This window comes from Eleutherodactylus coqui, chromosome 10 (assembly GCF_035609145.1).
Source record: "Eleutherodactylus coqui strain aEleCoq1 chromosome 10, aEleCoq1.hap1, whole genome shotgun sequence".
Classification (NCBI taxonomy): Eukaryota; Metazoa; Chordata; class Amphibia; order Anura; family Eleutherodactylidae; genus Eleutherodactylus; species Eleutherodactylus coqui.
In genome coordinates, this window is record NC_089846.1 from 42446907 (window position 1) to 42518995 (window position 72089).

The 72089-nt window shown below is 48.2% G+C and overlaps 3 protein-coding genes across 3 annotated transcripts in view; 2 read left to right on the forward strand and 1 right to left on the reverse strand.

The window, feature by feature from the left end:
- FOXO4 (forkhead box O4) overlaps window positions 1-4418 on the reverse strand; it is a 15113-nt gene extending 10695 nt beyond the window's left edge. The window contains exon 1 of the mRNA XM_066580894.1: window positions 3762-4418. Within this exon, the coding sequence (XP_066436991.1) occupies window positions 3762-4169 (408 nt within the window). The 5' untranslated portion in view covers window positions 4170-4418. The remainder of the gene's footprint in view (window positions 1-3761) is intronic.
- Window positions 4419-32959: 28541 nt separating this feature from the next.
- On the forward strand, window positions 32960-52557 carry SNX12 (sorting nexin 12). The gene is made up of 4 exons (XM_066580895.1): window positions 32960-33224; window positions 48480-48575; window positions 49224-49348; window positions 51224-52557. The coding sequence occupies exons 1-4, from the start codon at window positions 33060-33062 to the stop codon at window positions 51324-51326; spliced, it is 489 nt and encodes a 162-aa protein (XP_066436992.1). The 5' UTR covers window positions 32960-33059; the 3' UTR covers window positions 51327-52557.
- A 15958-nt stretch (window positions 52558-68515) lies between these two features.
- Window positions 68516-72089, forward strand: part of LOC136580373 (uncharacterized) — a 13332-nt gene continuing 9758 nt past the window's right edge. The window contains exons 1-2 of the mRNA XM_066580896.1: window positions 68516-68607; window positions 69827-72089. The exon at window positions 69827-72089 is cut by the window's right edge and continues 892 nt beyond it. Of these exons, the coding sequence (XP_066436993.1) occupies window positions 69853-72089 (2237 nt within the window). The 5' untranslated portion in view covers window positions 68516-68607; window positions 69827-69852. The remainder of the gene's footprint in view (window positions 68608-69826) is intronic.

A 72089-nucleotide genomic window follows, 5' to 3' on the forward strand; every position in this document is an offset into this window, starting at 1 on the left:
AGAAATACGAAACTGAAATGGCCTCCAGATCTGTCAAAGTGACGGAACGCCCGACTAGAATGGGTTGTGTTATTGTACGGGGTAAAAAAAACAAAAACAACAAAAACATAGTACAGCATGCTGCGCTGCCTTTTCTGGCCTTTATGGTGGAGCCCCCAGACACGAGGAGCGGACACAAATGTGAACAGAGCCTACGGTGAGCAGGTGTGCACATGGGGGCGTCCGGCATAAAAGCCAATATACAAACGACCATATAGGAGGGGCACCAAGTCTACCACACAGCGGGCACCACTTCTGAGCACCCACTGCAGGATTACCAGCCTGTACAAAGTGTCTAACTTGTGATACAGATTTCTACAAACTGGGATCGGGGATTTCTTTCACAGTAGTCTCATTGGTTCTCCATCTTTTCAGACTTGGTTTTGCCTCCTGCACCATCTTGGTCTTTGGTTTTTGTCTACTATGCAGAAAACCACACAGGGACAGAGAGCGAGACAGAACTGTGGGGTCAACACGCAAGGCATAAACCTCTGGTCTCCAGCTTACGAGGGTCCCGTCCCCAACAGTCTTCCTTAGCTGGGACAATTCTTTTCTTTCCAGCTTTCAAGTGACCCTCCGGTTTTGGGACAACGTTCCATCTCCGGACTGGAGGAAGGTGGATGCTGTTCTTTTCTGCTGTCCCTCCAATCCGCTGGTCCCGGGTCCCATCAGACTACCTAATCCCCACAACGCACTGGTAGGGTTAGGCCACGGTCGCACATGAGCTCTTTACCACGGTGTTTTGATTGATTTCAATGGGGCATCACAGACCTTTGTCAAATGCTTTTTGTGCGCCGTTTGCTATTTTGGCTCGTTTTCGCACTTTTTAACAGAACCCGGCACCCATCACAACGGTAACCTGCGTTCAGAAACGCCGATAAAAAACACAATAAAATGCCATGATCAAAATTGTGTCATTTTACTGATGCTATGTGCGAGAGTGGCCTTAGACTACCAATATAGTATATCAGCTCTGATTGAGCAGAGCTGCTCATGTGATCAGCACCGGCCAATCAGAGAACAGTGCAGTGCGCATTAGGCTGTATTTACACAGGCAAGCGCAATATTGCTCAGATACAACAGGACGGATATAGAAACCCGAGATTCTTTTATGCGATTTGCGAGAGGAACGTATTGCTGTACACACAATTTATTTCTCCTGCCCTCGTGAAAATTGCATGTAGTTCCAATACTTATAATAGGGGGTGCAATTATAAGTATTGCCCTTAGGGTGCCTACCCACTAGTGATATTTTTCTAGCGATGCGAGATCGAGTGCCTTGCAACACAGAGAAACCGCTGCAATATCGCTCGTTGTTTTCAATGGGGCCGGCAGCATGGAATACATCGCGGACTTCTGCCACAGCTGTGACAGCTATGGCAGAGGATTGTTTCATCCCTGCGGGGATTCATGAATGGCCGACCGCTGCCTGTGATTGGCTGAGCGCTGTGACCAATCATAGGCAGCGCTCTGCCAATGACACAACACATTCTGGGGGCGGGGATTTTTCAATGCCGGGCCTCCAGAACACAAAAGATGACTGTCGTGCCGGAGAGAAGAGACGAACGGCTCTTCTAGGAGAGTATAAATATATTTTTTTTACGGCTATGGTCGATTTTCAGGGAAGGGCTTATATTTCAAGCCCTTCCCCGAAAAGCATAGCTGCGGATTTGCCTGCAATCCACTGCTTTCAATGGGGCTGCAGAAGTCCCGGCCCCATTTACAGCAATGGGATAGCATCATGGACTTCCGCCACTGGTGTGACAGATGATTCCTTCATCCCTGCAGGGATGAAGGAATCCCCCCGCCATAGTTATCACAGCTGTGGCAGAAGTCCGCAATGTACTCCCTGGTTTCAATGGGGCCGACGCTGCTGCTGCCGCTAGCCCCGTTGATAACACTGAGCGATAACGCTGAGTTTTTCTCTGCGCTGCAAGACTTAAGAATAGAAATTGCAAATGAGTATGAAACCATTGAAAGTCAACGTTTCATAGTCATGCGTTTTCACGCACTCTCGCATTGCAACTTACAATGCACAGAAATCGTGCGTGAAAATTGGCCATGTAAATACACCCATAGATGCTTAAAAAAATTCCAGCAGCCATCTTGGACGCGCATTTCGGTTACGCAAAGAAGAAAAAAAAATCTGAACAAGTTTTATTTTTCCGCATATTTGCGCACCAGAGCCCCCATAAAAGTCACTTGGGTTCGTACAAAGGAGTGCGCAATATGCAAGGAGATGCGTGAAACACTAATCGCAAGGGAGGAAAAAAAAAAACAAAAAACAAAATCTGAAACGCATTAAGACTAATTAGTAGAGATGAGCGAGTATACTCGCTAAGGCACTACTCGCTCGAGTAATGTGCCTTAGCCGAGTATCTCCCCGCTCGTCCCTAAAGATTCAGGAGCCGCGGACAGGTGAGTTGCGGCGGGGAGCAGGGCGGGAGAGAGGGAGAGAGAGATCTCCCCTCCGTTCCTCCCCGCTCTCCCCCGCCGCTCCCCGCGGCGGCCCCCGAATCTTCAGGGACGAGCGGGGAGATACTCGGCTAAGGCACATTACTCGAGCGAGTAGTGCCTTAGCGAGTATACTCGCTCATCCCTACTAATTAGCCATTTTAATCGGTGCATCTGTAGTACAGTAAAATACGCCGATCCGCGTGCAAAAAAACCCTTTGTTCGTTATTCAAAAACGCTACACATGTTCGCGTGGACGTGGTTATGCCCGTGTGAAGCCGGCCTCAGGCTGTATTCACACATGCAAGTGTGATGTAGGTCCGGGAGAATCTTACCTACATCGCACTTAATCACTCTGTATTGCGACGCACTTTGGTGTTGAAAACACGTCGCACCGTTGTACGCGGCCATGAACGAGAAAACAAACACGTGCTTCCGATAAATAAAATGATGCGCAAGTGCGCTGCAGTTTTTTCACGCTCCCATAAGAAAAAAAAAATAAGCGATTCTTGAATAGGAAGGACACGCTGCGATTTTTCGATCATGAACTCTCGTCACTCATGTGAATTAACCCTTTGAAGTTTTTTTTTTTCACGCGCAATTCCAGTCCTTCTCGCAACAGGACAGAACTTGTGCACGTAAATCGCTCAGGTGAATTCACCCCTAGACCGGGCTCACACGGCTGTAAGCATAAACCGCTGCGGGGGTCACGCAGCATTTTACAGCTCTGGAGCCGGCGGTGACCCGATGGACTGCCGCGTATGGCAGCGAAAATGTACTGCGCCCTGACAGCATCCGCGGTACAGAACAAAAAGGACCCGGACAGGTACGCAGGGTCGCTGGCCGCGTGCAGAATCCAACCCACCCGTGGACATGAGGCCTTATACTGCAAAACACAACATGCTGCGGGTTTTTTTTGCGCTCGTGTATTTCACAATTCTGCCGCGCTAATGTGAACGGAACTGCTTAAGGAAATGTAAGCAATTGTCTGAGAGTTTTCGCCTATCACACGGGCGTACAGCATCCGCAATCACGCGCCCACGTAAGCCCAGCCTTATGCTTCCAGTCCCGTCTTGGTTTCCGTGCCGCCTGCGGTTTTCTGCATAGAAGCCGTGAAGATGGAGCCGAGTCTGGAAAGTGAAATACAAAGTGAGAGAAACCACATCTGCATGTCGCCCGGCTCTACAGAGCAGAGCCCCGTACAGAGCTAGTGATGGCGGTAGGGAGAGGCGAGCAGGGTGGTGCAGGCCGCCGGCGCCCCCCATTACCTTCCAGCCGGCGGAGCTGTTGCTGTCGCCCTTGTCTTTGAAGTAGGGGATGGTTTTGACCATCCACTCGTAGATCTGGGACAGGGTGAGCCTCTTCTCCGGGGAGCTCTCGATGGCCTGGCTGATGAGTTCTGCGTAGGACTGGTTACCCCAAGCGTTCCTGCGGGACCCCCCTTTCCTGGGAGTCACTCCAGCGCCCCCCAGTGGATCAGAGAGGCCTCTGTCTTCAGCCTCCGCAGGCAGCAGAGAGGGGACATCGGGGGGCTCTGCTCGGTGCTCCTCGGAGGGGGCTGCAGGCTGCACTACTGACAGCTCGGGCCTGGGAAGGGGCCATGTGCACGACCGAGGCCTTGCCTGAGGCTCGAAGTCCGGGTCAATGTCCACTGAGGGCGCCTCAGCTCCCTCCATCTCTGGAGGCTTCTACCTTCTCCTTTACCGTCCGAGCTCTGCACACACCAAGCAGCGTTCAGCCCGCACAGGCCATGCTGCTGCCTGCACAGACTCAGGTGTAGCGCCTCCCTCCTGTTGCTATGACAACGCCGCGCCCGGCTCCGGTGCCCGCTCCCCCGCCTCTGTCAGTGCCGGTTCCGTGCGCTAAATGTCACTTTCCCTTTTGTTTTTGGACGCCACAAAACTTCTCGCTGACGTCTCTGTTTACCAGGGGCTGCGGAGGAGCGAGTGCGCGTGCGCCAACATGGCGTCACAAGGCCGCCGCGCTAGGCATTGTGGGGGTTGTAGTTTCTTGTACCAAGAGAGGCTATTACTAGACGAAGAAAAATAACTTCAATTCCCAGCAGGGTTTGACTGTTTAGGGGAAAGCGATGGGTCATTGTTCTGGAGGCGGAGGTGGACTACTTTTCCCGTCAGCCCTTGCGGCGAGGCGTGATTTCGGCCTTGTTGAGTTATGTAAGGTTTGTTTAGGAGTTGCCAGAGTTGTAGTGGAAGCGTCATCGTGCGGCAACAGGTGTGACCTGGCCACGTGGCTCAGTAGTGCACCAGCAGTCGTCAGGGATATTAGCACAGATTATTGGAGGGGTCTACAGGGGGTGTTCTGGAGGGGGAGTGGAAGTAATTAATCATGAAACATTGGGCTGGTAAGGGGTGTTGTTGCCACTGCATCACACCCGCCCCGGGCTGAGCCCACGGCTTCTAGTGGCCTCATGTGCTCCGCAAAGTCTGTTGTGCTGCAGTTCTGGCCTTGGGATAGACGGCACCGCGTGCGCAGAGTTGTTTATTGTAACCTCCGGAAAAACAAAGATATATATTACACAGTACGGGCGGAAATTCCACGGCGGGATTTACTGCAGAATTTCCGCCCGTGGAAGCTGCCATAGGATTGCATTAGAAAACGCAATCCTATGCAGATGGCCGCGATTTGTCCATGTGAAATCCTGCGCAGAAAACAAATCGCAGCATGCTCTATTTCTTTGCAGGGCTCGCAGAGAAATGTCACTCCCCGGCCAACGGTTTTGCGCATGCGCCAGCTGGCCGGCAGCCAGCACATCAAAGAGCCAAAGCCGCGGGAGAGGTGAGTGCCGCGCAGGTTCCTGCAGGGGCTCAGGTCTGGTCCCGCTGTGAGAATTCTTGCAGCGGGATCTGACCGGGCAGTCTGCAGGTGGACGCTATATAGCAGTGCACCCACACCAGAGTAGCTCAGTTAAGCTTGGTTCTGGAACTGTATCTATTAAGTACATCAATACAGCACCAGAACCAAGCAAAAGGACATAAATACAGCACTAGAACCAAGCTCAAGTACATACAGAACCAAGCTGAAGTACATAAATACAGCACCAGAACCACGCTCAAGTACATAAATACAGCACCAGAACCAAGCTCAAGTACATAAATATAGAACCAAGCTGAAGTACATAAATACAGCACCAGAACTAAGCTCAAGTATATTAATACAACACTAGAACCAAGCTCAAGTACATAAATACCGTCTCAGAACCAAGCTCAAGTACGTAAATACAGCACCAAGCTCAGTAAATAAATACAGTCTCAGAACCAAGCTCAAGTACGTAAATACAGAACCAAGCGCAGTAAATAAATACAGCCTCAAAACCCAGCTCATAACATAAACACATCAGCAGAACCAGCCCAGTACACAAATTAAAGGGGTTGTCCCGCGGCAGCAAGTGGGTCTATACACTTCTGTATGGCCATATTAATGCACTTTGTAATGTACATTGTGCATTAATTATGAGCCATACAGAAGTTATCAAAAGTTTTATACTTACCTGCTCCGTTGCTGGCGTCCTCGTCTCCATGGTGCCGACTAATTTTCGGCCTGCGATGGCCAAATTAGCCGCGCTTGCGCAGTCCGGGTCTTCTGCTTTCTTCAATGGAGCCTCTCGTGCAGGATGCCGGCTCCGTGTAGCTCCGTCCCGTCACGTGCCGATTCCAGCCAATCAGGAGGCTGGAATCGGCAATGGACCGCACAGAAGAGCTGCGGTCCACGGAGGAAGAAGATCCCGGCGGCCATCTTCACCGGTAAGTATAGAAGTCACCGGAGCGCAGGGATTCAGGTAAGCGCTGTGCTGTTTTTTTTTTAAGTCCCTGCATCGGGGTTGTCTCGCGCCGAACGGGGGGGGGTTGAAAAAAAAAAAAAACCCGTTTCGGCGCGGGACAACCCCTTTAAGCCTCACGGCTCTTTCACATGAGCGTAGCTATTTTTGGTCAGCTGTGTCACGGCCACAGCGTGACCGAAAAACGCGCGAACGGGCGCACAAATTTGATGCTTGTGCGCCTGCTCAGATGGCCTGGGTCAGGCATGTATACGCCGAGCCCGGATTGCCGACGTGCCGGGGGAAGACAATTTAGCTCTGCTAAACTACCTACCCTTTCTGCCCCGTCACCGACTCTCGGCAAGGAAAAGGGGCGGGAGCTAACTTCCTAAGCTCCCGCCCCTTCTCAGCTGCCAGCAATAGAAGAGGGCAGGAGCTTAGCAACTAGCTCTTGCCCTGTCCCGTACCCTCCCATTGCAAACAGCTGGCAAGGGGCGGAGGAGGAGGGAAGGGGGTGGGAGTTTAGCAGACATGCTACTAAACTACCTTCCTTCTCCGGCAGCTACCATACACTCCAATAGGAGTCTATGGGAGCTGCCGCCATATTCCAGCCAGAAGATAGTCCAACGTAAAAGCTCCAATGCGCTATCTTGGCCGGCCGGGCGTTTTTTTGCCACGGGAATACACCCACCTAAACTGATGCACTGTAAACTGATACAACAGATGGACAGCGTATATTGGCCGCGCTTTCACGCGCGCCGATATACGCTTGTGTGAATGGAGCCGCAGAGTCAAGTTCATAATGTAAATACAAATTCATCATGTAAATGCAGCACTAGAACCAAGCTCAGTAAATAAATACAGCCTCAGAACCAAGCTAGTGACGTAAACTAAGATGACCAGATTTCCCCATGGTAAAAAAAAATAGTTACAAAAATAAGTAAAAATAAAATAACAGAATATAATAAAAGTATATACATTAAAAGAAAACAGAAAAATAGGGCAGTATAACCACCACATGGGTAAAACCCCTAAAAAGAATCTGGTCCTTTAGACAATGTCCTATATCATAGCTGAGCTCTAATTTTCCTGAATCCTCATCCTGAGGAGCAGCTCCTCTTCAGCTTTCCAGGACAGCGCCCATTCTAAGAGCCAAGTTCTAAATTTTTTAGGTTCCCCATGCCTAGTGGAGGTTTGCCGATATTTTCTCTGCAAAACCCTGCAACAAGTATATCAGAGGACGAGTGCCTCAATGTTTTGGCACAGCATCTGTTTTGGCTTCACCTCAGCATGTTCTACTGTTCTTCATACCCATCTATGTGATCCCAGCCCTCCATAGGTCCACGGGAATATTTTCTTCATAGAGGATTCAGTAGTGGTTGTACCTGCAGGTCTAGAGAAGTAGCAGCTCATCTAAAGAAACTGACAGCTGGATTAGCCAGACACTACTTGTTAAAGTGGATATGCTTTGAACTTTACCCTACAGGCGATGCATGTATGAGGTGATGTGTTTTTGCTTTTAAGCCCCGCTCCCTCAGTGGTATGTGATATATGAAAGAGAATTTGTTTCACTGACAAGCAGACTTCCCTACCCCTTTGTTGCTCACTTAACAATGCCTAAATACGGAAAACAACATAAGGCTTTAACCTCGACTAGCAAGTCTCAGGCGATTCTGGAAATCTTTCACTATCAACTGCTCCAAAATATGGTGGATGAAGATCCAGGCCTTTCATTCCCAGCCTCTGATCACGGGGAAATAGCACCAGTTTCTCCACTTAGCATTTGTCTTTCTCAAAGCTTTAACCCTTTCCAATCCACTGTCTGACCTTTGAAGACATTATGATTTAAGGCTGTACAGCTCCGATGTTGGAAGATGTTCCTCGGGGTTCTCCTACTGCATTTTGCCAGCCTTTCTGCTGCCAGAGGCTATCCAACGTGTCACCTCATGCAGTACTGGCTGTAGCCAGCATATTGCGCCATTGTATAATGGCAGAAAAAGAGTAAGCGCCCTAGGGAAACCAGGAGACAAATTGGATTGGAAAGGGTTAATATTGATGAATTTTTGAGATCATTGAGTAAATGTTTAAACAGGAACTTCACCTTGCTGTCTCAGAGTTTTCAAAACAAATGCAGGACCTCGCTCAGCGAGTTGATGATGTTAAGACCAACAAAATTGTTGAGGCACTGGATGCCAACAGATCTCGTATTGAGTATAATAAAGCTAAAATTGAACAACTCGAGCTGAAACTTGAGGACCTTGAAAATCGGTCTAGACAGGTCAATCTGCGCTTCTGAAGATTACCCAAGTGCTTTACTGCACCTAAGGATGCTGCACTAAACATTTTCCATGCTTTACTCCCACAGACTTGTTGAATAGAGCTTTGACCAAACCACGTAACTCAAGTTAACCCAGATATATTATCCTCAAGTTCCACTATCTGGAGGCCTTGGGCATGGTCCTCTCTGCTGCTTGAAACCTATCTCCACTACCAGGGACTGAATAGGGGGTTAAACTTTTTGCAGACCTAGCCCCGTCTACACTTGAATGCAGACGAGAGCTGTGCAAAATTACCCTGGCCCTATTAAGGACTCAAGTCTGTTATTGGGGCTTCCCATCTATGCTTTCTTTTCAGACTGAAGGCTAGGGTCATTCTAGCTGCACATTCTTTGAGATACTACGCTTAGCTAATATTCCGTTGGATGCGCCATCTACATCAGGGATCCCAGCTCCCCTTTCGCAACGCCCAACTAGGCTCTGGAAGAATCCTCGAGAGAGAATCCACACCTCTGTCCCTAGGAATTCTGTGTAGTGAGGGATCAGTGCATACGTGTTACCACTGTGTCTTCTGGCCCTCCTTATACTTATATTGTTTATGGTAGTCTGAACTGACTTTGCTTTTCTTCCTTAGAGAAACTCTCCCACTTATCTCATGATTTTTGTTTCCATCTGTGCATACATATTTTGACAGTTTCTTATCCACAAGGGTGGACGCTGTAGACATGGCTAGGTTACCTCCCTTTGCAAAATGGTTATGGCTTTAAAGGCTGACAAGCTGCTTAATCTCTTGAGGTCTTTACTTGCCTCTTAGTTACCTATTATGTTCTATCTATGTACTTACTTATTGAAATTACTACCACTGCAGTGGGCACCTTGCTGTCTGACTGTTATGCGCAACTTTTTGTTGATCTTCATCCTAGGTCACCTTCGCACCCATGATGATATAATGTTTTTTGTTACCTTAAATATTTCTGGATGTGTTCACCTGGTTACACTGGTCTATACAAGGTACCGGCCTCCGCTAGAGACTCAGCTATTCCATGCCTATTCTCTAGAGTAGTTTTGCCCATCACATTTTTGCTCCTTTATTCCCTGTGTGTAGCGTCTTTAGTCATAATGGAACCCCAGACTGTTATTTCAGATAAACTCTTGGTTAAGAGGCAGCTCAGTCAGGTTTTCCATAACGTGGTACCAGAGGATGCAGACAGAGACATGGTTATGGTGCAGAGTTCAGGTTGGGACTAGTAGAATTTTTGCATAACCATGGAATAAACCATGTCAGGGTCAGGGCAGGCAGCAGACAAAGTAAACAGGTCAATAAGCCGAGGTCAGGAAAGGAGAATTCAGGAAGATCTGGGTGAGACAGACACGGATTAAAACTAGATCAGACAAAAGAGTAGTTCCCTTTGCAGTCAATGAAGACAGATCGCTCAGGCAGCTCCCTGGTGGAAGAGGGAGCCTAAAGTACAGCAGGACCCATTAGGATTGTCTGAGGACAAAAAAGCTGGGTGCATCTGCTGGCCCTTTAGCCTAGGGTCACACGGGATGGAATTTTAGCGGACATCTCGGGAAATGATGGCACCGAAAAACTGTGAGATTTCTGCAGGATAAGCAGAGCGTTCCACTGCGGCTTTCTCTCCCTATAGAGAGGAGAGAAGCCGCTGTGGAAACGAGAAAAGAATTGACATGCTGCGGAATTGAATTCTGCGCCACATGTTAGTTTTTGTTCGTCTTGGTCACAACGGATAGGCCGCAGCGTGTGGACTAGATTTTTGCAAAATCTCATCCACTTTGCTGGCTAATCCCTGGATCAGGAGCTGTGAGCGGAATTGCTTTGTGGACTTTCCGCACGGAAAGTTTGTGGTAATTCCGCCCCGTGTGAACCCAGCCTTAAAATGCAGTTTTCATGTGTATGCGCACCCTTTAGGAAGCAAAAAGTGAGGATGGATGACAGCAGCTATGGCATATGCTACCAGGGTCAGAGGCAGGAAGATGGGAACTGATTGGCCTTACTCGTAGCATAATAGCCCGAGCACTAGAAGCAAATTTAAAGAGAATACAGAAATGACATACAAATCAGAATGTGAAGCTCACACATTATAAATGACAAAATAGGTAGACTTCTCAAGGGAGAAGCTTTTTAAACCACTCCTCATCCCTGAACCAGTAGCAGATGCTTTCAATGCCAATTACTTGTAATAAACTAATGTCACCCTGATGTATATAAAAAAAACACAGAGAATGCTTGTACACACCTTGATTGGGGACTGCACCTGCAATACAATACAGTGCTTGCATTTGTGAGAAGTGCAGCCTACGTATTGTTTATGGCACGTGCTGCATTGGGTACTGGTGTATCTTGTCTTCACCGGAACTAGGAGTGGAGACATGGGTTGGGCTGGCTCAGTGACAGGGAAGGGGCAGGTGATGGCCCAAGCAGTGGATTGGCTGTTGCAGGTTGTCCCTCCCCTTCTCCAGCAGCCTGCAATTTGCACTGGCGACCCCGCTGTCAACTTTCGAGACCATGAAGAATAATCTACCCTCCTGCCTCCTGTAAGTGTCGCCCTGCCGCCTCCTGTAACGTTCCAAGCCGTACTACCATCATTTACCCTCCCGGCTCCTGTAACTCAACCCAGTGCTGTCCTTGTGCCGTTGTGGCTCCTGCGCTGTGCTCCGGCCCTCCTGCAGCGCCGCTTAAGTTGGGCCCGCTCTCACCATGTCTGCATGCATGAAGGCAATGCCGCTGTGAGCAGCAGGAAGATAAGCGGCTGATCAGCTCCGCTGCGCTCCCCCACTTTCAGTGTAGCTGGCCGCCTCCCTTCTGCCCTGGAATCTGTCCTAGCTGCCGTTCCCCGCTGTCACAATTGATGGCGGACTAGCTTTTCCTGGAGCCGCTTACCAACAACCTCTGGTGAAGAACAGCTGGGACCTGACATGCTCCCTGTGGGGGGAAGACAAGCAAGACGAGTAACCTAGCCGGGACCTTATATGCTGACAGCTGGGGAAGGTGATATTCGGCCGTAATGGGTAACACAGCCATTACATGAGATGCTGCGAAAGCAGCCAATCTAGTGCTGGCGACGTAACCTGCACCTTCCCTGTCACTGAGCCAGGGCAACCCGTGTCTCCACCCCTAGTTTCGGTGGAGACAAGATGTACTAGTACCGCTGCACTGTAGTATATAGACTGCATAGGTAGTGTCAAAGAATAAATATTAAATGACTTGTTGGTAACAAATTATGTGAAAGTTTTGATTTGTATAAAATATTGACACAAATTACACCTGTTTTGAGAACATTTGTAACAGCCTTTACATATTAACCAGATATGTATATTAGTAGGACTATTTGAATACAGGCAAGGAGTTACCATATTCCCAATGTTGCAAGTTTTTTTCGCAACAAAGCGAATACTATAATGTAAAATATGTGCAAGAATATCGTCTTGTATTAATTTATTAGTGGTACATTTTTTTGTAAAAAAAATCTGCACTGTAATTACGGTAATAGAAAAAGTCAAGAAAAATTCTCCGTTATCTAGTTCATCATGCGACCTGAGGGTTGTTAGGTTGTCATTTCTAGGTTTTGAATCGGCAATACTGTATTAATGCCTCTATTATTGATTTCATTTTTATAGCCACGTTAACACAACCTCCTAGAGAAAATCCGCGATCTCACAACATAATCAATATCAGTAGAACAGAACCGTTTAAGAAATTCCCCAACTGGAAGATTTCTAATTACATGTGGGGGGGATGACAACTTCAAGCATTTAACAATGAATTACTAGATGAAGGATCCCTTTACCAGTTTGTTTCATTTTACCTGTGATGTAATCACCTGTTAGTCACATCTAGAAAAGGGGTCGAAAATAAATCATGCTGAAAACTACATTTTAAATTAAACTGATTACATTAAGCACTAGTTCATTACAAGTAATTGGCATTGAAAGCGTCTCCTGCTTCTCTTTTTTATGATTATGAGATAGCAAACCCATTTCCCCCTTGGTCTTAATCTGCGTTTGGCCTTAATGTTTATTTATTATGTTTGTCATTTAAAATTTTTGGGCATCAAACTCCGGGCTCTTACACACGAGCGTATATCGGCCGCCGTTTTCACAGCTGGCCAATATACGCTACAATCTGATGCATTGGATTCCAATGCATCAGATCACATGGCCGTATTCATGCGGTGTAAAAATGACGGGCAAAGCCAATATAGCGCCAGGTGCCTTCACGCCAGGCTGAAAAGATAGTCCTGGAACTATCTTTCCGTCTGGAATACGTCAGCTGCTGCATGGGCTCCTGTGCGCGTGAATTCCGCAGCTATTAGATTCTTTTCTTTCTGTGATGTTACGTACATTGCCGGCAGTCTCCCTCCTGCAGAATGCCGAGAATGTACGCTACATAACAGGAGGAAGAGTATCCGGCCGACTAGAGGTGAGGTTCTGCGGGGGACTGCAGGAGACTGGAGAGGATCGTCGAGGAGAAGAAGCTGTAAGAAGGCTGCCTGGGGAGGAATAGGTAAATATAGGATTTTTTTTCCCACTGACAGAACCCCTTCTGGAAGTGCATCACAAATATAATATCACCTCCCCTGCATATCACAGAAAAAAGCATTGCGCAATACATTTTGATAATTTAAGGAAGTTTAGGGACCCATTTAACAGAACCTATTTACAAACTGTACGCCAGAACAGGCCCTTTGTAAGGGCTCAAATGAGTTCTGTAGGGCTGAATCAGTTCCTACAGAAGTCTTGTCAGCTCTAATCAGCATTCCCCAATTCCCAGTACAGAAATTATGTCACTACAATAGGCTGTTGAACAGTAATATGAACCCCTCTGGTGGGCAACACCAGAAACTTTCTTATTGAGTCCATTCTATTCAGTGGACTGATCTTAACACACTGTAAACACATCAGGTAGCAGCCCACAGGACCTGGCAGCATGTATAGTGATTACAGTGCAGTTACCTTTTACTTACTCTAAGTTACATTGAGTTATAATTAGAGATGAGCGAACCTACTCGGCCACGCCCCTTTTTCACCCGAGTACCGCGATTTTCGAGTACTTCTGTACTTGGGCGAAAAGATTCGGGGGGTGCCGTGGGTGAGAGGGTTCCCCCCTGTTTCCCGCTGCTACCCCCCGCACTGCCATGCCTCCCCCCGGCGCCCCCCGAATCTTTTCACCCGAGTACTGAAGTACTCGAAAATCGCGGTGCTCGATCGAGTAATTACTCGAAACGAGTACGTTCGCTTATCTCTAGTTATAATGTATAATAATAATCTTTATTTTTAAAGCGCCAACTTATTCAGCAGCTCTTATGTATACAAAATATTTGATTTTGAGCTCGGACCAAATTAGGTCTAGGCCATAGAAAAGATTGACTTATATTTTCTTGTTCTTTTTTAGCCTTTTTGTCCACATTTTTGTTTTCCAAGTTTAAAGGGATTTACTCACTTTTTACCATTGATGACCTATCCTATGGATAGAGGTCCCTGGCAAACAGCTGATCGTCAGGCCCACTGTCAGAGCAGTGGAGCTGGATGTCCGCATCCGTGGTCTGGGCTGAAAGTATAACGGGAGCAATGCCATCTATTACATTTTCTGCTCTGATCACCGATGTGGACATCCAATCCCCTGGTCATGGTCGGTAGTGTAGTAAATGCCTTCACTCTCATTGATTTCAATGGGAAGGAAGCCATCTATTACACTTCAAGCCTTGACCATCGATTACAACGTCCATCGCACTACACTGTCAGGGGGCAGAACGATTAGTTGATCGGCGGGGATCCTGACCTGCTATTGATAACCTATCCTGAGAATAGGTAAAAAAGTAAAAAGAGAAAAAACCCTTTAAAGAATATTTCGGTCGGTTAGACCTAGTAAGTTTTTGTTGTAGTTTTTGCTTTTTTTAAGGAATGGTATATCTTTTTTTATGTACTATTGTTATGATTTTTAGTTTTTTTTAAATAAAAAGACTTACAGTGCAGTGACCTCCACCAATCACAGGTGACGTCTTTTCTGATTGGAGTTGTCTGTTTTGGTTTTCTTTCTCTATCTGGGCTCAGACTGCAACGAACACTTCCTCTAACCATGATTCACCACTGCACACTCTCTTCCCAACTTGCTGCTACCTCAATGACCTCTGAGTACACCCATAGTAAAATAATAGTGCCCCCTCTGTGGCCACATAAATAGTGCCCTCTCTGTGGGCCCAGAAAGGTATAGTGAACTCTCTGTGCCCCCTAAAAGTGACAGTTCACCTACTGCAGTGCTTAAAATTTACAGTTCCCCTCAAACTTACATTGTCCTATCTGTGTTTCCTGCAGTTCTCCACCCCAAGCCCACATTACATCTGGACACCGCTGTCCCTAACTTCACAGTGGACTGCCTGGCCTGCAACTTTAAATTCAGGATGCCTCTAATAGCCACAGCTCTGTGTCTTGTAGAACCTGAATCCTCCCCAGTCTCTTGCTCTCTGGCGTTTTGCTTTACTGAGTACAGGAGACTAAGGAGGAGTCAGGTGCTGCATGGCATAAGTTAATACAATTTGGGAAGGGGGAACTGCACTTGGTTCAGTGTGTCATTGGTTAGGATGGGGTTAAGATGCCACTGGTACCATGTTGGGTGAGCAATTCAGGACCCCTGAATTTAGAGGGGTGGAGTGGGCCCCATATCAGACCCAAAATGAGACTCCCTAAATATATAGCCATTTTCACCACCTGTAATGGAACAATCAGATGGAGTTGCTTGGCGTGTAAAAAAATACTATGTGAATGCTCCCTTAGCTAGAGGTGACTATCTGAGTTTTTGGATCAATATTGCATTTGCCCCGGTAAATGCACCCAAAAAGTGTTTTCTAAGACCTAAAAATAAAATTGTCAAGCTTAGAATTGTGTGAAAGAAAAATGACACACCTATTTACGCGACTGTAATACACATATACACTGGGTGCTGCAGGATGTTTTATGCACAAACATCTGCATGTAAAAAAAACCCCACAAGGATTCTCCCATTAATGTTAATGGGCAACTGACTTTAAAGGCTTAATCAGGCGAACGCATTTATGCTGCGTATTATGCATGCAAAGCGCAGTGAATAGAACCCATTGATTTCAATGAGTTTGTTCACATGAGCGTATTTTGCACGCGCAATGTGTTAGCGTAAAAAAGATGCATCTGCATGGGGGTGGGGTCGGAGATGAAACAGCGTCTCCCTCAGTCCATGTAAAAGCCCGAATAACTTATTTTCTAGAATATTCAGCAATAATACAGAAATCCAGTGGAAACACAGAAGCCACTGGCAGCACATATACTTTGTGCTATGAACATAACAAACACTTTCCCTTCAAGGTACTAACTAAACAATAGTTTCCTCACTCACTACAGCACAGTGGTCTGGGCAACTACACGCTCCCGGTGTCAGTTTGGGGACATCCTTCCCTGCTAGACTCGTGGCCGTACCACAGCCTGGTCTCCCACAGACATCAGGCTTTCAGCCTCCCTCTCAGGGAGTAGCTTCATCTCTCTCAGAGCCTGGCCTGGTTCTGGCTTTCAGCATGAACTTTTCTGGTTCCAAAGCTAGCTTGAAGGGTGCCTTAAAATCTGTCTTTCTCCGTGGAAAGAAATTTGGACCACTGTACCATCTACCGAAAAGGTGATACAAACCTGATATTTGTACCATGTGTTATACTAGTGGTAGTGTATACATCCGGAGTGGGGCCATCTTGGGTGTCTGACGTTCATCCCCTTTAAGAACACACTGCTCAGTCACGGAGTGTGCAAGGCGAAACCTATAAACACAACTCCTACCTCTGGTCACCTATGTATAAGGATGTACCCACCGCCAGTGTACTCTGACTAAAGGAAGTGTCATTTCCATGTGTGGTTTCTATTTATGACAGCGTGTAAGGAACTGAATTGCAAGTACATTAGAGAAAAATCTACTAGGCTGGACAGAATCCCAATGCACTAGTATTGCTATGGAGCGTCATACATAACACTTTACTCCAAAGACTAGTATTGTAAGATCGGTGGAATGAACGTCACTGTTTCTTACTGTGAGGAGAAACACACTATTGCCATACACAAAAATATGAAAAGGCGACTAGCAGGAAAAAGAGCAAAAATATCATCGGAGCAGTCAGCAGCTTAAGCCAATACCGCTGTCCGTGATTTGAATGAGGTGAATGAAATGCCCCACCCACTGCGACAGACTGAATGGGCTGCTGAACACTGAAGACTGGACTAAGGGGTACACAAGAGATCTCCAGTCATACACATATAACTATCCATACACACAGTCTCAAGAATACGGTGACGGTACTAAGTTAGCATGAATTAGCATGAATTGATTATATTAGACTAAACATTAATGATGCACGAAAATATTGAATGACTTTATGCATGAAACTTACTGTAGAGAGCATGAGCAAATGAACTTTTAACTGTATACGCCCTCACTTTACTTTGCTTTCTTCAGCACACACTGGAACATTTTTAAACATTGCATAGCCTTTTAACATGAAAAATACTTTGCAAGAAAAACATTAGTTTGCAGACTTTTTGCTTAGAACTGAGAAAACAAGAAAAATGAAGGACTGTCTCTTATGTAAAGAGTTCTAAGGAAAGTGGAAGTTATTCTGTGGCAACAGCATTCTTCCTATTTCTGCCCACTGTTGCTCCCTGCTTCCTACATCAGCCGAAGCTGCTGCAGCACCGTCACCTACCAGTGACTCCTCATCGTCCTCCAACCTTACGGAACTGGTAGAAGGAGAAGTAGATGCAGTGTCCATGCTGAGCACAGGGGACACTAGGGGTCTCCTCAGCGGTGTCTGTGACGGGGTCTGTCGCTCTGTAACACCCAGGTCCAGTGCTAGCGTTCCATCAGCAGGTTCAGGTTCCATCAGGTACTGGGTAGGAGCAGCTTCGGCAAGGTAAGTCTTACACTTCTCGATTTCATCCTAATCAGATATAAAATCCCAGCCATACTGTTATAGTAATGGTGAGGAGTACGCTCCTCACCATTAGCCATTTTACCATAGAGGATGGTATACAGTAATGTTCTGCAAATTATATAGAGAAGAAAGGAAGAAAAAACACTGATGTAATGGCACGAATTTTTGGACAGATGTACATAAGCTTGAAATTTTGAGGGAAAATGTATTTTCTTTAACCCCTTAGTGACGGAGCTTTTTTGCTTTTTTCCATTTTTGTTTTTTCCTACTCCCTTTTAAAAAATCGTAGCTCCTTTATTTATTCATCGACGTCGCTGTATGAGGGCTTGTTTTTTGCGGGACGAGTTGTATTTTTCAATGGCACTATTTATTGTACCATATAATTTACTGAAAAACTTTTTAAAAATTCTTAGCGGAGAGAAATGGGAAAAAAAGCGACATTCCAGCATCTTTCGGTGCGTCCTGTTTCTACGGCGCTCAAACTGCAACAAAAACAACCTGATATTTTTATTCTATGGGTCAGTACGATTACTACGATACCAAACTTATATAGTTTTTTTTTTTGCTGTAGTACTTGTATTTTTTTTTTAAGATATTTAATTTTTTTCAATTATTTTCTGCGGTCATTTTGTGCGCGCAATAACTTTTTTATTTTTCTGTCGACGTAGTTGTGCAAGGGCTCAATTTTTGCGGGATGTCCTGTAGTTTCCGATAGTATCAATTTGGAATACATACAACTTTTTGATCGCTTTTTATTGCATTTTTTCTGGAAGACAGGGTAACTAAAAAAGTGTATTTCTGGCATTCTTTTTTTTTTTTTCGGACGACGTTCGCCGTGCAGGAAAAATAATGCACTACTTTGATAGATCGAACTTTTACGGACGCAGTGACACCAAATACATATTTTTATTTTATGATTTAAATTTTTTAATAATAGATATGGCAAAAGGGGGGTGATTTAAACTTTTATAACTTTTTTTTTTTTTACAATTTAAAAAACTTTATTGATCTTTTTTCTTACTTTACTTTGAAGTTTCCCCTGGGGGACTTTAACATGCAATGCTTTGATCGCTCCTGCAGTATGACGTAATGCTATAGCATTACGTCATACTGCTTTTTTACAGGCAGTCTATCAAGCCACCCTATGTGGATGGCTTGATAGGCAGTCTGCTAAGGCAGCCCTGGGGCCATTCATTAGGCCCCCGGCTGCCATGACACCTGCACGGCTCCCCCGATCTCACCGCGGGGGGGCCGTGCGGGACCCCCAAACAGCGTTCAGGGGATTTAAATGCCGCTGTCAGAATTGACAGCGGCATTTAAAGGGTTAATAGCCGCGAACGGCGGAACGGCCGAGCGCGGCTATTGCCCACGGGTGTCAGCTGACGCCCGCGCTGTATGGAGGGAGATAGCGGCGCTACCTCCCTCCATACACGTCCTGCAATAGCAGGACGTAGTTTTACGATAGCGCCGTCACTAAGGGGTTAAATGAAAGCCAATAGGTTCAGATGGTCCACAAGTTGATCACCGACAAGCCAAGATTTCCACCGTGGCTGGATGCAAACCTGAGACATCTCATAAAGAAGCTTCTACACAAGGATCCAGAGAGGCGCTTGGGAGTGACAGGAAATATCAAAAGTCACTCATTATTCGGAGACATGCGCTGGGAGGAATTGGAACAGAGGAGAATAGTGCCACCATTTAAACCTTTCTCTATAGGTGAAGACATACTGAATGTTATATTTCCATGTCAAGTGTCTAGAAGAGGAGAGAACATATTGTATACTTTTATATCTCTGTTTATTTTTTCCTCTTGCAGCACGCTGTAGGTACGCCCGGAAGATGCACCAGCTCTTCACCCTGTGTCCAACTTCTCATTTCTGGCACCTAGTTGGACACAGTAGGTTGAACCTGCGCCTCCTGCCCTGCAGCCCGTGCTTCCTCTGCCTGCTGCCTGCATATAACCAGATGTCAGTTTGCTCTGGACGTCTCTCAGTGCCGTGAGTATCATCTTATTACTACCTCAATCTCTAGGCTCTGAATCCTCTGACCACCGGGCCAACTTCAGCATCTCTTCAAGACCTAGGCGATTCTCCATTCTGCTATCAAGACAGAACTCACCGACTGCGCCCTTGACATCTGATAGATATGAGGTGAGTATCTGTATGGGCATTTGATCCAGGGACTAATTTCCGAATCCGTATTTTGAGTCAAGAAGTAATGTTTTTCCCCTTAAATCAGAACAAATTGGTAAATGTTTTAAAAGGATTTTTTTCTTTCCTTCCTCTGGATCTAAACAACTGCCCTCCAATTCGGACACTTCCCAAATATTTGGTCACTTTCTTGGGACAAATGAGTCAGACGTTGATTCAGGGATTGTTCTGACTGGCATGTGTGGAGTCGGGAAGGAATTTTTCCTCATCTGAAACTGAATTGGCAGATGGCTCAATGAGGTTTTTTCGCCTTCCCATGGATAAATTTATTGTAATAAATGATCCAGTGAACTTGTCTGACTGCCCTCAATGGAGTTGGGAAAAATTTTTTCCCCCTTGCAGAGGTTTTTTCGCTTTCCCTGAATCAATGAAAGTCAATAGATCTATCATATCCTTGACTTTTATTTAAAATATATATCAAATCATCCTTTTTGCTAAAATTGTAAAACAAAAACATTCTCTGTTTTCACCCCAATATCTTTGTGTCTGGTTTTATTTCCATTGTATCCTCATACTGCTTCTTGTGTTATTTGGGTTTTCTGGTCTCATTGCATGTACTCAGCAATAGAGATGAGCGAACGTGCTTGTTTAGGACAATTACTCGATCGAGCATCGCTTTTTTCGAGTAACTGCAAACTCGGGCGAAAAGATTCGGGGGGGCGCCGGGGTGGAGCAGGGGGGAACAGGGGGGAGCTCTCTCTCTCCCCCCCCCCCACTCCCCACCACAACCCCCCGCTCACCCCCCGAATCTTTTCGCCCGATTAGGCAGTTACTCGAAAAAAGTGATGCTCGATCGAGTAATTGCTCTAAACAAGCACGTTCGCTCATCTCTACTCAGTAACTTTAATTTTGAGAATATCATTGGACTAGACATACATGTAAGACAGAGCAGCAGATTCAGGAGGGAATTAGTGAGAGATTGGGGAGGCGGTTGAGTATAAAAGACTCCCAGACTCAGCTCCCTCTCCTATGAGACCATAATCTTAGTTAAAGGTGCTCATAGCAGCTGACGGGTTTCCTTTAAAATGCAGACAGAAATTGGCTATGGCAGCGGAGCTACAACAACCTTTCCTGCACCACAGTCTGGGAGCTTTCCTGTAATGCAGGCGGCACAATGATATCATAGCGCCGACTGCATTGTTCCACAGGATCCCAGCCAGGAGTGGTAAAGGCAGTGGATCTGAGATTCTATGGGAGAGCGAGGGAGTCGTGATAATTATTTTAATATGGGACACAGTACGTTTTATTAATTATGTCATGGGAATCAGTTAAAGGTTTTCTTGCCACTTCTATCTAGCTGCTTTTCTAGCCACTTGTCCAACATCCGGTTCCTTCTGGCTGTGATCGGTTTATCAAGTGCTGCATTGATTAACTCAGCCACAGTGCTCAAGAACGATTCAGAGGCATCATTTCCTGGAGGCGGGGTTTATGAACTCCGTTACCAGGAAGCGATGTTCTTTGGGCTGCTGAGGACTGCAAGTAAGCATGTTATTTTCGGAGTCGGGCTTATATTTCAAGGCCACTCCCCTCCCTCCGAAAATCAAGGTAGGGTTTATTTTGAGGGTAGGTCTTATTTTGGGGGGAAAACGTTATGGAAGCCCTCTCTGAGAAACAGAAAGGCGAGACTCCAGTGGGCAAAAGAGCGTGCAAAAATTGTATCTCTGGGAAGTGGAAAAACATCCCCATGTCATATGAATCCAGATTTCTGTTGCACCGTGCTGATGGAGGGCCAAAATTTGGCACAAGCAGCATTAATCAATAACCCCTTCCTGTCAGCTGGTCAGAGCATGTCAGTACCTCCATTTAAATACTCTTAAATAGTCTTGTCTAACCTAGAGAGCTTTCAAATAGAGATGAGCGAACGTACTCGTCCGAGCTTGATACTTGTTCGAGTATTAGCGTGTTCGAGATGCTCGTTACTCGTAACGAGTACCACGCGATGTTCAGCTTACTTTCACTTTCCTCTCTGAGACGTTAGCGCGCTTTTCTGGCCAATTGAAAGACAGGGAAGGCATTACAACTTCCCCCTGCGACGTTCAAGCCCTATACCACCCCCCTGCAGTGAGTGGCTGGGGCGATCAGATGTCACCCGAGTATAAAAGTCGGCCCCTCCCGCGGCTCGCCACAGATGCATTGTGAGATAGCTGAGGGACAGTGGTATCGTGCTGGAGCTGCTATAGGGAGAGTGTTAGGAGTTAGTGTAGGCTTCAAGAACCCCAACGGTCCTTCTTAGGGCCACATCTAACCGTGTGCAGTACTGTGGAGGCTGCTTTTAGCAGTGTTGCACTTTTTTTTTTTTTGGTATATCGGCCGTGCAGAGCATTGCGCCCTGCAGTAATACTCCAGGGATAGAATTGTGTAGGCAGGGCCAGAAGACATATATTATAGATTGAATATACGCAGTGGTCCTTTTGAAAAAAATATTTGAAAAAAATCTATTTGGCCTGCCTGTCACTGTGCTCAGTGTTCTGGGTCTGTGTCTGCTGGGGGTAGTAGTTCTCCAAATAAATACGCAGCCAGCTAAGTGTTACAGCAGGCTTGCGCCAAATTATTTCCTGGCTCTGAAATCACCGGTCTGTTGCAGTTAATAACAGTGCAACACTGCGATTCCGTGACACACACATCAGGGACAGGATTGTGTAGGCAGGGCCAGAAGACATATTATAGATTGAATATACGCAGTGGTCCTTTTGAAAAAAATATTTGAAAAAAATCTCATTGGCCTGCCTGTCACTCTGCTCAGTGTTCTGGGTCCGTGTCTGCTGGGGGTAGTAGTTCTTCAAATAAATACGCAGCCAGCTAAGTGTTACAGCAGGCTTGCGCCAAATTATTTCCTGGGGTTCCGTAAACGAAGTCAGCCTCCAACCACAGGCCAATAAGCGGCACATTTAATTACAGCGTTCTGTTTCTGCACTACTGCTAATACACCATGCTGAGGGGTAGGGGTAGGCTTATAGGACGTGGACACGGGCGAGGACGCGGAGGCCCAAGTCAGGGTGTGGGCACAGGCCGAGCCACTGCGGTGGCCAGGGGTAGAGGCAGGCCCAGACCGAATAATCCACCAACTGGTTCCCAAAGCGCCCCCTCGCGCCATGCCACCCTGCAGAGGTCAAGGTGCTCTACGGTGTGGCAGTTTTTCACAGAGACGCCTGACGACCGACGAACAGTGGTGTGCAACCTTTGTCGCGCCAAGATCAGCTGGGGAGGCACCACCACCAGCATGCGCAGGCATATGATGGCCAAGCACCCCACAAGGTGGGACGATGCCCGTTCACCGCCTCCGGTTTGCGCCACTGCCTCTCCCCCTGTGCCCCAACCTGCCACTGAGATCCAACCCCCCTCTGAGGACACAGGCACTACCGTCTCCTGGCCTGCACCCACACCCTCACCTCCGCTGTCCTCGGCCCCATCCAGCAATGTCTCTCAGCGTAGCGTCCAGACGTCGCTAGCGCCACAGTTTGAGCGCAAGCGCAAGTACGACGCCACGCACCCGCACGCTCAAGCGTTAAACGTACACATAGCAAAATTGATCAGCCTAGAGATGCTGCCGTATAGGCTTGTGGAAACGGAGGCTTTCAAAAGCATGATGGCGGCGGCGGCCCCGCGCTACTCGGTTCCCAGTCGCCACTACTTTTCCCGATGTGCCATCCCAGGCCTGCACGACCACGTCTCCCGCAACATTGTACGCGCCCTCACCAACGCGGTTACTGCCAAGGTCCACTTAACAACAGACACGTGGACAAGCACAGGCGGGCAGAGCCACTATATCTCCCTGACGGCACATTGGGTGAATTTAGTGGAGGCTGGGACAGAGTCAGAGCCTGGGACCGGTCACGTCCTACCCACCCCCCGAATTGCGTGCCCCAGCTCGGTGGTGGTATCTGCGGGGGTGTATGCTTCCTCCACTAAACCCTCCTCCTCCTCCTCCTATGCAACCTCTGTCTCGCAATCAAGATGTGTCAGCAGCAGCAGCACGTCGCCAGCAGTCGGTGTCACGCGGCGTGGCAGCACAGCGGTGGGCAAGCGTCAGCAGGCCGTGCTGAAACTACTCAGCTTAGGAGAGAAGAGCCACACGGCCCACGAACTGCTGCAGGGTCTGACAGAGCAGACCGACCGCTGGCTTGCGCCGCTGAGCCTCCAACCGGGCATGGTCGTGTGTGACAACGGCCGTAACCTGGTGGCGGCTCTGCAGCTCGGCAGCCTCACGCACGTGCCATGCCTGGCCCATGTCTTTAATTTGGTGGTTCAGCGCTTTCTGAAAAGCTACCCCCACTTGTCATACCTGCTCGGAAAGGTGCGCCAGCTCTGCGCACATTTCCGCAAATCCCACACGCACGCTGCCACTCTGCGCACCCTGCAACATCGGTTTAATCTGCCAGTGCACCGACTGCTGTGCGACGTGCCCACACAGTGGAACTCTACGCTCCACATGTTGGCCAGACTCTATGAGCAGCGTAGAGCTATAGTGGAATACCAACTCCAACTTGCGCGGCGCAGTGGGAGTCAGCCTCCTCAATTATTTACAGAAGAGTGGGCCTGGTTGGCAGCCATCTGCCAGGTCCTTGGAAAATTTGAGGAGTCTACCCAGATGGTGAGCGGGGATGCTGCAATCATTAGCGTCACCATTCCTCTGCTATGCCTCTTGAGAAGTTCCCTGCAAAGCATTAAGGCAGACGCTTTGCACTCGGAAACGGAGGCGTGGGAAGACAGTATGTCGCTGGATAGTCAGAGCAACCTCATGTCTATATCTCAGCGCGTTGAGGAGGAGGGGGAGGAGCATGAGGAGGAGGGGGAAGAGACAGCTTGGCCCACTGCTGAGGGGACAGATGCTGCTTGCCTGTCATCCTTTCAGCGTGTATGGCCAGAGGAGGAGGAGGAGGGGGAGGAACATGAGGAGGAGGGGGAAGAGACAGCTTGGCCCACTGCTGAGGGTACAGATGCAGCTTGCCTGTCATCCTTTCAGCGTGTAAGGCCAGAGGAGGAGGAGGATCCTGAAAGTGATCTTCCGAGTGAGGACAGCCATGTGTTGCGTACAGGTACCCTGGCACACATGGCTGACTTCATGTTAGGATGCCTTTCTCGTGACCCTCGCATTACACGCATTGTGGCCACTACGGATTACTGGGTGTACACACTGCTTGATCCACGGTATAAGGAGAGCTTTTGCACTCTCATTCCCGAAGAGGAAAGGGGTTCGAGAATGATGCTATACCACAGGGCGCTGGTGGACAAACTGATGGTAAACTTCCCATCCGACAGCGCTAGTGGCCGAAGGCGCATTTTCGCGGCCCAGGTAGCAGGGGAGGCACAGAGATCAGGCAGCATGTACAGCGCAGGCAGGGGAACACTCTCTAAGGCCTTTGACAGCTTTATGGCTCCCCAGCAAGACTGTGTCACCGGTCCCCAGTCAAGGCTGAGTTGGCAGGAGCACTGTAAAAGGATGGTGAGGGAGTACGTAGCCGATTTCAGCACCGTCCTCGGTGACGCCTCTGCCCCCTACAACTACTGGGTGTTGAAGCTGGACACGTGGCCTGAACTTGCGCTGTATGCCCTGGAGGTGCTTGCTTGTCCTGCGGCTAGCGTCTTGTCAGAGAGTGTGTTTAGTGTGGCTGGGGGAATCATCACAGATAAGCGTACCCGCCTGTCAACCGACAGTGCCCACAGGCTTACACTCATCAAGATGAACAAAGCCTGGATTTCCCCAGACTTCTCTTCTCCACCAGCGGACAGCAGCGATACCTAAGCAATATGTAGGCTGCACCCACGGATGGAAGCATCGTTCTTTATCACCATCCAAAACAGGGACCTTTTTGCTTCATCTATCTGTGTATAATATTCATCCTCCTCTTCCTGCTCCTCCTCCTGAAACCTCACATAATCACGCCGATCGGGCAATTTTTCTTAGGCCCACAAGGCTCAGTCATATAATTTTTCTAAACAATTTTTATACGTTTCAATGCTCATTAAAGCGTTGAAACTGTCACCTGAACCAATTTTTATTTTAACTGGGCTGCCTGCTGGCCTAGTTACAAATTAAGCCACATTAACCAAAGCGATTAATGGGTTTCACCTGCCCTCTTGGTTGGGCATGGGCAATTTTTCAGAGGTACATTAGTACTGTTGATACAGCAATTTTTGTGGGCCCTCGCCTACAGTGTAATCAAATTAATTTTTAGCCCACCTGCATTACAGCTGACGTTACATCAGCTGTGTTGGGCACTGCAATGGGATATATTTATGTACCGCCGGTGGGTTCCAGGGAGCCACCCATGCTGTGGGTCCACAGGGAGTTGTAAATGCATCTGTGTCCACTTCTAAAGAACCCCAGTCTGACTGGGGCATGCAGTGTGGGCTGAAGCCCACCTGCATTAAACATGACAATACTACCTCAGCTGTGATGGGCAATGCAATGGGATATTTTTATGTACCGCCGGTGGGTTCCAGGGAGCCACCCATGCTGTGGGTGCACACAGAATTCCCATTGCGGAGTTGTACCTGCCTGTGACTATATATAAAAAAACGCGGTCTGACTGGGGCATGCAGACACCTTGACAGAATGAATAGTGTGTGGCACATAGGTTCCCCATTGCTATGCCCACGTGTGCAGCTCCAGATGGAGGTGGCACAGGATTGGATTTCTCATTGCTTCTGTACAGCATTGTGGGCTATCGCCCCGCCACTTTTAAAGAGGGTCGCTGCCTAGCCGTGCCAACCCTCTGCAGTGTGTGCCTGCTTTTCCTGTGGCAGACGCACTTATAAATAGACATGAGGGTGGCGTGGCATGAGGGCAGCTGAAGGCTGGGCAGGGACAGTTTGGTGTGCGCTTTGGACACTGGGTCGTGGGGGGGGGGGATTTGGCAGCATGTAACCCAGGAGAAGTGGCAGCGGAGTGTCATGCAGGCAGTGATTGTGCTTTGTTGGAGGTAGTGTGGTGCTTAGCTAAGGTATGCATTGCTAATGAGGGCTTTTCAGATGTAAAAGTTGTTGGGGGGGGGGCACTCTTGCCGCTATTGTGGCTTAATAGTGGGACCTGGGAACTTGAGATGCAGCCCAACATGTAGCCCCTCGCCTGCCCTATCCGTTGCTGTGTCGTTCCCATCACTTTCTTGAATTGCCCCGATTTTCACAAATGAAAACCTTAGCGAGCATCGGCGATATACAAAAATGCTCGGGTCGCCCATTGACTTCAATGGGGTTCGTTACTCGAAACGAACCCTCGAGCATCGTGAAAAATTCGTCTCGAGTAACGAGCACCCGAGCATTTTGGTGCTCGCTCATCTCTACTTTCAAATACAATTTTTCTGGTTAGCCAATAAAGGTATCGCCTGTATAATACTTTTGTCTTTTTTATACGAGAGTATTTAACATCGCATATGAAAGCTGTTGCATATATCGTGGACAGCAGGAGTAACAGAGAAGTCCTGAATTGTATAAGACCCGATATATCACTGGAGGGGAAGATGGCCAGACTCAGATTCACAGATTTTAGCCATCTAATGCGAGCAGAGTTGCTAGAAAAATGCTTGGATAGATCAGTGGCAAAAGAAGACCCGGTGGCCAAAGGACACGATGGTTGATACTGTCAGAGCTGATACTGGCATGAATACCACACAACTGGAAGAAGCAGCGCAAAACCGAAAAACGTGGAGGGAGCTCACCTTTAGGGTCGTGAACGACTAAATGGCTAATGACAACTTAGAAAAAAGTTATGTGATACCAAATCATCATTATTCATTATTACCTCTATCAGCCTCTAGGCTATTATCAAAAATAGTCAAGCATTTACACTTGGTGTTTTATATATGGTTGAACTAATCCTATAAGGTCACAAATCTATGTGGACAAATCAGAAATAACATAATGAATCATTAATGATGGATAGCTCATGTGCTTCACCCTCTGCTTTTAAGAATTAGATTAATGGCAATGGGTAGTCCCGAGGCTATGCCACATAGGCAGAAGATTACTATGCAGTTAGTTGGTTATAGGATGAGTGTATCGCTAGAATCAGAACCAGAAGTGTAAGAGAAGGCTCTGCTCCCATTGAAATGAATGCTAAACCTTCTATTGAACTTCCAGGTCTGACTCCAATGTGGACGTCCAGCCCCACTGCAGAAAGCGTGGGGGCTGAGATCAGCTAATCACTGAGGGCCCAAAACAGCAGGCCCCCACCAATCAACTATTGATGATCATCAATACTGCAAGAGGTTGAATGCCCAGAATACCCCTTTAAGGCTCAAGTCACAAGTTATGGAAACAGGCTCAAGAGTTGGCTTCAACACCAATATATAGATTTTGCTCCAACCTGTTAAGCAGATAGAGAAATACAGTGGATATAAAAAGTCTACACACCCCTGTTAAAATGCCAAGTTTTTAACATGTTAAAAATTCCAACAAAGATGAATCATATCAGATTTATTTCCACTTTCAATGTGACCCGTTATCGGTACAATTCCATTGAAAAACAAATTAAAGTCTTTTAAAGTGTAAAAAAACCAAAAAACAACTGAAATAATGTGGTTGCTAAAATATACACACCCTAAAACTAACACTTTGTTGATGTACCCTTTGACATTATGACAGTATTCAGTCTCTTTGGGTCGGTGCTATCATCATGGCACATCCTGACTTGGCAATCTTCTGAGTTTATGGTTTGTTTTAACATGGACAAGGCTTGACTAATAAATTGCAGATTTATTCTAAAAAGACTAGCAGTGCAAATATATATATGAATATACAAAAGGTTGTTATACATGGGTATAAGGGTATACAGGTATACACAACAAGACAATATTTTAAAATAAAACAAGGAGAAAAATAAACGAAAGATACCAGATTTGGGATATCTGGCCCAAGGTTCTGATTGGCGGAGATCCTGGAAACAAAACGGGGCCATATGTTGCAGCATACCTCCGTAGTCTGGCAACCGGGGTCTGTGAAGCCCTGAATTATAAAGGATCCCTCAGAACACTCCTTTTCCCGCCCCCTCTGATGTAATTCGGGAGGGTTGAGGAGGGGCCATGCATCCCTTGTGAAAATATAGGCCCAGCATATTTTTGGTCACGATTTATCTATTCAGCGACATCAAGCATGGCAAGTAAATTATAGCCAGGTAGGCAGATACACCGTTCAGGGTGTTCTGGGCTTCGGACCTCAATGTGTCTGGATGCGTTTCATTTAGCTGGCCCGCCCGATTCCAAAAATATAAATCATATCGGGATAGGACCTTCGCACAACTAATAACCCTTATTAGAAGATTCTCCATTAATCTGGCTTTCGTTGACATGGAGTCTGCGGGAACTACTGGAGGAGTTAAGCCTCACTGGCGGGGGAAGGGGGGAGGGGGTCAATTAACATCTACCTGTCACTGCCTTAACTTTGTTTCCATCATGATCAAAAGACTTCCTGAGGAAGAATGCATAACGGGGATGTGAGGGAGGAAGGGGAGATTAAAACATTGAATTCATCTTTCCCAGTATCCTTAACGGCAAGTTGCTTTGAATAGTTGGGAGACACTTTATCAATATCTCTATCACATATAGGACCGAGCTTTCTACCTTCGAGGGTGGCTACGGTGCCTGAGTAGAGCTATCAAAGCGGAGTGGAGGTGGGCTCAGAATCCAAGATGGCACCTGCTCCCTATGTTGGCTATGTCTTCTGGGTAAAGTGAAGAGCTCGTTCATGTAGCTGGTCACATAAAATGATTAGGTGGGCCAGATATGGCTCACAACCCTTGAGTTTGACACATGTGCCTTATGTGGATCTGCATACCTTTGGGTGTTGTACAACGCCTCTGATGTCATGGAGCTATATAGCCACAAGTTGTCCAATGTCTCTGGGTTTTAGAGATCCATAAATATTCAAATTAAGGACATGCAAATCTGGGTAAATAAACGATCCACTTTCATAGTGATGACGCATTTTCAAAAAGACATGCCTTGATGCCAGCGGTGATAGAAGAGGCATTTATTGGACTTTGGAGATCACAATTTTTAAACCGTACCATATTGTACAAACAGGTTTATAGAAGCGCTTCTTAGTGCCAAAACAAAAGATCTAAATATAAAAGGGGCGTGCTTAGTAACATCCCACCGTACATAAAAATCTAAGATTCACTTAAAAACTGCTATTAAAATTTTATGTAAAATACTCAAGAATAGCCAATTCTTTCTTTGTGGAGATACTGGCAGCGATGGAAGCTCGTTCTGCTTGTAAAATACCATTTTTAGTCTGTTCTGCGCACCTTTCAAGTACACTGAATATCCAAAAAATGAATATTTAGCAAATCATACCGCTGTCACTGCTACCAGATTTACAACTATTAGGCCTCATGTCCACGGGGAAAATAAGAATTAAAATCCGCAGCGTTTTTTCCCGCACGCGGATTCGCGCCCCATAGGAATGCATTGACCAACCGTGGGTAGATAAATACCTGCGGATGGTAATTAAAAAATTTCTGGAGGATGAAAAAAAATGGACATGCTCCATTTAGGTGCGGATCACGCGTGCGGGAGCTCATACAGCACATGGCTCAATTGATCTCCCGCATGAAAAATAAAAGACAATTACAGTGCATCCGCAGCCCAAATCCGCGTTACAAATCCGCAGCGGATCTGATTTTCCCAGTGGACATGAGGCCTTAATCCGCAGCGGATCACCCGCATGCGGATCCGCATCCCATAGGGATGCATTGACCACCCGCGGGTAGATAAATACCCGCGGATGGTCAATAAAAGGGAATTTTAAAAAATGGAGCATGAAAAAAACGTGACATGCTCCATTTTTGTGCGGGTCTCCCGTGGGGAGACCTAAAATAACAATAACTTACCCGCAGCGGACTGGGCAGGTCTTATCTTCTTCACGGCCGGATCTTCTTGCTTCGGCCTGGCGGATGTGCCCAGCGCATGTGTGTGGCACGCTGTCGGCGTGCTGAGTACATCCGCTGGCCGAAGAAAGAAGATCCGGCCGTGAAGAAGAGAAGACCTTCCCGGTCCGCTGCGGGTAAGTTAATTCTTATTCATTCTTCTTTTCAGCGCTCATGTCCGCGGGGCAGGAGGGACCCGCTACGGATTCTCCATGGAGAATCCGTAGCGGGCCTGATTTTCCCCGTGGACATGAGGCCTAACAGTGTGGCAAAACGCAAATGTACAGAATAGAACTTGCGCCAGAATACAGGAGTTTGAAAATAATCGCAGGAATAAAGGTGCCACACGATCTTCTCCACACGTGGTATTCACTACCTGCGGGATTCTGCAATGCCAATCCACCCATATGCAGACGGCCTGAACTGTTTGGCTGCGGGGATTCCCCTTTCCTACTGCCCAAACAGAACAGAAAAGCAGAATCCGCAGTGCAGATGTGAGCACACCCTTAGGGCTCATGTCCACGGGCAAAATGTGATTTAAAATCCGCAGCGGATCTCCCGCGCGCGGATCCGCACCCCATAGGGATGCATTGACCACCCGCGGGTAGATAAATACCCGCGGATCGTCAATAAAAGGCATTTTAAAAAAAATGGAGCAAGAAAAAATCTGGACCATGCTCCATTTTCATGCGGGTCTCCCGCGGGGACGGCTCCCGCGGGCTTCTATTGAAGCCTATGGAAGCCGTCCGGATCCGCGGGAGACCTAAAATAGGAATTAAAAGCATTTACTCACCCGCAGCGGACCGCGAAGCTCTGCTCTTCCTCACGGCCGCATCTCCCTTGCTTCGGCTCGGCGGATGTGCCCGGCGCATGCGCGCGGCACGTCGACGACGTGCCGGCGACGTGCCGCCGGCGTCAGGAATTCATCCGCCGGCCGAAAATGAAGATCCGGCCGTGAGGAACAGCTGACCTTCGCCGCCTGCTACGGAAAGGTAAATGCTTTTAAATTTCTATTTTCAGCGCTCATGTCCGCGGGGCAGGAGGGACCCGCTGCAGATTCTACATGGAGAATCTGCAGCGGATCTGATTTTCCCCGTGGACATGAGGCCTTAGGCTGGGTTCACACAGGGCGGATTTGCTGCGGTTTTGCTGCGTTTTTTTCCGTTGCGGTTTTGCCACGAAAGAACTGCATCTGCGGCAAAACCGCTTCAAAGGTTATTGTTGTCTTGCAGATTTTCTTGCGGAAAAATCTGCGTTTTTTTTCCGCAGCGCTTTTTTACTTTTTGCAGCGGATTTTGTTGCGTCCATAGAGGAATTTCCGCCCGTCTGCAGGCAGCCTAAACCATTACCATATCTGAACTGTAATACGAGACTATACAAATTGTTTATCAAAATCATTTTAAAAATAAAGAACTATAAGTAAAAAAAAAATATATTCTTTTTACTTTGCCCAGGTCCCTGTCACCCAGAGAATGGTGCCCCCCCCCCCCCCCCAAAAAAAAGAAACATGACAAAAATTTCTGTTTAAAAAAGTCCTTAAGAAAATAGCCCTATATGTCACGGGGAAAAAAACACAACAAAAATAATTTTGGCAGCCCAAGAAAAAAATAATAGGGCCAGAAAACCATCCCATGGGTAAAATCACTAAAGAGTGTCTGGTCTAGAGATGAGCGAGCATGCTCGGTTAGGGAAATTACTCGAGCGAGCATCGGCATTATCAAGTAACTGCCTGCTTGTCCGAAAAGATTCAGGGGGCGGCGGGGGTGAGCAGGTGGTTACAGGGGGGAGCGGAAAGGGGGAGAGAAAGATCTCCCCCCCCCCCCCCCCCTCTTTCCTCGCCGAATCTTTTCGGACGAGCAGTTACTCGAAAATGCCAATGCACGCTCAAGTAATTTCCCTAACCGCGCATGCTCGCTCATCTCTAGTCCTTTAGAACTGGAACAGTCCGCTCTTTAAGGGGTTAATAAAGTATATATTTGGTTATTTAATATAGTAGGATATTTAATAGATCATATTAAACTAGTTGTACAGGATTAGAGCAGCAGCTACAAGCCCTGAGCTCCATCTCTGGCCAGGCAGTTCTATGAGAGCCTCTGCCATCCATCTACCCACCTCTCATAATGAAAAGTTCCATCACAAACACATTATTGGGGATTTACTAAGCACAATACAATTATTTCTCCCATTTCCCCTCCTTTATAGTTTTCCTATTATTACAGTCCGGCACATCGATAAGAAACCCTTTTTTATGGTTTAATGTCATTGCAGCTATAGACCGCGTGTGAGCTGGGACTGCCGTACGGTGAGGCGGAGCTCCGGCCCCGGAACCTGTGTACGGCATAACACAGAGACACGCATGCGCAGCGCCTTAGAAGCTTCAGTCTTGGCTAGCGCGCAGCGCCTCGTACTACGCATGTGCGGTGCGGACTCTGGGCCGGGTGTGTCGGTCCCGCGGTCTATTGGTTCTGGTTTCCGGTCAGTATGTCGGACGCTTCGGTGGCGGATACCCGCCGGCTAAACTCCAAGCCTCAGGATCTAACGGACGCGTACGGGCCGCCCAGCAACTTCCTGGAGATCGACATCTTCAACCCACAGACAGTGGGAGTGGGACGGAACCGGCACACGATGTACGAGGTCCGCATGAGGGTGAGTGCTCCGGGCGTGGAGGGAGGGGGCTCTGCCTGCACACATGGGTGCATGCATCTCCAAGTGCCCTCTGGAGAGCCATACAAGAGGGTGGCACCCAGAGAATGGTGCCAACCTCACCTGCAGCAGAGCAGCCTGTCACCCAGGGGGCATATTTGTGCCCTGGTCACTGTCACCCAGAGAAAAATGCCCACCTCACTTGCAGCAGAGCAGCCTGTCACCGAGGGGGCATGTGTGCACAGATCCCTGTCACCCAGAGAATCGTGCCCACCTCACTTGCAGCAGAGCAGCCTGTCACCCAGGGGCATGAGTGCCCAGGTCCCTGTCACCTAGAGAATGGTGCCCACCTCACCTGCAGCTAAGCAGCCTGTCACCCGGGGTCATGTGTGCCCAGGTCCCTGTCACCCAGAGAATGGTGCCCACCTCACTTGCAGCAGAGCTGCCTGTGACCTGGGGGCATGAGTGCCCAGGTCGCTGTCATTCAGAGAATGGTGCCCACCTCACCTGCTCCATAACTGCTGTCACCTGGGGGCATGTGTGCCCAGGTCACCGTCATTTGGAGAATTTCTGCCCACCTTACCCGCAGCATACCAGCTTATCACCCGGAGAATGGTGCCCACCTCACCTGCAGCAGAGCAGCCCGTCACCCAAGGTGCACGTGTGCCCAGGTCTTCGTCACTGGGTGACATGTGTGCCCAGTTCCCTGTCACGCAGACGTGGCATGTGTGACACTAGAGCTATATGCCAAAAGTATTAAGTATTAAAAGTGTGCTCTATTCACGAGGACTGTGTTGCCCGTGCCTGCCCTTGGCACCCTTGTGCCAGTTTCCCCCTGATCAGTAGAAGTAGTGTAAGAGCAGGAGATGTATCTTTGGGCACTGGCAATTCTTGCAGCTGGCATGTGCTTGTCCATTATTGATGGAGCAGTAAGTGCCCGGCCCCCAGAAGATGGCACTGCGCTCTAGTGTTATTGCGCTAATTACTGGCATGAAGCGTCATTGATTATAAACCTTTTTGCTTCCTCCATCATCCTTATCGTTGGAAGAATGATCAGAATCGGGCAGCTGGGTGTTTAGGCAGCGGGCACACCCCACCCGCCTGATAGGGCATGGAAGCTGGCATGCGGGTCTGGAGCTGTATAGCTTGTATATGCAGCACATAAGGATATTGTGACCCGTGTGATAGTCCTTGTGGCGTCCGTGTAACTATCTTCCTGGAGGGCCTTATTCACACGGGCGATTTGTTAAATCCGAGTTCCATCTGAAACTTCCGGAACTCGGACCCATTACAGGGGATTCTGGGCAACAACTACTGATTCATCATTAGTTCATCAATAGTTAATTGCCGGATATCTGCCGCCTGGGATCCCCGGCAACGATGTGATCGCCCGGTCAGCACAGTGGGTTGGGGACGGCAGCGGAAGCGCCCCATCACTCCCACCGCTGCCGCCGGTCCCATTGAAAATAATGGGCGATATCGCAAAAAGAAAGTAGATGCTGTGATTTTCGTTTTCACGCAGCATCGCAGGGGTTAAAATATGGCCAATGGGAATGAAACCATTGAAAGTCATTGGTTTCATAATCGCGCGTCTCACTCACTCTCTCCGATCGCGCTGTTTTCTCGCCACTGTGAAGCGGCCTTACAAAGCAATATAATGCAATACCATGGTACTGCATTATATTCTATGAGCGATCAAATCAAACAATCTCAAGTTCAACTTCCCTCTGGGAACTGAAAATAAGGTCGTTGTGGCTCATCTGTCGCCACTTTTTTTTCATCAATTTCACAAATTTTTCACCAATACAAATGCATAACAAAAAACCCACTATTTCTTAAAACTCCTTTTTTTTGTTGTTTCTGCAAAACATAAATATTTAAATTATTCAGGTTGCATAAACACAGCGATAACCTGCGGGATTACGCTGCTCGCACCGGCTGCTTTGTGCTGCCATGAGCGTGGCGTCCCGAGCGTCTCCGTGCTATTCGCGGTACGACGCTCCCATTTATTTCAATGGGAAACGTGGTTTTCGAGCGCCGTCTGTTCTATTCTTTTACGGTTTTTAATGCGCCTCATCACCCATCACAGTAATGGGCTGCACTTAAAAGCGCTGTGACACGCGTTCGAAGACGCCACTGAAAATCCTATTAAAATTCAATGTTTTTGAGCGGCGTCTGACTGAATGCGTGAGAGTGGCCTTATATACTCCAGTGGTGACGGGTGACCCACAAGTAGCAAAAATAATACTGAAATGAGTTTAAAAAAAAATAAAAAAAAAGAAAATTAAGATTATTAGAAAAATAAAACGTACGTTTAAAAAATAACTTAAAAAAACCTTTTCTCATAAACATCATAAATAAATCTTACACCCCCCCACTCCCTAAACATTGGATTTTTATGGATGCAGTAAAACCAAATCTATCAAAGTAACGCATATTTCATTATTTACTGCGTACGGTGAATGTCGGAAAAAAAATATTTAAAAAACTCCAGAATTGCACTCTTTAGTCCCTCTTGTCTCCAAAAGTCGTACGTACTCCGATAGAAACTACAGGACATCCCGAATAAACAACGAGCCCTCACACTAATATGTCGATGGAAAAGTAAAAGTGGGAGACGGCAGCAGAAAATCATTTTTTTTTTCCAAAAAGATATAGTTTTTAAAAAAAGTGGTGCAGAAATATACACATTTGGTATCCTAGTAATCGCAGTGACCCGTAGACGGGCCTCCTGCCCACGGGCACGCACGGAATCTGAGTGCGGATTCCTGCCGGGTCCGCAGACAGGAGGCAAAAAAAAACATTTACTCCCCTGTCCAGACGCGGCGCGGGTCGCCTCTGTTGTGGCCGGATCTTCTTTCTTCTGCATTGGATGCGTCCGAAAAAAGGGTGTGGCCTAAATTGTGGCCAAAAAATGCACCAAAATGTTGATACGGTTTTTGGTGTAAACGAAGCCACCTAAATGCTGTGATAAATGCGGCACATGTTAATAGTCCGGTGTGAGCCTGTACTGTCTAACTTCTAGACCGTTTTAGTAAATAAGTCACATGTCGTTTTTTATACACACACACACACACAGATTAATTGCGCACGGTTTGCCGTCGGACATGCGCTGTACAGAACTTTCTTTTTTTTTTTCAACCCCCTGCTTTTCCTGTGGAATCCGCGACCTTTCCACAATTAAATTGAGGAAGGGCTGTGGATTGGACAGCTTTCATTGACTTCAGTGTAAGCCATCCACGCGGAATCCACAGAAAAATGAAGAATGCTGTGTTTTGGTTTTTTCCCTCCCCTTCCCCTCCACTTGTGGAAAATGCAATTGGTTTCCACAAGATTGCAGGAAAAATCGATTTCCCGTAGTATACTATGGGCACCATTTGCTGTGGATCTGCATTGCAGACGCCCGCCGTGGATTCCGAAGAAATATCTGACCGTGGGCAGAAGTCCTTAAATTGCATGAATTGGGCAAATGATTTAATTTTTTTTTTTCATGCACATGAAAAACCAGTTACACTCAGATGACGTTTGTGTATAAAAGGGGCAAAAACTGAAGGAAAATGCTTCTATACGTACAGTGAAATCTGTCAGGTCTTCACTGACCAAAATCGCAGTTGTCCGTGTGAATCAAACTACTAATGACAACTCGTCCGTCCGTGCGTTTGTGAGTAACTTGCATGCTCTGCCCCTCCTCACATGACGGCGACGTCCTTCATCCCCAGTGAGAGACTTACATGTTCCACCCCTGATCACATGACAGTAGCATCATCACAGGTCCTGTACGCACACGGCTACTGTACTGCTATGTATTCGTTAGTATTCCATAGCAACTGAGGCCGCCGGGGGTTTGTATTCCCCCCCTAATCTGCACAAGGATGCAGGACCCTTGACGTCACTGTCATGTGATCAGGGCCCCTAAGTCATTCACTCGAGCCGGCGCTGGCTCTTATGCCGAGTGAGAACCTCACGATTGTCGCTTGTCATTGACCTACGTTTAAACTGAACGATAATCGGCTCCGACGCCTTTAATGGAAGCCGATCGTGCAGGAACCGCGCTGAAATGGAGCCTACTGCAATGTTTTTTTCCCCCAGACCACAAGGTCCACAAAGCAAATCCACATGATTTGATTCTATTGTGGACGCCCATGATTCCCTATGTTTGGCTTGTACTGCGGTTCATCCACAATTCAGATCCGCCCATGGACATTGGGCTTAAATAGGGCATTAGGCTACGCCACCATCAGAACAGCCCTGCGACCTTGTAAACTAATGGAGGTGAATGCGGTCACATTGTAGCGCACAAGTTGCCTTAACCCGAACCTCGTAAGAAATCCGAACTCGTCTTTCTAGCAATGGTTGTAGCAACTTGTGAGCCGCGACCGATCGGTCGGTTTGGGATGTGGAGGCCGGGTCAACGCCTTGAACTCTTTATAACATTCTTCAGTGTTCCTAAACAAGTTTTGCAGTGTGGCGAGGCGATCATCATCCTGCCGGAAGACGCTACTGCCATTCGGTAATGCCATTGCTATGAGGCGGTGGACTCGTTGGGCCACGTGAATGCCAAGGTTTCCTTGCAGAGGGGCATCACACCGCCTCTGTTGTCTATTCCCCATAGTGTATCCAGGTGCCATCTTTTCCCCAGGTAAGCGATGCACACCCAGGCACCCACGTGGTTACAGGAATACACCATTTATCAGACCACCTTTCTTCATCGCCCTATGGTCCAGTTCTGATGCTCATGTGCCCATTGGTAAGCGGTTTTAGTGGTAGATTGCCCATGCCAACCCCTGTCTAACTGATCTGTAGCTAGAAAATAATGGGCGATTCTTGAAGAAGGATCCCACAAATAGGTCATGCTGTAAATGTATTCTAACCCAGACTATTGGTCCGAGAGAAAACTTACTTGCGTATTAAACCATTGAAATGAATGGGCTCTTCTCGTGTGTGAGTTCTGTCCATCTCGCGTGTGTGAAAATCACCGGTGTAAATACATTTCCTGTGCTGTCACTTAGCGATGACGCGGGTATCCGCAGCCCATATGCAATGTTAATTGCATTTGGGCTGGGGTAGGACACCTCCATTGACTTCAATGGAGGCTGTCTGCAGCAAAATAGTGTGCTGCTATTTTTCTTCCGCTCGCGGAATACGCAGTTCGTATTCGCATTTGTGAAGGAAAAATCAAAACTATATACCTTTCAATACTTGCATTTTGTCGCAGAAAGTCCGTGGGGACGGCGATCACAGATTCCGCTATTAGAATCCGTTCGTGTGAGACCGCACCAAATTCCACTTCAAAATCCGGACCAGATGCTTTGGAAACTCCACAGCAAAGCCCGCACCGTGTGGATATACCCTATGTATTATACCCTAATATATCCCACCCCATTGACTGGCAAGATTGTCATGGGATAATGTCATTCACTTCACCTGCCGGCTGTTGGCCGATCGGGGGATGTTTGTCATTGTACTATGTAATCATCAAATGGCACCGAAGCCACTTGCACGGCGCTATGCGATGCCGCTCACGGGATGCTTGTTGGATGCGCCGCTATGCGATGCCGCTCACGGGATGCTTGTTGGGCGCGCCGCTATGCGATGCCGCTCACGGGATGCTTGTTGGGCGCGCCGCTATGCGATGCTGCTCACGGGATGCTTGTTGGACGCGCCGCTATGCGATGCCGCTCACGGGATGCTTGTTGGACGCGCCGCTATGCGATGCCGCTCACGGGATGCTTGTTGGACGCGCCGCTATGCGATGCAGCTCACGGGATGCTTGTTGGACGCGCCGCTATGCGATGCCGCTCACGCGATGCTTGTTGGACGCGCCGCTATGCGATGCCGCTCACGCGATGCTTGTTGGACGCGCCGCTATGCGATGCCGCTCACGGGATGCTTGTTGGGCGCGCCGCTATGCGATGCTGCTCACGGGATGCTTGTTGGACGCGCCGCTATGCGATGCCGCTCACGGGATGCTTGTTGGACGCGCCGCTATGCGATGCCGCTCACGGGATGCTTGTTGGGCGCGCCGCTATGCGATGCCGCTCACGGGATGCTTGTTGGGCGCGCCGCTATGCGATGCCGCTCACGGGATGCTTGTTGGACGCGCCGCTATGCGATGCCGCTCACGGGATGCTTGTTGGATGCGCCGCTATGCGATGCCGCTCACGGGATGCTTGTTGGGCGCGCCGCTATGCGATGCCGCTCACGGGATGCTTGTTGGGCGCGCCGCTATGCGATGCCGCTCACGGGATGCTTGTTGGACGCGCCGCTATGCGATGCCGCTCACGGGATGCTTGTTGGACGCGCCGCTATGCGATGCAGCTCACGGGATGCTTGTTGGACGCGCCGCTATGCGATGCCGCTCACGGGATGCTTGTTGGACGCGCCGCTATGCGATGCCGCTCACGGGATGCTTGTTGGGCGCGCCGCTATGCGATGCTGCTCACGGGATGCTTGTTGGACGCGCCGCTATGCGATGCCGCTCACGGGATGCTTGTTGGACGCGCCGCTATGCGATGCCGCTCACGAGATGCTTGTTGGGCGCGCCGCTATGCGATGCCGCTCACGGGATGCTTGTTGGGCGCGCCGCTATGCGATGCCGCTCACGGGATGCTTGTTGGACGCGCCGCTATGCGATGCCGCTCACGGGATGCTTGTTGGACGCGCCGCTATGCCATGCAGCTCACGGGATGCTTGTTGGGCGCGCCGCTATGCGATGCCGCTCACGGGATGCTTGTTGGGCGCGCCGCTATGCGATGCCGCTCACGGGATGCTTGTTGGGCGCGCCGCTATGCGATGCCGCTCACGGGATGCTTGTTGGGCGCGCCGCTATGCGATGCCGCTCACGGGATGCTTGTTGGGCGCGCTGCTATGCGATGCCGCTCACGGGATGCTTGTTGGGGGCGCGCCGCTATGCGATGCAGCTCACGGGATGCTTGTTGGACGCGCCGCTATGCCATGCCGCTCACGGGATGCTTGTTGGGCGCGCCGCTATGCTATGCCGCTCACGGGATGCTTGTTGGGCGCGCCGCTATGCCATGCCGCTCACGGGATGCTTGTTGGGCGCGCCGCTATGCCATGCCGCTCACGGGATGCTTGTTGGGAGCGCCGCTATGCCATGCCGCTCACGGGATGCTTGTTGGGCGCGCCGCTATGCCATGCCGCTCACGGGATGCTTGTTGGGCGCGCCGCTATGCCATGCCGCTCACGGGATGCTTGTTGGGCGCGCCGCTATGCCATGCCGCTCACGGGATGCTTGTTGGGCGCGCCGCTATGCGATGCCGCTCACGGGATGCTTGTTGGGCGCGCCGCTATGCGATGCCGCTCACGGGTTGCTTGGTGGGCGCGCCGCTATGCGATGCCGCTCACGGGTTGCTTGGTGGGCGCGCCGCTATGCGATGCCGCTCACGGGTTGCTTGGTGGGCGCGCCGCTATGCGATGCCGCTCACGGGTTGCTTGGTGGGCGCGCCGCTATGCGATGCCGCTCACGGGATGCTTGGTGGGCGCCGCTATGCGATGCCGCTCACGGGATGCTTGTTGGACGCAGAAAGTCCGTGGGGACAGCAATCAGAGATTCCGCTATTAGAATCTGTTCGTGTGAGACCGCACCAAATTCCACTTCAAAATCCGCACCAGATGCTTTGGAAACTCCACAGCAACGCCCGCACCGTGTGGATATACCCTATGTATTATACCCTAATATATCCCACCCCATTGACTGGCAAGATTGTCATGAGATAATGTCATTCACTTCACCTGCCGGCTGTTGGCCGATCGGGGGATGTTTGTCATTGTACTATGTAATCATCAAATGGCAGCGAAGCCACTTACACGCCGCTATGCGATGCCGCTGACGGGAGGCTTGTTGGACGCGCCGCTATGCGATGCCGCTGACGGGAGGCTTGTTGGACGCGCCGCTATGCGATGCCGCTGACGGGAGGCTTGTTGGACGCGCCGCTATGCGATGCCGCTGACGGGAGGCTTGTTGGACGCGCCGCTATGCGATGCCGCTGACGGGAGGCTTGTTGGACGCGCCGCTATGCGATGCCGCTGACGGGAGGCTTGTTGGACGCGCCGCTATGCGATGCCGCTGACGGGATACTTGTTGGACGCGCCGCTATGCGATGCCGCTCACGGGATGCTTGTTGGACGCGCCGCTATGCGATGCCGCTCACGGGATGCTTGTTGGACGCGCCGCTGTGCGATGCCGCTCACGGGATGCTTGTTGGACGCGCCGCTGTGCGATGCCGCTCACGGGATGCTTGTTGGACGCGCCGCTGTGCGATGCCGCTCACGGGATGCTTGTTGGACGCGCCGCTGTGCGATGCCGCTCACGCGATGCTTGTTGGACGCGCCGCTATGCGATGCCGCTCACGGGATGCTTGTTGGACGCGCCGCTATGCGATGCCGCTCACGGGATGCTTGTTGGACGCGCCGCTATGCGATGCCGCTCACGGGATGCTTGTTGGACGCGCCGCTATGCGATGCCGCTCACGGGATGCTTGTTGGACTCGCCGCTATGCGATGCCGCTCACGGGATGCTTGTTGGACGCGCACCTATGCGATGCCGCTCACGGGATGCTTGTTGGACGCGCACCTATGCGATGCCGCTCACGGGATGCTTGTTGGACGCGCACCTATGCGATGCCGCTCACGGGATGCTTGTTGGACGCGCACCTATGCGATGCCGCTCACGGGATGCTTGTTGGACGCGCACCTATGCGATGCCGCTCACGGGATGCTTGTTGGACGCGCACCTATGCGATGCCGCTCACGGGATGCTTGTTGGACGCGCACCTATGCGATGCCGCTCACGGGATGCTTGTTGGACGCGCACCTATGCGATGCCGCTCACGGGATGCTTGTTGGACGCGCACCTATGCGATGCCGCTCACGGGATGCTTGTTGGACGCGCACCTATGCGATGCCGCTCACGGGATGCTTGTTGGACGCGCACCTATGCGATGCCGCTCACGCGTTGCTTGTTGGACGCGCACCTATGCGATGCCGCTCACGGGATGCTTGTTGGACGCGCACCTATGCGATGCCGCTCACGGGATGCTTGTTGGACGCGCACCTATGCGATGCCGCTCACGGGATGCTTGTTGGACGCGCACCTATGCGATGCCGCTCACGGGATGCTTGTTGGACGCGCACCTATGCGATGCCGCTCACGGGATGCTTGTTGGACGCGCACCTATGCGATGCCGCTCACGGGATGCTTGTTGGACGCGCACCTATGCGATGCCGCTCACGGGATGCTTGTTGGACGCGCACCTATGCGATGCCGCTCACGGGATGCTTGTTGGACGCGCACCTATGCGATGCCGCTCACGGGATGCTTGTTGGACGCGCACCTATGCGATGCCGCTCACGGGATGCTTGTTGGACGCGCACCTATGCGATGCCGCTCACGGGATGCTTGTTGGACGCGCACCGCTATGCGATGCCGCTCACGGGATGCTTGTTGGACGCGCACCGCTATGCGATGCCGCTCACGGGATGCTTGTTGGACGCGCACCGCTATGCGATGCCGCTCACGGGATGCTTGTTGGGCGCGCCGCTATGCGATGCCGCTCACGGGATGCTTGTTGGGCGCGCCGCTATGCGATGCCGCTCACGGGATGCTTGTTGGGCGCGCCGCTATGCGATGCCGCTCACGGGATGCTTGTTGGACGCAGAAAGTCCGTGGGGACAGCAATCACAGATTCCGCTATTAGAATCCGTTCGTGTGAGACCGCGCCAAATTCCACTTCAAAATCCGCACCAGATGCTTTGGAAACTCCACAGCAACGCCCGCACCGTGTGGAAATACCCTATGTATTATACCCTAATATATCCCACCCCATTGACTGGCAAGATTGTCATGAGATAATGTCATTCACTTCACCTGCCGGCTGTTGGCCGATCGGGGGATGTTTGTCATTGTACTATGTAATCATCAAATGGCAGCAAAGCCGCTTACACGGCGCTATGCGATGCCGCTCACGGGATGCTTGTTGGACGCGCACCTATGCGATGCCGCTCACGGGATGCTTGTTGGACGCGCACCTATGCGATGCCGCTCACGGGATGCTTGTTGGACGCGCACCTATGCGATGCCGCTCACGGGATGCTTGTTGGACGCGCACCTATGCGATGCCGCTCACGGGATGCTTGTTGGACGCGCACCTATGCGATGCCGCTCACGGGATGCTTGTTGGACGCGCACCTATGCGATGCCGCTCACGGGATGCTTGTTGGACGCGCACCTATGCGATGCCGCTCACGGGATGCTTGTTGGACGCGCACCTATGCGATGCCGCTCACGGGATGCTTGTTGGACGCGCACCTATGCGATGCCGCTCACGGGATGCTTGTTGGACGCGCACCTATGCGATGCCGCTCACGGGATGCTTGTTGGACGCGCACCTATGCGATGCCGCTCACGGGATGCTTGTTGGACGCGCACCGCTATGCGATGCCGCTCACGGGATGCTTGTTGGGCGCGCCGCTATGCGATGCCGCTCACGGGATGCTTGTTGGGCGCGCCGCTATGCGATGCCGCTCACGGGATGCTTGTTGGGCGCGCCGCTATGCGATGCCGCTCACGGGATGCTTGTTGGGCGCGCCGCTATGCGATGCCGCTCACGGGATGCTTGTTGGACGCAGAAAGTCCGTGGGGACAGCAATCACAGATTCCGCTATTAGAATCCGTTCGTGTGAGACCGCGCCAAATTCCACTTCAAAATCCGCACCAGATGCTTTGGAAACTCCACAGCAACGCCCGCACCGTGTGGATATACCCTATGTATTATACCCTAATATATCCCACCCCATTGACTGGCAAGATTGTCATGAGATAATGTCATTCACTTCACCTGCCGGCTGTTGGCCGATCGGGGGATGTTTGTCATTGTACTATGTAATCATCAAATGGCAGCGAAGCCGCTTACACGGCGCTATGTGATGCCGCTCACGGGATGCTTGTTGGACACGACGCTATGCGATGCCGCTCACGGGAGGCTTGTTGGACGCGCCGCTATGCGATGCCGCTGACGGGAGGCTTGTTGGACGCGCCGCTATGCGATGCCGCTGACGGGAGGCTTGTTGGACGCGCCGCTATGCGATGCCGCTGACGGGAGGCTTGTTGGACGCGCCGCTATGCGATGCCGCTGACGGGAGGCTTGTTGGACGCGCCGCTATGCGATGCCGCTGACGGGAGGCTTGTTGGAAGCGCCGCTATGCGATGCCGCTGACGGGAGGCTTGTTGGACGCGCCGCTATGCGATGCCGCTGACGGGAGGCTTGTTGGACGCGCCGCTATGCGATGCCGCTGACGGGAGGCTTGTTGGACGCGCCGCTATGCGATGCCGCTGACGGGAGGCTTGTTGGACGCGCCGCTATGCGATGCCGCTCACGGGATGCTTGTTGGACGCGCCGCTATGCGATGCCGCTCACGGGATGCTTGTTGGACGCGCCGCTATGCGATGCCGCTCACGGGAGGCTTGTTGGACGCGCCGCTATGCGATGCCGCTCACGGGATGCTTGTTGGACGCGCCGCTATGCGATGCCGCTCACGGGATGCTTGTTGGACGCGCCGCTATGCGATGCCGCTCACGGGATGCTTGTTGGACGCGCCGCTATGCGATGCCGCTCACGGGATGCTTGTTGGACGCGCCGCTATGCGATGCCGCTCACGGGATGCTTGTTGGACGCGCCGCTATGCGATGCCGCTGACGGGAGGCTTGTTGGACGCGCCGCTATGCGCTGCCGCTCACGGCATGCTTGTTATACACTTAAGTAATTGCTTTGTTCTTTCCTCTCTCTCAGACTTCTTGGCTTACTTAATTTAAAAGGCAGTACATTTTTCTTCTGCCATTCCTGCCTATAGCCGGCCAGACAGATTGTGAAAGTCAGCCAAACGCCAACTTTGGCAGTGCCCGCTGATAATCTTGGGCTCTGTTCACACTTTTGTCAACACATTTGTCTTATGTGATGGGAGTAAAGCCCCTGGCATAAACTCTTGGTGCACATAGGGCCTCGTTCACCAAGACTAGATCATAAGATTGCCCTTTTTGGCATGTGCCCGGCTGGTGGGCGTCAACATAAGGTCATTTTTTTTCTTTCTGTATTAAAAATTGTAATCTGCAGCGCTATACATATAGGTTGGTGCGATAGAATTGGGCCTCCTGTCCACGGGCAATTCTGCATTGCGTTATCCGTGGTAATAAGCCGCACGCGGGTAACGCAATGGACACTTTCCATAGGATAGTTATGGAAAGTGCAGCCTGATGTACACGAGTGGATAGCCGCCGAGATTTTCTGCTTGCGTATAAAAATCGCGACATTCTGCGATTTCCCATGATGGACCTATCATGGGAGAGCAACACCACAACATACAGTGGGGGAAAAAAAGTATTTAGTCAGATACCAATTGGACAAGTTCTCCCACTTAAAAAGATGAGAGAGGCCTGTAATTGACATCAGAGGTAGACCTCAACTATGAGAGACAACATGGGAAAACACATCCAGAAAATCACATTGTCCGATTTTTAACGAATTTATTTGCAAATTATGGTGGAAAATAAGTATTTGGTCAATAACAAAAGTTCATCTCAATACTTTGTTATATATCCTTTATTGGCAATGACAGAGGCCAGACGTTTTCTGTAAGTCCTCACAAGGTTAGCACACACTGTTGCTGGTATGTTGGCCCATTTCTCCATGCAGATCTCCTCAAGAGCAGTGATGTTTTGGGGCTGTCGCTGGGCAACATGGACTTTCAACTCCCTCCAAAGGTTTTCTATAGGGTTGAGATCTGGAGACTGGCTAGGCCACTCCAGGACCTTGAAATGCTTCTTACGAAGCCACTCCTTCGTTGCCCTGGCGGTGTGCTTGGGATCATTGTCATACTGAAAGACCCAGCCACATTTCATCTTCAGTGCCCTTGCTGATGGAAGGAGGTTTGCACTCAAAGTCTCATGATACATGGGCCCATTCATTCTTTCATGTATACGGATCAGTCGACCTGGTAACAGCCCCAAAGCATGTTGTTGCCACCCCCATGCTTCGCAGTAGGTATGGGGTTCCTTGGATGCAACTCGGCATTCTCTCTGCCAAACAGTTCTACTTTGGTTTTATCTGATCATATGACATTCCCCTAATATTCTTCTGGATCATCCAAATGCTCTCTATTGAACTTCAGCCGGCCCGGACATGTACTGGCTTAAGCAGGGGGACACGTCTGGCACTGCAGGATCTGAGTCCCCGGCGGCATAGTGTGTTACCGATGGTAGCCTTTGTTACGTTGGTCACAGTTCTCTGCAGGTCATTCACTAGGTTCCCCCGTGAGGTTCTGGGATTTTTGCTCACCTTTCTTGTGACCATTTTGACCCCATGGAGTGAGATCTTGTGTGGAGCCCCAGATCGAGGGAGATTATCAGTGGTCTTGTATCTCTTCCATTTTCTAATGATTGCTCCCACAGTTGGCTTCTTCACACCAAGCTGCTTGCCTATTGCAGATTCAGTCTCCCCAGTCTGGTGCAGGGCTGCAATTTTGTTTCTGGTGTCCTTCGACAACTCTTTGGTCTTCACCATAGTGGAGTTTGGAGTGCGACTGCTTGAGATTGTGGACAGGTGTCTTTTATACTGATAACAAGTTCAAACAGGTGCCATTACTGCAGGTAATGAGTGGAGGACAGAGGAACCTCTTAAAGAAGAAGTTACAGGTCTGTGAGACCCAGAAATCTTGTTTGTAGGTGACCAAATACTTATTTTCCACCATAATTTGCAAATAAATTCGATAAAAATCAGACAATGTGATTTTCTGGATGTGTATTCTCATGTTGTCTCTCATAGTTGAGGTCTACCTCTGATGTCAGTTACAGGCCTCTCATCTTTATAACTGGGAGAACTTGTACAATTGGTATCTGACTAAATACTTTTTTCCCCCATGTAAACGTACATCATGGCTTTGCGCAACCAGATGTAAAGTTTGTCACAAATATAACCCAGGGTCAGCAGCTATATCGATGCCATTAGTGATAGGTCTCAGCTGTAGCAGCTAGGCTCAGAAGTACCTCAGATCCCACCCATTTAACCCCTTAGATGCTAAGTCAATAGCCCCCGCGAAATTTAAGGAGTTTAACAGAGGGCAGGGGGTTCACACTGTAAACCCCTCAGCACCCCTGAGAAGTGCCGATGAGTTGTCATAGCAACGGTCCTAACAAAAGCCCTCTTTCTCCCGTGTATATTTGGCTATTAGACCTTGCCTAAAAGGCGTAATAGGTCATCTTTTAGTAATACGCCGCAATACAGGAGCAATCAGAAGATCACAGAGCTGATTCCCACTAAGTTATGGTGCTGTTTGGGGCCCTCTGATTCCCGTGCTGTCTGCCAGGAGGTCTACACGTGGTCTGAATATCCAACTTTTTTTAGACCGCTGTGCGCATGCTCTTGCATATACTTCTATGGTAGTGAACAGGAATCTCAAAAGAATCGGGGTTTCAGACTGCGCACAGACTTACCTGACAGGGAGCGGGTGAGTATAGAAAATACATCCCCCGACTCCCCGTCACCCCCACATACAGGAACATAGCTTAGTTTATGGTGCTGATGGGTTCCCTTTAATTCTGATGTTTGTGTTACAGTAAACTTGTTACTAATTCATTAGCCTTTTATGAAGGAGTTGGAAGCTTGGCTTACCGGCTCCACAGCTTTGGTCGAGCCCTAGGAATGGCCTCCAGGCCTGCTATGTATGGAAGCTTGCTTGGCACTGACAGGCATAATGCATTGCAATACAGAAGTATTGCTGTGTATTGTACAGGTGATCACATGTTCATGTTACAGCATGGAAACAACTAAAAGCAAAGTTCAACCTTATCAAAAGAATATATACATGTTCTGAAATAATTCGAGCTGGTGTAGATTTCAGCTATAACTTATCCTGGTTTCTGGCATAAATTATAGTAAATCTGATGGGTTGTGAGACCACGCCCTGTTTGCTTTAAATCACACCCACATTTTTAAGTGAGGCTCATAAAGGATCCAAGAGAAAGATAACTTGTGTGAATTAACCCTTTCAAATGACTGGGTTCTTCTCCTGTGCCAGTTCTGTCTGTCTCAGAATCGGTCAGGCTCTGTTACATTCAATCCCTGGGGTGTATTCACACTGGTGATTTAACCAAAGGAGAATCTCCTACATGGGTCATTAACTGTAAATGGGTGAAGCGTTAAGACGAATTGATTTCTCATTGACGTATTACTATTTATTCTTCTCTAGACAAATCTCCCCATCTTTAAAACGAAGGACTCCACTGTAAGAAGGCGGTACAGCGACTTTGAGTGGTTGAAGAACGAGCTGGAGAGAGACAGTAAGGTGAGTAAGCCGCAATGCCGGCGTTACCGTAGCTTCTCAATCTTGTTGCTTTGGCTTAAAGGGGTTTTCCAGTCAAAAATACTATTGATTACGCATTATCAGGAGAGGTCATCAATAGTTGATCAGCTAGGCTCGGCTGCTCGGGATCCCGACCGATCAGCTGCGCGGGCGCATGCTGTCACCGCCGCAATAACAGAGGTCGGAGCGGAAGCCTCCGCGTCTACCTCCTATCTAGTGGCCGGCTCTGGTAACTGCAAGCACAGCTCTCATTGAAATCAATGAGGGCCGTGCCGGCCACTACATGGGAGGTCGGCGCAGAGAGTTCTGCTCCAAATACACAGAGGTTGGAGCAGAAGCCCCCGTGCTGACCTCCTATGTAGTGGCCGGCGCTTGTAACTGCAGGCACAGCCACCATACGGAGGGTGGTGTGGAGAATTCTGCTCTGACCTCTGTTTATGTGCGCCGCTGACAGCTTGTGCCCGCACAGCTGATCTGGCACAATGGACCCTGGACGATCAACTATTGATGACCTATCCTGGTAATAGGTTATTAATAGTAGCTTTGACCGGAAAAACCCTTTAATCTCTTAAAGCACAGTAAAAAAAATATCCAAAAATGATTCGAGACATGTGTTGTGCATTCCTACAGATTGTGGTACCTCCATTGCCGGGCAAAGCACTGAAGAGACAGCTTCCGTTCCGAGGAGATGAGGGCATTTTTGAAGAGTCCTTCATTGAAGAGCGACGGCAAGGCCTGGAGCAGTTTATTAATAAGTGAGAACGATTTCAATTCTGTTTTAGTTTAAGGATCACTAGCAGATGATGAAGTGTCGATTACAATTTCCTCATGGATTAAAGGGCTATTCCCATCTGAGCCTTTTATGGCATATCTACATGATGTGCCATTAAAGTCTGATAGAAGCAGGTCCCATTTCTGGAACCCAAATGAATCTGCAGAGACCCCCATATGCGCCGGACAGAGGGGTCAGCATTAGAGAAACGGAGCAGCAAGTCTGTCTTCCATAGCTGCCATAGAAGGGAGTTCACTTCTGTAGTAGGTTCTGGAACAGCGTAAGACAGCCGCCTCGGTTGTTTCTGGAATATACAGAAGAGGTGGCCAGCACTGACGGGGGTATTTCCATCTGGCCCTGAAAGGCTGAGCTAGAAATGCCCCTTAAATATATTATGCCTTTTAGAATACTGTATAGATGTGGCATAAAGGGTTAAGTCAACCAAGTGCTCTCATATTTGCTTTGGCAAAAGGGTCCGTTTTAAAGAAACACTTCAGGCTAAACTAATATTATGTCTGTGATGGAGAAAACTTCTATGCCATTGCAACTTTTAAATAGGCCTTGGCAACCTGCCGGGTTGTGCTCCCGGCCCTTAATGCAGTCCAGCAAAAAAGAGCTTCCACTCCATCCTCTTCCTCCCATAACCATAGACTCAGAAGTAATCCAGCCCCCAGAAGTAGTTGTTTTACTGCAGTTGTGGTGATTTAGATAAACGGTCTTGTCACCAGAACCTTCCTGTGTGTAGTGACCTCTTCTTCCGCTTGTGTGGAGCTTGTTGACCACTAGACGCCTCTACGATGCAGAGAAGAGATGTCACTCCGTTACCAGAGTCTGAGGGGGGCGCATGATTGGGATGTGGGAAGCCGGATGGTTGTATCGATGTTTTCAGAGACTAAGATGTTGGTGACCTATCATCAGGATAGATCATCTATATCAGATCAGTGGGGGTGCACTGATCAGCTGTTTGAAGTGTGAGTGGCAATTACGTGAGTGCCATAGCCACTTCAGTGCTTATTAGAGATGAGCGAGTATACTCGCTAAAGGCAATTGCTCGAGTGAGCATTGCCTTTAGCGAGTACCTGCCCGCTTGAGACAGAAGGTTCGGGTGATGGCGCGGGGGAGCGGTGAGTTGCGGCAGTCAGCGGGGGGGGAGAGACAGGGAGAGATTTCCTCCCCGCTCTCCCCCGCGGCTCCCTGCCCGCCGCCGGCACCCGAACCTTCAGTCTCGAGCGGGCAGGTACTTGCTAAAGGCAATGCTCGCTCGAGCGATTGCCTTTAGCGAGTATACTCGCTCATCTCTGGTGCTTATCAAAAGCACAGCACTGTACGTTGTTATATAGGCTGTGCCTGATGTAGCCGCTCAGTTCCATTCACTTGAATGGGACAGAGCTGCTTTTAGGCCATGTGACACCACATGCTTGAGAAGAGGAAGAGGCCGTAGCACTTGCGTAGATGCCGTGGCTTCTTCAAACAGCTGATTAGTGGGCGTCCCAAACAGTGGGCATTCACCGATCTGATATTGATTATTTATCCTGAGGGTAGATAATTAGTATAGAAGTCCTAGAAAACCCCTTTATGATGAAGTGGCCAACCCCTTTAACATGTAGCATGTATCATAAACCTCTGCCTGGACAATTGGCAAAAAGTTTTGATTAGAAATCTCACTATTTTGTGTCTGCAGCTGCTATGCAGTCTTTTGTCTCTCCATGGTTACAGACTACAAACGAAACCTGTGTAGTCTGATGCTGCAGTCATGCCCACTAACTTACTGTACGATCCTCAAAGGTGGAGGCGGCCTTTACAGGTCTAAACGTGGAATAGTTTTAAGTGATGTAAAACCTTTCTTCTTCTCTTACAGGATCGCCGGACATCCCCTCGCTCAGAATGAGCGTTGTCTGCATATGTTCTTGCAGGACGAAACGATTGATAGAAATTATGTGCCAGGCAAAGTACGCCAGTGAGAGTTCTAGGCACATCCATCTCCTCCTTGCCCCTCACGCATCATTGCCTGCTAAATTTACATTTATTTTTACACTAAGTCTCCAATTGTCCCTTCTTTTGAAGACCCCATTCCGTCTTTCATGAGGCTATCCTGTGTTTTTACCTGTTTATATCACTGTCGTCTCCTTTTTGAATCTTACACTCAGTAGAATTCAAGTCTGTTCATTTCTATGCTCTTCCTTGCCCGGAGTTAGGGAGATGTTCATCCTGACCCACATCCTCTTAATCGTTAGCTCTACGAAATCCAGGCTATACTGATAGGTCCTCTCCCTGCCATGCATTATTCTCTCAGCTGAATGTTCAGAGGAGCCGCCATCAAAACTACTTCTGTTCTTAGTGAATATTCATAAATGGCCTGGAGCGCTATTTCAAGTGGAAAACTTTTTTTCTTACCTTTTACTAGTCCACGACTGGCAGATATTTTACTACATACAGTCTGTGACTTGTGTCCCAGGTCTGGAGTGACCGAAGTGTACGCTCCCTGCCCTCCCTGATCATCACCACAAGCACGCTGTTTATTTAATGCTCAACGTTAAGACATCAGATAAAGTTTAGGCGTCTATCTGCTGCACAACAAAAAATGTGTATTGTCTGATGTGTAAGTGGTTATAACAGATCACACCCTGCCCAGCTGAATCCAGCGTGTTTTTCAGAAAATGACTATTAAATGCTAAGCGAAGAATGTATCACTACATTGAAGATCTCATGTTAAAAGGTGTGGATCTGCTGGAGAAGAGATGTCGGTCTGTGTTCCAGGAACCCCCAAGACAAGTTACATTTCTGAGTTATTGAGCTGCAAGATGTTTACGCTTCGGGAATCTATACATTATCAGTATCATACAGAATTGTAATTCTGAAGTATGGGAGCATCCGGTTACCTGTCTGATCTGGACACACATGGTTTGAAGGTGGCCGACACACATGGTTTGAAGGTGGCTTTCAAACAACCTTTCATTGCTTAGCCATGTATGTAGAGAAGGGGGCATATTTATTAAGATCAGCTTTGGAATTGGCGGTCATGGTGGTGGCTTTTGGTTAAATGTTAAATTAGATGTGTCATAGCTGACACTGTGACCTCCTGCATGTGCTGACCAGTTATAACACACTCAGACTTGGGTTTATAAGCAACTTTGCTGCCTGTGTCCTTGTGCTGGAGACCATGTCCGTGTATATAAATATCTATATATGATATTCTGGCTGTGAGTTGTCACTGATTCAACTTTTTATTTATTTTTTTACTTATTTTTGACCTGTGTATGGGAAAAAACACACTAAATGTTCAATGCATAAACCTCACCCTTTGCCATAATCCGTGTCCCATTTGGCCATTAATGTTTTATATATCCCTTAGGCCGAATGCACACATATGGGTCGAATTCCAACTGCAAGGTTTCACAGCGGAATCAGACCCTGTGTCCCAGCAGTGAACCCCGCGTACCTGTTAGCTGTCCTCTCTCTCCACTGCAGATGTGTCGGCTGGCGCGCCGCCACACATGCGCTGTGCAGAGAATGATGCGCCTGAATGATCCATGATGACGCGGATGTGCGCCGTTTTCGCCGTGGGACGGACGGCTTCCATTCACTGCAATAGAAGTAGTTAGTGTGAGGCTCGCACTACAATAGGACATGCTGCGTTTTTTGTTTTTGTTTTTTCCTTCCTTCACAAGTGGAAAGTCATGGTTGGTTTCCGCTCGTGGGCATTGAAAAGCATTTTTCATAGCATGTCCTATTGACAGTATTTGCTGCAGAATCCGAACGCCCACTCCGGACCCCGCAGGGCAAATACGCCCATGTGCATTGGACCTTAAAGATTATTTAAGCTTCATAATAGTTCAGGGAAAGTAGTAGTAGTGTTAAGAATGTTCTGCTTGTGCATAACTCTGCAGCAGTAAAGCTTTTTGAGCTTAAAACTTAACTAAAGGTAAGTTCACAGATTTGCTGCTGATTTCGTACTGAAATTCAGCAGAAATGTACACTACAATGTAAGTGGGTTTTTACAAACTTACCACAAAAACAAACCTGGTGTGCAAGAGTAATGATGTGGATTTTGAGATCGGAAGAATGCTCTTTGTTTCGGAAATGGCGTGGATTTTCACCGCTGAATTTATTCATTGCAAGGCAGTGAGTGAATTCCGGGGTCAAAATCCACGTACCGATTTTCTTCGATGTTTACGTACCCCCCCCTTTTTTTTAAGGGCAATTTCGAGCTTCAGTTACGATTCTGGGATAACCCCTTTGTCAGCTAGCCACGGGGTAGGCAATGAGTGTGTGATTTGTGGGACCCCCATCAATCACGAGAACAGGAGTCCAATTTGAGTGTAGGCCAAAGACTGCGCTTGGATATTGAATAGCGCGGCAGTGCCTATGCGGAAGTGCTGCTTTGTTCAAGTGGGAGACACCGGACTACTGTTGTCGTGATAGTTACTGGCTGCAGCGGTGGAATCCCCTGCTATTAGATATCTTATGCTGCAGCTAGGTGATCACTTATGAGTGAGTCAATTCCTTTTAAAGGAGTTGTTCCAGAATTGCAAGTTTTGTGCTATCCACAGGATAGGGAATACTTGCTGATCTGTGCGGCTCTCATCACTGAGACCCCTGCCAATTTCAAGAACGGGGGTCCTGTGTCCCTTGTCTTCCTCATGGCGGATTTTCTGCACTCCTGCAGTGAGAAGACCGAGGAGGTCTCTGTCAGTACCATTTCCAAGGTCTTGGATTAAAGACGTGGTCTCAAGGCACCTATTACATGTACTGTCTTTAACACCATCACCTCCGTTTGCAGTGGGGTCGTGAACGATGACACTGGACTGCTATGGAGTGGGAACCAGCTTGCATTCAGCACTGAATCCAGGTTTAGGTTGGGTATTGATAATGGTTGAATTTGTGTCTGGAGACCTAGGGGTGAGCGCGTTATCAAGTAGGATAATGTTCGGCCGCACACAGCAAGGATCACAGGAATGCCTCCACACCATACTTTCATGGCCTGCCCTGTCACCAGATTTACCACCAATAGAATTTGGGACACCAACTTCAACAGCCTACAAGTTCTGCATGAGCTAGAGGCTGCCACAGCAAATGTGCACCAATTTGCTGCAGGATACCATACAGGACCTGCATGCCTCCATGCCCGCCTGTATCACATCTTGCAGCCAAGCTATAGGGGGACAACCGGGTATTGCAGCCTTCATGCTCGCCCGTATCACATCTTGCACCCGAGCTAGAGGCAGGCCAACAGGGCATTAGTGATATGGGCAAGCATGGTGTCTCATCTTGCATCCAAGCTAGAGGCAGTCCAATGGGGCACTAGAGACTCCATTCTTGCCCGTATCACCTCTTGCATCCAAGCTAGAGGCGGTACAACAGGGTATTAGAGCCTCCATGCCTGCCCATATCACATCTTGTATCCAAGCTAGATGGGGTACACCAGGGTACCAGAGCCTCCATGCCCACCCGTATCACATCTTGTAGCCAAGCTAGAGGCAGTACAACATGGTACTAGAGCCTCCATGCCTGCCTGTATCACATCTTGTATCCAAGCTAGAGGCAGTACAACAGGGTACTAGAGCCTCCATGCCCACCCATATCACATCTTGTATCCAAGCTGGAGGCAGTACAACGGTACTAGAGCCTCCCTTCAAGTCTTCAGTTTTCCACAATAAATTATCTTTAGTTCTTCAGAGCAATGGTAATGCTTCTGTGAGAAGCCCTGCTCCCTTTCCTCTGCACTACCTGCTAAACATGGCTGCTGATGGAGGGCCATGTGCCAAGATAAGTTCAACAGCCTCCATTGAGTAACAGTGTATGTGGCATAGTAGACTAGCACATATGCAGTGTTGAATTGTTCAGTTGAGGTCCCTGATGGATGGTTTTGGTCATGTGACTGTCAGCAGCCAACCGTAGGATGCAGAGATGGTGCTGGCTGTGCTGAAGCACCATGGGATGGATAGCACAGAGGAAGAGAGGTTGAAAGCTAAAAATGGTGACTCCATTATTAGATGGACAGACAGCGCCATCTATCAAAGACTAGAATAGTCACAGGTTTTTTGTCTTTTTGCCGCTTGAAGTCGACGACGGGTGACTGATTATTTTGAGGGGCTGATGAGGACACAGCAGTCACAGTGCACATTGCAAATAGTGATAGAATTAGAGGTGAAAGGTCCTTTTAAAAAAAAAAAAAAAGAAAAATGATCAAAACTAGTGGTTGTACTAATCTTGTTCATTCACAAAATTGATTGCTATGTGCAAGTTTAAGACCCCTATGGCTTTAGCAGTCTCTTCATGCTTTATATATAGAACAGATCTCTCTCTCTCCTCACCGCCGTCCCCCACAAGGTGCTCGGTCGAGTAATCAGTTACTCAACAAGACTGATGCTCGATCGAGCATCAGCCTTAAACGAGCATGCTTGCTCATCTCTATTGACAAGCTTTCGAACATGGCTCCTGGCGCGCTGGTTGGCCATCTCATAGCAGATGCTCCCAGAGTTTTGGACTCCATTTAACTAGTCTCTCTCCAGGATAGGCGGCTTTTTCTCTCGATGTCCAAAAGCCATTTCAATGTCCAAAAACTCGCTAGGTTTTACTATAATTCACAGTTTTGGAACCATCGCACGTATCTGTCCAATAAAGATACTTCACTTGTGTAACCATACAAGAAGCCTGTAGTGCAATTTATTCTGTTCTATATCCAAAGCTTTAAAAAAAATGATTGCAGAAACTTCAGCTGTAATCTTAGACCAAAGACTGAAAAATGTGTTTTTCTGACCGATACCTGTGCCACCCCACCAGGAGATTAGGCAGGTACACAAGTAGCTCAGGAGGTGGCGTAGGAAGGAGGCGTTTGGTTTTCTGGAGAATGGGGCTGACTTCTGTTGCCTACTGGTTCTACTGTAGGGTGCTGCATCTGAATAGAGAGGGTGAAGCTGTGCTTGGTGAGGAGATGGGGAGAAGTTTGGAGGAGAATTTGATATGATGGACTGAGGAAGGGTAATTACAGTATAGGAGGGGAACATGGGGGTGGAATAGTGGGGGGGTTTAAATGGTTAATAAGCACACATTTAATGTAAAAAAAAAAATCTAACTTACATGGTGTCTGATGCTAGAAGTCTCACTAGTAATGCTGACAAACAAAGTAATAACATCTAAGAAAAGCTGCGACATAGTAGGAATAACTGAGACCTGTTTGGATGAAAGTTATGACTGGGTGGGTTAGGGTCCATTCATATGGGCATCCTTCCTGTCCATGTACTGTGTGTTTTTAACTAACTGAACACAGATCCGTTAAAGGTTAATTAGGCTATACAAATGGATAGGGGTTTTTTTTCCCACAGACTGATCTATGTGTAAAAGAATAAAATCTTAGCATGTCCTAATCTGGTCTGTATGTATTCACAAACCAGAATTGCCCATGAAAGACTATGGGAATGTAAAAAGGACAAACTAATGTTAGATGCGTCTATAATGCATGTTGCCAGGAGGTCATGAAAGGAAAAGTGACATCATTTGGGCCTTTTTGCATTTTTTTTCACAAGTGAAAAACTGATGACTCGTGGACCTAAAAAAAAATACACATACGCAACAGAAGCTTACGCCACGCGCACATACACAGTGAAACTGGTCCGTTTTTTGTGGACCGAAATTACATACGTCCGTGTGAATGAGCCTTTACAGTTTCCTCAAAAAGGTTTGGAAAAGTCAGACAGGGAGGCGTTTGTCTTTCTGTAATGTGCCACCCAAAGCTCACAGTATGGCAAGATATGTGAGGGAAGCGAACATGCGGAGTCTCTATGGGTAGAAATACATGGAGGGAATAACAATAACATCCTTATAGGGGTTTGCTAAAAGCCACCAAATATAACTGAATCCACAGGAAATCTACTAATGCAAATAACTGATACAGCGAATCACAATGAAATGATTATGGGACTTCACAGAGCCAGATATAAACTGGGTAACTGAAACCCGGATCTCATAAAGGAAACAGGGCCGTGTCAATAGCTAAAGATAATTTCCCTGACTAACGGAACGGCACTTCCAGACATTAAGGGGTTTTCCTGGAAGAATACTATTGATGACTTATCCTCAGGATAGATGATCAATAATTGATCGACTGGGGTCAGTCACTTGGGTCTCCGACCAATCAGCTGCACGGGCACATGCTATCAACGCCGCAAATACACAGGTCAGCTGAGTGGGCGCATGCTCTCAACGCGAGATGTGCCTGCAGTTACAAGCGCCGGCCACTACACAGAGGTCGGAGCCGAAGTAGCAGAAGTTTCTGCGCCGAACCATGTGTAGTGGCCGGCGCTTGTAACTGCAGGCACATCTCGCATTGACAGCATGCGCCCACTCAGCTGATCGGTCAGGGGCCCGGGCGACGGACCCCAGTTGATCAACTATTGATGATCTATCCTGTGCATAAGTCATCTGTAGTATTCTCCCTGGAAAACCACTAAAATAACCAACAGAACTGAAAATAACAAAGGTGAAGATTGAGGGGCTCCTAGGAAATGCTGACCAACATATGTTTAATTTCCACTTGCCTTTTAATAGGGTGTTTTGTTGGGGAGTCACAAAAACATTGAATTTAAGGAAAGCGAAGATGCCTTTAACATTATTGACTGAGACAATGTCCTCAAAAGTAAGCTTACAGATAATATTAAAAGGATATTTAACCCTTTCCAATCCACTGTCTGACGTCGGAAGACATTTTGATTAAAGGCTGTACAGCTTCCGATGTCCGAAGACGTCCGGCAGGGTATTCTTACTTTATATTACTGGCTGGTTTGTTGTTGGGGGCCTCTCCAGCATGTCCCACACCGCAGTACTGGCTCTAGCCAGCAGACGGCGCCAATGTATAATGGCAGAAAGAGAAAGCCCCCTAGGAAACCCTGAATACAAAATTGGATTTCAAAGAGTTAAAGCATATTAGGGTGGTCTCACCCACATAGGTTTTTGAAACTGTATCTCATGCAGTTTTTGTTTTCAGCCAAAGTCAGTAGTGGATCCAGCAATTTTGAAAAGTATGCCTACACCCCCCTTATATTTCCTATCTTTTTTCAATCTACTTCTGACCTTAGCACTGACAAAATGTAGGTGAAACCATCCTATTCACTGCTAGATGTAATGCCTTATGGAAATGGGTTAGAATATGAGAAAAACAATGTCAGCAAAGTGATAAAGAGGCAATAAACAAAAATCAAGCATTTAGGCCATTAAAGGCACTCAAAAAGCATTAAAAAGCAATAAGGAAAAAATAAATTATGTAAAAAAAATCAAATAAAAGCAGCAAAGCTGCAGACAGAAAGACTCATTGCCAAAGAGGGAAAAATAAGATCTAAACTGTTTATCAATAATATAAATGATAAAACGAATGAATAAAGTGTTGGTCCTTCAATGGGGTTGTCTGCCCTTTTTTCATTGATGACCAATCCTCTGGATTGATCATCAGTAGTTGATGGACAGGGATCTGCCACTCAGGACCCCTATCTATCAGCTGACTGTCTGGTCCGCTGTCCAGTGCAGTGGGACAGATGTTGTCTTAAGCTGACAGGGGAGAAAGTGCAGGTACAGGCTTCACTCCTATTGAAATCAATGGGAGCGCCGCACTGCTACAGCACTTCCTGTTACTTTCCTCATCAGGACTGGATGTATCGTCATGGTTGCATATATTGTATTTCAGCCGCACTTCAGTATCGGTGAGCAATTCCAGCGACCTCATTGGTTGTTGGGTACACCCCCCTCCCCCATGGGGGGTTGGGGTTAGGGTTAGGTTTAGGTTTAGGTTTAGGTTTAGGGTTTGGGTTAGCGGTTAGGGTTGGGGCTACTTGCCGACCCTCCTACGGCCCTGCTGCTGCTTATTTAATGGGCTGCCCACTCGTGCACATCTCCAAAGGGGGGGTGTACCCAACAACCAATCAGGTCGCTGGAATCGCTCACCGCTACTGAAGTGCTGCTGAAATACAAAATATGCGTCCTCATTGGCATGATTTCAATGGGAGTGAAGCCTGTGCCTGCACTTCCTCCCCTGTCTGCTTAAGACAACTTATAGCCCACTGCACTAGACATTGGGCTAGACTTTCAGTTGAAGGATGGGAGTCCCGAAGGACCACCCTCATTCATCAACTAATGCATCAATTGCAGACAACCCATTTTAAGAATTACTGAGGGAGAAAGTGTGAAGGGTGATGAGGAAAGATCGAATCTATTATTTTCTCCAGTGTATTCACGTAAGAAAAGGAAATGTCAGGTGAAATGCAGAGGAGTAAAGTAAACTCTCCATTAAATGTCATCAGTATAACCCAGGAAGGAGTGGAGAGACGCCTTAAAAAGATCAAAATAGACACATTGCCAGGTCCTGATGGCATACACCGCTGGGTTCAAAGGAAATTATTTAATGTGACAGACTATTGTTTCTTACATTTAAGGACTCTATAGTGATGGGTTCTGTTCCACTGCATTGGCACATAACAAATGTGGTGCCGATATTCAAAAAGTGAGCTCAGAAACTAGAGACTTGTAATTTTAACCTCTAATCTCAGTTTGCCTCCACACTGGCATGAAAATCGTGCGAGATTTGTGGCTGCGAGATGTACAAATCTCGCACAGATATGAACCCCATTCTTTTAAATGTGTTCATACACATTAGCAATATGTTCCTGCCTGGCACCGCGATGCGATGCAGGAGACACATTGCAGCATGTTCTATCTAGCTACGAGATCTCACACCACAGCCCTACTGCTTTCAATAAGAAGAACTCTGTGATCCTCTGTCGCATGAAAACTCCTCGCATCCATGAGGCTTTAACAGGGTGGGGAGCGCGATATGGGGGCGATATTCATGGCCCTATATTGCGCTCCCCAGTGTGATGGCAGCCTAAGAGATGCTATCCTAGAGTACCTCGAAGAAAATAGCTGTATAACTCCATATCAGGACGGGTTTATCCACCAAAAAGTCACTACCACTTAAGGCGAAGCAAATTGTATAATAGTCTAGCCACCTAATTAACAAGTTACATGAAATGTCAAACATGTTTGCTCAAAGGGGTTACCCCTGTGATCTACTCCATAAAGAACTAGCCAGAACTCAAGTTCGTCCCCCAAAATAAAAAAAAAAGTGGCTTCTCCAAAAGTTCCATTGCCTTTTACCTAAACTATTGCAATCTGTGGCTCCCTGTCATCTGCCCTAACATCAGTTTTGGTTTATGGTGCTTTAGGGCTCATGGCCACGGCCGTGACGGGCTCCGCAAGCGGAATACCGCAGCGGTTTCCGTCACGGCGCCCCCCCCCCCCACCAAACTCACCCACTGGGATCCGCTGTGTGAGTCCCGCATGACGCTGCCGGTGGTGGGTGGGGAAGCGTATTCACGCTACACTTCTGCTGTGCTATAGCGGAAGTATAGCGTGACGGCCGGCTTCCATTGACTACAATGGAAGCCGGCTGCGCGTATTCCCGCGGCAAATAGAATATGCCACGGGTTATTTCACGCGCCGGAATTAGGTTTAATAGAACCTAATAGCTGTGGTGTAATGCAGCAGAAATCCGGCCGTGGGCATTAGCCCTTAGACAGGTGACAGGTTCCCTTTAAGTCTAATGTTTTGCTTGACTGATGCCTGGATGATATGATTTACTTAAAAACAACCAAACAAGACAAAAAGTCTAAGGCTGGGTTCACACTGGGCGGATTTGCTGCGGAAATTCCGTCCGGAAATTCACCGCGGCAAATCCGCCTGCGGCCGCTAATCCGGATGGTCGGCCCCCGTACAACCCCAGGAGCCCTACAATGCCACACACACCGCCCCTCCTAGACGAGGCCGCCCACGACGCGCGGCGGCCCGAGACCCAGAGGGGAGGCAAAAAACCCCCGCCCCGTGTCCCGCACCCCATCACGACGCCAGCCGCACCACCGCATCTCAGCCGCGGAGACACTCTGTCCAGTCCTCCTCCATCCGGGCACCTCTTCGGTGGTTGTAGATTCAATGGATTAGCCGGCCATGTGGACGAGATTTCTCAGGACGGCGAATCCGCCGCGGCAAAGCTGGCAGGAGCCGGCGCTGCAGATTCCCCGGCCGCAGCATGTACATTTCTTTTCTTCTTCCGCTGCGGCTGCGCTCTCCTCTATGGGAGAGCCGGCCGCAGCGGAAGAGTGAGCGGCCAGGCCGCTTCAAAACCCACAGCTAAGCGCCGCGGGTTTTGAAGCAGCGCTTCTCCCGGAAATCTTGCGGTTTTTCGCTACGGCCAAAATGCGAGATTTCTGCCAGGATTCCGGTGTGTGTGAACCCAGCCTTTGGACTCCTTCACCCTGGTGATCGCGAAATCGCAGCAATATCACAATTTTGCTCATGAGATGTTTGAGAGCCAGCGATGCTGTTTCCTGCAAAGACATCACTGCCGCTTGTATTTTCTTGTGCCATTTTCTCGCGATAGACAATAGGACTTTCGAATGTTAAAAAAAACATATCGCACGAAAATCGCAAGTTCGTGCATTGCGATGCGATAAAACGAAGTCTCCATAGGGAAATGTAGCAAAACTCAGAAAGATAGGACATGCCACGATTTACAAATCCCACAGCATCACAGAGGGGAATGAAACCATTGAAAAGCATGGGTTTCATAATTCTGCGCTTTCACTCGGTCTCGCATTGCCTAAAAAACGCACGATTTTCTCGCAAGTATGATGCTTTTAAATCTGTGGCGGGGTTTTGTTTTCTTGCTCTGTTCGCATTTTGAGCTGGATCTGTGACGGAACATCCGACCGGAGGTCCAACGTGATGTGAAAGCGGGCCAAGGCATCGCCTGTGTATTTATACATATCTTCTGTAACAAATGTGCGATGTTTCGGCCATGCAGGGTCTTCTGCAAACCTGAAAACTGACAGAAGACACAATCCAGCTCAGTGCGATAAGTAAAAGATATGAATAGGGCAACATGATGGCTCAGTGGTTAGCACTGTTGCTTTGTAGCTTTGGGGTCCTGGGGTCACATCCAATAAAGAGCAACATCTGCACGGAGTTTGTCATGTTTGTCAGGTTCTCCATGTTTCCTCCCACACTCCAAAAACATACTAATAGGCAAATGACAGTCAAAAAAAATCTGAAGTAAAAAGGAACTGAAGCGAAATAAAAGCCTCCAGTGTTTTTGAAAACATATTAAAATCAATAGGGAAAAAACTAATCATTTCAGTTTTACATTCTCCAAAAACTGAGCAGAGAGATGGAAACCCTGAACTAAGCCCTAACGCAAATGTGAAACCTCTCTACAGTTAGATTGTTTAAAGTGGTGACTTAGGTAACAATCAAACCAACATTTATTATTAATCAATGCAGAAATCCAGGTAATTCCAAAGGGTTCACTTACTTTTTCTTGCAACTATGCATGTTGATACATGGGGCATGTTTAATCAGGGCATAAGATTGGAAACTCCACTAGGACAGAGGTCCTATTAAAAAAGCTTTTTGAAACAAAGGCCTGTAAATAGCGGGTACAGGCTGCATGAACAAACGTATACACACCACTAGATGGCAGCGCTAGAGCAGGGTTTTGGAGACTGCACTGCAAAATAGGTAAACTGTAATTATTATCCTGTATGATAAAATAATGTACTATACACGGTGTCCACAGAAATACCTAGCCAGGGGCAAAATAGATCTTTCCAGCATTGGACGAGGGTATATGTTTGGAGCATGATTGTTCCAGCACTAAAATAACGGTAAGGAATAATGTAATTATGGTGGCAATTTAAAAATGCCACAAATCAATTAATGCAAAAAGTGAAATAAAGAGCAAAGATCTCTTTTGCCCCTGGATAAGTACTACTGTGGAAAAACTCTGGATAGGTCATCAGTAATTGATGGACAGCTGTCCGCTGCTCGGAATCCCGTCAATCAGCTGATCGTCCAGCTCTCTAGTGCTACAACACTTCTACCAAAAATGTGGAGCGATATACCACAGGATACCATATGTTACCTGTATGCTTCCATGCCCGCCCGTACCACATCTTACACCCAAGCTAGAGGCGGCCCAACAGGGTACTAGAGGCTCCATGCCCGCCCGTATCACATCTTACACCCAAGCTAGAGGCGGCCCAACAGGGTACTATAGCCTTCATGCACGCCCGTATCACATCTGGCATCCAAGCTAGAGGCAGTACAACAGGGTACTAGAGCCTCCATGCCCACCTGTATGACATCTTGTACCCAATCTAGAAGCAGTACAACATTGTACTACAGCCTCCATGCCTGCCCGTATCACATCTTGTTTCTAAGCTAGAGGCCGTACAACAGGGTTCTGGAGCCTCTATGCCTGTCTGTGTCACATCTTGTATCCAAGCTGGAGGCAGTACAACAAGGTACTAGAGCCTCCATGCTCGCCTGTATCACATCTTGTATCCAAGCTAGAGGGGGTACAACAGGGTACTAGGGCCTCCATGCCCGCCCGTATCACATCTTGTATCCAAGTTAGAGGTGGCCCAACAGGGTACTAGAGCCTCCATGCCTGCCTGTATGACATCTTTTACCCAATCTAGAGGCAGTACAACATTGTACTAGAGCCTCCATGCCTGCCGGTATCACATCTTGTTTCCAAGATAGAGGCAGACCAACAGGGTACTAGAGCCTCTATGCCTGTCTGTATCACATCTTGTATCCAAGCTAGAGGTGGTACAACAGGGTACTGGAGCCTTTACGCCTGCCCGTGTCACATCTTGTATCCAAGCTAGAGGCGGTACAACACGGTACTAGAGCCTCCATGCCTGCCTGTATCACATCTTGTAGCCAAGCTAGAGGTGGTACAACAGGGTACTAGAGCCTCCATGCCCGCCCATATCACATCTTGTATCCAAGCTAGAGGCGGTACAACACGGTACTAGAGCCTCCATGCCCGCCCGTATCACATCTTGTATCCTAGCTTGAGGCGGTACAACATTGTACTAGAGCCTCCATGCCCGCCTGTAGCACATCTTGTATCCAAGATAGAGGCGGTACAACAGGGTACTAGAGCCTCCCTTTAAGTGTTCAGTTTTCTGTAATAAATTCTCCTTTTGCTCTGATATTGTAATCTCTTACTTACAACTCCTTCTAGGGGAGGGATTGTTTTTCACAAGGAGTATAACTATAATAAAGATAATTATTTTAGCTCAGGAATGTAATTCCAAGGCCTTTTTCACCTGTAGGCAGATTTCTCCTTGTGTGCTAGCATACAGCCCTGACACACCTAGGGACAGTCTTGTTTCACTCTTAGGTTCAGGAGGCCTTTGGGAATTAGATTTTCCTTTCTGCATCTGGATTGGAAGATGTGGCTGTTCAGTCGTCCCACTTTCTTTGAGATCCACCTGCATTAGGTACATTCCATTATTACGATGTACAGCACAGACTGTGTGGTACCATGTGACGGCGCCGCACTATTCTAACTGCACATAGGAATTAAAGAAAAGTGGAGGAGCAATTTGAAAGTTTAATTTTTTTTGCAGATTTTCAATTCTCATATTTCTTTCAGTAATTCAGCAGGAGTTAGCAGATAAACCAAACTCAATATTTATTACCCCGAATCTGCGATTTTTAGAAATATTCCACAAGTGACATGACTCAAACACAGGCCTCAGAGGAGACGGAGCCTTCCATTTATTGGGGCATTTTGCAGACACCATTTCAGGTTTGCAGAGGCCTTGAGGTGCCAAGAGAGAAGCAGAACCTCTCAACAGATCCCATTTTGGGAACTACATTTCTCAAGGAATTCATACAGGGGTAGGGTGCATTCAGACGACCGTATATCGGCTCGGTTTTCACGCTGAGCTGATATACGTCGTCCTTATCTGCAGGGGGAGAGGATGGAAGAGCCAGGAGCAGGAACTGAGCTCCCACCTCCTCTGCCTCCTCTCCACCCCCTCTCCGGCCCTCTGCACCATTTGCAATGAGAGGAGGCAGGACGGGGGGGGGGGGGGGTGTTAAAGTTCCGAGAATTAGCCCCGCCCCGTCTCGCTTCTCCTCATTGAAAATAGTGCAGAGGGGCGGAGAGGAGGCAGAGAGAGGGCGGGAGCTCAGAGCACTGCTCCTGGCTCTTCCAGGCTCCCCCCCTGCAGAGAGAGACGACGTATATCGGCTGGGCGTGAAAACCCAGCCTATATACGTTCGTCTGAATCCACCCGTAGAGTGAGTGATTTAACTCAAACAGGTGTTTTAGAATTGGGCTTTGAAAATGAACAATTACAATTTTTCCAAAAACATCAGGTTGAACCCCATATTTTTATTTTCATGTGGGCCAGTAGGAGAAAAACCACCCAGCAATGTGTTACCCAAATTTCCCCAGACTATGTAAATGGCCCACATGTGGATGTAAACTGCTGTTATTTAGATTAGGGGCGCGGATGTATCTGGAATCATTTTTGGACGCTATATTGCATTTGCAAGCCTCCTAAAACAGAGGATCACTCCAAAAGTGACTCCTGTTTTGGAAACTGGACCCCTCAAAGAATTCATCAAGGGGCGCAGTGAGCAGTTTCACCCCACAAATGTTTGCTGATAGTTGTTAACATTGGGCCATGCAAATTAAAAATTACAATTTTCGTAGGTTTAATCCCAAATATTTCATTTTCAAGGGGGCTGGGGGGCCGTAGGAGAAAAAGCACCTGAGAATTTACTAAGCCATTTCTCCAGAGTACGGAAAGGCCCCATACATGGACATAAACTGCTGTTTGGGCCCATGGGAGGGCTCAGAACAGAAGGGAGGGCACATTTTACTGGAATAATTTTTGAACCCCATGTCGCATATACATGACCCTATGGTACCAGGTGCGGTGGAACCCCCTAAAAGTTACTCCAATTTGGAAACTACACTATTTAGGCTGGGTTCACACGGGGCGTATTCCCGTCGGAAATCTGGCGGTTTGGCCGCAGCAAAAACCGCGAGATTTCCACTGGGAGAACCACCGCAGAAAAAGCCACGGCGGCTTTGAAGCGGCCCGGCCGCTCGCTTTTCCGTTGCGGCCGGCGCTCCCCTAGAGGAGAGCGCGGCCGCGCCGAAAATAAACAAAAAAGTAAAAGTAAACAGACATGCTGCATCTTTTGAAACCGTGGCTGCGGTGGCCATAGCCGCGGTTTCAGCCAGACTTACCGCAGCGGATTGGCCGTCCCGTGTGGACGAGATTTCTGAGAAATCTTGTCCACATGGCTGGCTAATCCCGAGATTAGCGGCCGCGGCGAAATTCCATGCGGCAAATCCGCCCTGTGTGAACCCAACCTTAGGGTACTGTATAAACTCGAGTATGAGCCGAGTCAATAAGTTTTACCACAAAACTTATTGACTCAAGTATAAGCCTAGTTATACTCCAGTATATACTAGGTAAAAAAAATAAACACAATACTCCCCTCCCAGCCGGCGTCTGTGTCTCTGGTGCGATGCTCTCCCCAGCGGGGTGGCAAGCTGCTTGAGAATTCTCCACGCTGTCATCTCCCTGCTCGGCTATGAATTCCCCCGCCGTCAGTGCTGTGTAAGTAAGCACTGTGATTGGATCAAGCGCCCGCCAATCACAGCCGGGGATTCAGACGCGCGGCTGGGAGGTGGGTATTGCTGTTTTTTTGCGGGGGTGGGGGGTTACCTCACTTGAGTTTTGTAGGATGGTTTGACGTTTTCAGTTGTATCATTCTGACATGACTATGACTTTTTGATCTCTTTTTAGGGTGACTACCCACTACATTTTCTTTGCACTGTGAAATTTGCTGCGTTTTTTTTTTCTGCAGGGGTCTATGGGACTTGTAATGTTAAAATTGCGATCACACAAAATCGCAATTTACCACGAAATCGCGATTTTGCATGATCGCGATTTTAACATTACAAGTCCCATAGACCCTGCAGGGAAAAAAACGCTGCGAATTTCGCAGTGAAAAAAAAACTGTAGTGGGTAGTCACCTGTATGCTGCATTTTGGGAGACGAGATGATCAAAATCAGCAATTCTCACAGTTTTTATTTTTTCGCTGTACATTGTATGAAACTGATAACGTAATGACTTTATATTGAGTCATCAGGAATGTAGCAGTAGCTTCCATGTAGGGCTTTGGGGAATTTATTTAGCGTTTTTCTCATGATAAATTGAGCTTTACTGGATTTTTATTTTTTCTGTAACGTGATATTTTTATGTGAAAGCGTTGTTCTTTTTTACCATATTTATTTGTCTTACAAATATGGTTAAAAAAACGGGTAGGCGGCCCGGGGGAAGTCAGGTGTCATCTGCGGCCAATCAGAGGCCTCAGCGTCACCATAAAAGTAGTAAGGCAAAAAAAAAAACCTGTTTGTATCGTAGTAATCGTACCGACCCATAGAATAAAGTTATCATGTCCTTTTGTTGCAGTTTGTGCGCCGTAGAAACAAAACGCACTGAAAGATGGCGGAATGTCATTTTTTTCATTTTACTCCACTTAGCATTTTTTTGAAGTTTTTCAGTACATTATATGGTACCATTGAAAATAACAACTCGTCCCGCAAAAAACAAGCCGTCATACAGCGACGTTAATAGATAAATAAAGAAGTTACGATTTTTTAAAAGGGGGGGAGGAAAAAACGAAAATCGAAAAAAGGGCCACCTTAACATAGAGCCATGTAATGGTTTATGTCAGACCTTGCTCTACCCACAAGTGCTCCATAGCCCCTCCATGTGCTTTACAAGTCCCCACCAGAACCTCCATCTGTGTCTCCCGTGCACCCCCCAAACATCACACTGCCCCCATCGACTTTCCAACTCATCGCCCCGTGTGCCTTCAGCCTCCTACTGGCTGCATCCACTACAGATCTCTGCACACACTAGCGTGTCTTCACACCCCGCCTCTACTGCAGAGTCATGTGACCAGAAAATGTCACCTGACCATCTGACAGCAGAACTCCTTCTAGCAACTCCATTCTAGCTTCTGCCGTCTAGAATCCCCTCTCTATAAGCTCCTGCGCATGTCCACATTCCCAGTGACGTCACGAGGCCTCACTACGGGGATTTCTGCTTCCTGTAAAGTTATCTACCTTGGAACGCTTCTTGCCCCCGCCCCCAACAAGTCTGATTGGTCACTTTAGGGAACATCGCCGCTTTCATTGGGTGTTTTCTATATAAAAGCTTAGTCACGTGTTAGTTTCAGGCCAATGAGCTGCGGAGCGCCGTTTAAAGTATTATTCAAGCAGTAGTGTGTGCCGGCTGGTTACCTGCGGGTGTAGCGCTTGTATTGATGTCCACGGCTCTCGGTGCGCCCTGCTAGCGGCTGCCATCCTCCCAGTAAGTAAGCTGCTCACTCGTGCCCTGTGCCACATTTCTGCTCCACGTGACATCTCCTCTCCATGGCTTGTACTGTGTGAAGCAGCCTTGGGGTTCAGTACATGGTGCGGCTGTGAATACCCTTTTAAAGGCCATCGTTCACTGTATGTCTTGGGTGGTCATATGGAAAGCTGGTAAAACATTGGGTAGTAGCCTGCTAATTAAACAACCATTGAATGAACGATCGCCTTGTGCGGCTGTTCGTCATGCAGATGCCACCATACATGTTGTAGTCCATATTGGCCAGTCTGTTCACACTGGCCATACATGTTCAGTGACACCAGGCGATGGATACACTTGATGAGTTTGTAATCTATTGGTGTAAAACTTGACCCACTAAACAGTTGTGAAGTTGTCCATTTTCATCTACTTTAGGCGCCTGCAGATGGCTGTGTTGGATCCCGTTGCGAGCATTCTCGCAGCGGGATGTGAGCTGTGACCACTGCGACTCACCTGCTCCTTATGTGTCTCTCTTCCCCCCCCCCCCCCCTCCCCCCCCACTCTCTAAGTGCTGGCTGCTGCCCAGCCGGCACATGCACAGAGCGGTGCTTGCATGACACTAGTGACTTCTCTGCGGGCCAGATATGCGCGGTTTGTTTTCTGTATGGGTAAATCGCGGCTGTGTGCATAGGACTGCATTATCTATGGCAGCGGGCATGAGCGGAAATTCTGTGGGAAATCACACCGCGGAATCAGTCTGCAGGAGGCCTTTGGCTACATTCACACGGATGAGTGAGAGATCGAGCTGAGACCTGGCTCAATATCACGCTTGTCAATGTGCATTCAACCCGTGGATGCGAGGCGTTTTCATGCAAAAACTCTAATCACTTTTCTGAAATTCCAACTTCGGCGCTCGTTTCATGTGCGTCAGACGATCGGCGAGGGTTTCTATTGACTTCACTGGGAAACGTCATATCATACAGCATGTGATGTTTGACTGTCCCACTGAAAACAATGTTTTTCTTAAACGTCGCAGCATTGCTGCGAGGGGAGACATCGCTCATGTGTCTGACTCAATTCAAAAGACGAGTTCATATTTGTGTGTCTCGCAATACACAATCTGCGTGAGATTCACGCTCGTGTGAATGTAGCCTCTGTAGTATCCATGCATTGTTACCCCTTTTTGTGGCCTATCTGTAATCTGTGCACTTTATGACCCTTTTGTGTTCTTCTTTTTCAGGTTCCAAAAGAATTCTCAAAATCCTTATGTCATTCGCACGAACAAGTGACCTTTCATATTTAAACCTGGAGGGACCTACTCCAAAAACAAGTAATGTGCCCGTTGGCACAAAAAGCCCCTTTACTCAATTGCGACGTATGGCCCTAAAGGACATAAAAAATGAGCCTAATGTGAACAGTGGACTAAAACGCCCATTGGGCTCCCTTAAAAGGAGGCTGTCTGACTCTGAATGTCAGTCTTTATTACAGTGCAAGTCAAAGTTGGGAAAAGTTGATCTGGAAATGGATAAAGGCTGTGGCTTTACCGGTCCTAAAAGTGAGCAAAATATGACTATTTGCACACATCTCACAAATACACCAGTGGGCCTTCAAGATGAAGAAAGAAATGAAAGTGCTGAAATCTCATCCCGGCGTGTCCAGAAGAACAAGGATGGTATAGTAGCTCCTGTAGTAACTAAACTATTCCAGCCGGTGCTACATGGAAGTCTGTTCTCTCCTCTTGATTGCTCTTCAACACCTAAAATCTTGGGTAACTCCTCAGTGCCCCTGTCCTACTTCACAGATCTCTCGGTTCCCTTTCAGGAGCAAGAATCTGCCAAGGCCTCTTCTAACGAGAATAAATTCTTTAGCACGCCAATGCCATCAAAGGCGGCCAAGAAAAAACTTACTCCTGTTATGGAAGTGGATTTTGAATCCAATATGTTGGAGGAATGGCAACCTCAAGACAAAGTATCTAGAACAGATGTACTTCACAAGAACTGTGCCGATGTTTTGTCCAACGACAGTCCCATACACACTCCACTGTATAGAAGTTCCTTTGCTACCGAGTGTCAAGACATAATTCAACACATCAAGAGCCTAAAACCAGCTGTGAAGAAAAGTCCAAGCAAATGGAAAGTGGAAGAAGTTGATGTATCTAGCATTGATGCAGAACCTCCTCCATATGACTCCACACCAATGAAGTCAATGCTGGCTTGCGAAGTGGCCAAAGTTATAGCTTCTCTGGAAAGTAGCCCAGTCAAGGAAGGGCCATCACTATGTGGGGAGAGCCTTTTGGATCTTGAGAAGACTGATCTACCAATTGATCTTTCTCTTTTAAGTAGTAGGCCAAATAGTGTATACCTTAAGGAGCAGAAGACTGAAAATTTTGAGAAGACTGGCATAGATCCTGTTAACGAAGTGAATAAAAACGTATCGGACCAGGCAACACCAGAAACTCTTGCTGTGGAGTCTTTGCCTATCCTTGCCGCTAGCAAATGTCATGACGAAGAGATAACTGCACACATCTCCAACAATGGACTTCATACAGAACACAAGCTCCCTGACAATGTAACTGAAGCTGCTGTAATGATACAGGATGTTGCTGTTGCACATAATGTCAGCCAAGTGGCTACAGCTTCATGTCACGCTCTAGCCAGTACTACTGGGAGTCTTGTACCTGTACATGAAGAGGCAATTGTAGCCTGTAATGGGCCATTAAACAAAACGAAGGAGTATAAACAGTGTGCCAATACTCCCCATGATACTGTATCAGATGAGGAGGTGCTTACTAATGCCACATATGAGCTAAATAAGGCCTCTAACGCTAGACCTAGTAGTACATCAATACATGAGGAGAAGACTACTCCAAATTCCACATATGTGATTGAAATGTCGAAGCTGTCCTCTGGTAATACTACATATGATTGTGCTGGGCCTGCCAATACCACCCGTGACATTGGTGAAGCGGTTACTGAATCCAACACCAGCCAGGTAACTGAAGGGAAACCACAGCTTCTCTTGAACACTACAAATGACATTCCATCAATGCACAAAAGCATAATGGACAAGACTGCATCACCATTTCAACTTCGTGTGTTGTATTGGCAAAGTAAAACACAGGAGAGTGCATCTGTGCAAGCGGCCATCCTAATGGCCAATACAACTCATGAGATTTCATCTAGTTGCCCTCAAGATGTTAGTGTGGTGCCCGAAGCTTCAGTGGAAGTTCTGTCCTTAAATGAAGCAAACCCAACTGGTTGTAATGATGCTGTTCTGGAAAAACTTGGTACTGGTAAAGAAAGTTTTGAGCCTCCTCTCGAAGAGAGAGTGCCCACTAATGGTGATCATCTAGTCAAAGACGTGGTGCAGCCTTCCTTGGATATGGATTTGGATGTGCCACCTCCGCACAATGTTGTGATCAGGGATATAAACCTCTCTGGTACTACAGGAATAAACGTAGAAATAACTACAAACAGTGATCATGATTTGGCTGTAGAAAAGGA

Bases quoted from the DNA above. Each gene is read 5' to 3' on its own strand.
- SNX12 (XM_066580895.1), top strand. From the start codon at position 33,060: ATGTCGGACGCTTCGGTGGCGGATACCCGCCGGCTAAACTCCAAGCCT. The intron at 33,225-48,479 runs GTGAGTGCTCCG...ATTCTTCTCTAG, and splicing joins TGTACGAGGTCCGCATGAGG to ACAAATCTCCCCATCTTTAA. The intron at 48,576-49,223 runs GTGAGTAAGCCG...GCATTCCTACAG, and splicing joins AGCTGGAGAGAGACAGTAAG to ATTGTGGTACCTCCATTGCC.